Source organism: Megascapheus bottae, unplaced genomic scaffold (assembly GCF_031878675.1).
Source record: "Megascapheus bottae isolate mThoBot1 unplaced genomic scaffold, mThoBot2.hap1 HAP1_SCAFFOLD_195, whole genome shotgun sequence".
NCBI classification, from domain to species: domain Eukaryota; kingdom Metazoa; phylum Chordata; class Mammalia; order Rodentia; family Geomyidae; genus Megascapheus; species Megascapheus bottae.
Window position 1 is genome coordinate 60,077 of NW_028327276.1, and position 72,089 is coordinate 132,165.

General features: G+C 38.7%; 1 protein-coding gene and 1 long non-coding RNA gene across 3 annotated transcripts; both read left to right on the forward strand.

Annotated features, from left to right (window-relative positions):
- Positions 1-22,250: 22,250 nt before the first annotated feature.
- Positions 22,251-32,895, forward strand: LOC150040172 (uncharacterized). 2 transcript variants are annotated; one of them, XR_016534042.1, is made up of 3 exons: positions 22,251-22,608; positions 32,435-32,519; positions 32,813-32,895. It is a non-coding gene; the product is annotated as an uncharacterized LOC150040172 (long non-coding RNA). The 2 variants fall into 2 exon arrangements; XR_016534043.1 differs by lacking the exon at positions 22,251-22,608 and adding an exon at positions 30,445-30,487.
- A 24,674-nt stretch (positions 32,896-57,569) lies between these two features.
- LOC150040173 (serine-rich coiled-coil domain-containing protein 2-like) lies at positions 57,570-70,827 on the forward strand. The gene is made up of 5 exons (XM_090327372.1): positions 57,570-57,587; positions 58,364-58,414; positions 59,637-59,693; positions 68,176-69,631; positions 70,583-70,827. Exons 4-5 carry the CDS (start codon positions 68,215-68,217, stop codon positions 70,825-70,827), a joined length of 1,662 nt encoding a protein of 553 aa, XP_090183498.1. The 5' UTR covers positions 57,570-57,587; positions 58,364-58,414; positions 59,637-59,693; positions 68,176-68,214.
- The last annotated feature ends 1,262 nt before the right edge of the window (positions 70,828-72,089 follow it).

Genomic DNA, 72,089 nt, shown 5'->3' on the forward strand with positions numbered 1-72,089 from the left:
TTTTTCTCTTCAAGATGACAAGAAAAGGCATTGTGTTTGGAAAGCAGTCTGCCTTTTGCAGTTTTATAAATCCTGTTCTTCCTGGATCCCTAGATATCTATGAAGTGACTGCAAGAGAGCATGGCTAAGATCAAGAACACATTGTATTTTCCAGCAAAAGTAGCTTTTACTTAACTTAGAGGCAAAGGGACATGGTCTGACTGCATACAGAAGTGGCCAGACTTGTTGATGCTTCCTCACTGTGTTTGTTTCTCCAGTAACTGTGGCTGTGTCCCACACATCTGCACTCTGACCCTTTTCTTTCTATATTCAGTGTTATTCAAAATACAATCCTGAAACCTTCTTCCCTTTGAAGGACAAGCAGGAGCATATGACCTGCTTAGCCTCCTCAGGAATTAAGTTTGTTCAGTGTTATGTTCATGATGTACAGATCAACACAAAGTACAATGTTTACCCTCATTGTTTTCAAACTCAAATATTTAAAGGCATATGAGCTATAAAATGTCCACTGAAAAACTTCCAGCTGCCAAATTTACACTTCCTCTACGTTTATTTTGTCATAGTTGCATGTTTTCCTTTCTACCAAATGGATTTGCAGAATATAATGCATTTCATGACTCTTTGGAGCAATATATAACACTATATTATCTGTGTGTGCATTTTCCACAGATCTATAAATATTAGTCCTATTTTTAAAAGAACAACCAGGGCACAAACCTAGAATTTATTTTGCTGATAGAAACACAGTTACAAAAGAGCTACCATATGATTCTATGAGAAACTCAAGAAACATTAAAACTGGTCTATGGTAATCAATACTCAAAAGAACACTTTCAGTGTTTGAAAAGTGATTATAAATGCCAGAACATTGTCAACAATTTGATAGTGGTGTTCATTGCACACAATGAAGATGCCGGGGCCTACCGGCAGCAAATTGGGGTTCCTGAAATAGGGGGCTGGGACTGGAAAAAATAGAAGAGAGACAAACACATCGGGTCCAGGAGGTCTGCAGCCCAGGCAAAAACTGCCGCGCCCCGTTTATTCTCAACTCAAAGCTTATATCCCTTCTTGAGACCAGGGCACTGCCAGGTGTTACATCCAGATGGTTAATCAGGGAACTGTTGGGGGTTACATTCATATGGTAAATCTCAGATCAATTGAACAGGAGAAGACCAAAAAACAATAAGACAATCAAACAATTATCTGATGCAAATCAAAGTACAGTTTGATTCCACTCTTGCTCCCGACATATCCCCCATCTTTATTTTAAAAGAAACACAAGTGCAATTTATATTCTTTCCACTATCTCTAATTATCTCTAATTATCCTGTCTCACTTTCCAAAAATGACTGGTCCCTTCATCTAAAGGGGATTGATGGGCGGAGATTCAGCTTCTGTGACTTCTTCAAGCTGACTCAGGGGCGTTGTCTCTGTGCTTGACCAGGGCGGTTAAGAAGCCTAGCCTGTTTTATCAGGGATTGCAAGGATTAGATATCAGGAATAATAATTTGCTCCAAACTGGAGATCATATTTAACATTTAACAACTGCACAAACCATCTTTGGCTACAATAGTGTAGCTTCCATGGCACCCATTTGCAAAGGCCTTTTCTTGATTGTCTGGGGAACTAAATTTCTGCAACCTTAACAATGCTTCAGTTGTCAGATCTAAACAGATTAATAGAGACACAAGCCTCAGATCCACAAACTTTTCCTGAATTTGTGGCTGGTGTCAAAAATAAATAAATAAATAAATAAAAATTTCGCTCAATTAGGACTTTAAACTACCCACTATCACAGAAGATTGACAAGTTCCTGCCCAGTTATGAAAGGCACGGGCATTAGTAAGGCATGCTTACAAACTATTCTATGACCTCCCGGCTCTGATTAATTTGATCGGCCAAGCACAAGTGACTAAGATCTGACACCATCTCTGCCATCCAAGCAGAGGCTTTCTGCATCGTGTCCCAGTAGTGTTTCTCCACACAGGGATAAATGTCCCATTGGCATTTCACTTGCTTAGTTGCTGGACTTGAACTCGGGGCCTGGATACTGTCCCTCAGCTCTCCAGCTCAAGGCTAGCACCCTGCCACTTTTGAGTCCAAACTCAGGGCCTGAGTGCCGCACCTCAGCTCTGCAGCTCAAGGCTTGCACTCTGCCACTGTGAGTCCTGAGCTTGGTGCTTGAGTGCTGTCCCCCAGCTTTTAGCTCAGAGCTAGCACTCTGCAGCTTCGAGCTCCAAAGCAACTCTGCCTTAATAGCACTCTGCTGCCAGATTAGACTCCACAATCTCACAGGGACTTTGCTTTGCCTGGGCAGGCTCAAAGCTGCGGCTTTCAGATCAATGAGTCCTACAAAAGACCACGTTACCCCAATTAAAGCAACAAGGTGGTCAACACAGAAATAGTCTCTAAGCATGAGCTTACCTAGAACCTGGTAAAAGCCAAAGTTACATCTGAATAAGGATTGCTGTCCTTCTCCATGGGCTAGCTGGAAGTTGCTATAAGGTAACTTACAAGAGCAAGCTGAAATAGCAATTAAGCAATTACTTTGGTAGTCATAATTTTCCTTTTTTCTCTTTCTTTAAACATTTAAGACAACCTTCACTTTCAAATATTGTTTAGAAACCCATTTCCAATGTTCTTAATAACTTTTACTGATACTGGCTTAAACAATTAACACCTTAGCCTTTATTTGCAATTGAAAAACCTTTAAGGACACAAAGAATTCCCTCTGCTTCAGGCCCCCTAGGGCTCAAGGCACTCCTCTTGCCTTTTAGAAAAGGGCTTTTTTTTGCAGTTTAGATTACTGTCTAGAACTCCAACAACAGTTTAAACTCAAATAACAGTTTTTCCCTAATGCAAGAACTATAGACATCAGTGCACCAAGTCTAAGTCTGGACTTAGTTTCCTTCCTTTTTTTTAAAATACACCTAATTGCATGGAGATAAACCTTTAAACATTCCTTTAAAATACTAATCACATTATCCACATTTTACCTTCAGATTTCTAGTGTCAGTTTGCAAGAAAAGACAGACAGGCAAAATTTCTGACGTTAATGAACAATTTTACATTTAAATCTCTAATACATGTTTCCAAACTTTAACTTAAAGTAATAAATCCCAAATTCCCTACTACCTCTGCGCTAAACAGGATATAATATTTGTAATGTAAACAGCTGTATGTATTGCAATACCAGATTTTTAAAATGCAGATTTCAGGATCTAGAATATTTACCAGTTTTTCTTTAAGACAATGCAATAATCCTTTGAGACATAGGAAACATTCAAACCTACTAATTTTCTTGAAGTTTAGACTTAGATTTACCCAACTGCTTTTGTGTTTCAAATGAGCTCAACCATTGTTTTATACAGCATGCTGACAATTTAACCTTGAACATGTTCACTCACACCCATTCGCACACACATTCATACTCAAAGATCTTAAAGCGAGCAAAATTAATATCGGCCGTTCATTTTCTGGAAATTTTAGTACCATGAGGTTTTTTTTGCTAATCTTATTCTTGTGGGTGACAACCAAGTTTTAAAACAAAGCTTTTTAACAAAGCGATTAGCTAAAATTTAAAACTGAGTTTGTGTCCTGCCACCAACTGTCTCCAGACTGTCACTTCAGCAGGTTGTAGGAAAAAGGAAACTAGACGGAAGACTGCAGCTGCTTTGTCTGGCCTCTGCTCACCTCAGCTACAGCCAATTGGGAGGGGCCATACCAGGCCGCAGTGGAGCCAAAACTTTTTCCTTCCCAGAAATATTCAAATAGATAACAAGGATGTGCTTGAGTACGCACAGAAAAACCATAAGGATCCATATTTAGAATTGGTACCAATTTTAAAGACAAAACTGGACAAAACAAAACAAAAAAAATACCCAAGGAAAACTATGTAACACGAACAAGACAGAGAAGCGGAGACTTTTAAACAGAATCAGACATTGACATATAACAAGAAAATTGGACTCAATCAGATACACTTAACACAAAAACATGAGCTCAGATGAATGTTTTCACCAAACAGTTATTTTTAGAATTAGAAATGTCTTGCTGGTGGGACTCTCAGGTATGCCTTGTTATCGACAAGAAATTCAGAAGGGGAGGGGGCGGTCAAGGCGTCCCTTGACCACCCAGGCCTCTGTTTTAGGCCCACAGTGTACCTTTTCAAACAAACAAACAAAAATAAAATAAAATAAAACAAAACGCAGACATACAGGGGGGTCGGCCGACTTCTACTTACCTCTGGAGGCCTTTGCTTTTCACCTGGGCATCTTTTACAAAAAAGGTTATTAAGAAGAGGGATGGTAAAGACAAAATAATGTCACATATTAAATTGTGTAGAGTCAATGAATATGTTAAAAGGTCCCTATATAATAGTAAAAGGAGGAGAAACACAGCTCATATGAATGTGTGGAACAAGTGGATCAGTAGCAGTCCCAATTGACATGCACAAATAACTCAGGTCCTTCCCACGTCGCAGGATGCACCACTGGAGGGTTGGGGGTGTAGGCCCAGTGAGTCGCTGCTTGGATGGCCACTGTCACTCTCCACGATCTGAACGCAGCGTTCAGGCAGCCAGCGGGCGTCATTTTCTCCTTGTGAAAAAACACATACATGCCTTCGACCCCAGGTTAGAACAGGATCGGGTCCATGTCAAGCACCAGTTAGGGGATCCTTCCACTTTACTAAGGCAAAAGCACGCTGCTCTCTTTTTTCCCAGAGTCGCTGAGCAGCAGATAAATTATTTGAATCCAAATTCAAAAAATTTAAAACAAATAAAGCATGATTAAGTATATTCACAGGAGTAGCGGGATACGACTCTCCTCTCTGTATTTTAGCAATTTGATGTTTTAATAATCCATTAGCTCTCTCCACGATGCCTTGACCTTGAGGATTGTAAGGAATGCCTGTAATATGAGTGATATTATAGGAATGGCAGAAGGATTGAAATGCTCGGCCTGCATAGCCAGGGCCATTATCTGTTTTTATTTGTGAGGGAATCCCCATCACAGCAAAGCATCGAATGCAGTGAGAAATACAATGTTTAGTGGCTTCCCCAGCAAGGCGGGTGGCCAAGATAAAATTAGAATAAGTATCTACAGTAACATGAACATATTTTAATCGGCCAAATGATGGAACATGTGTGACATCCATCTGCCAAATGTGATTAGAAAGCAGTCCTCGTGGATTTATACCTAAATGGGGGGCTGGTGAAAAAGGGACACAGTTGGAGCAAGTCTTAACTATTTGTCGTGCTGCTTCTCTAGATAATTTAAACTGTCGGCGCAAGGCTCGACTGTTTTGATGGTGGATGGCATGTGACTGCTTAGCAAGTTCAACCTGAGTTAAGTAAACTCTGGTGTCAGAGTCAGTAACCGCATTGCCCTCACTTAAAGGGCCAGGAAGATTAGTGTGAGCTCGAACAAAGCCAAAAAAACAGGGGTGGTTGCGAGAACAAAGCAAAGTTTGTACATGGCGAAATTGGGTCTGGATATTGGAGTTAGTAGTTCCAATAAAGGGAACAGTTTCTATGACTTGAAGAGCATAATTGCATTAATAGACAAATGTAAGATGAGGGCAATGTGGAGTCTGCATCAGTAAAGGTTTATTTATATAAGCATGCATTACATAATGATGGTTTTTCAATTAAGCACCCATTGTTTTATTGTTGTTGTTGTTTTTTGCCAGTCCTGGGATTGAGCTCAGGGACTGAGCACTGTCCTAGGACTTTCTCAAGGCTAGAACTCTACCACTTCAGCCTCAGCACCACTTCCGGCTTTTTTCTAGGTATGTGGTACCGTATTGTTCTTTATTGATACATACGGAAGAATAAATGTCGTGCATATTAATAAGTACCACATGAGATTTTGAGACACACACATGTATATACATATACACACACAAAAACACACACATACATGTACATAAATCAGGTTAAATACAACTATTATGTCAAGCATTAGATAACATCATAGTAAAACTTTAAAATCCTTTCTTCTTTATTAATATATAACAAAATGCTGTTGTGTGTAATCAATCTACTGTGCAACAGCTGAGTGAAAAGTTACCTCTTATGTCTTTACAATCTCTTGCTCATTGATCAACCTTTTTCCAAACTTTCCTCCTTCTGACTCACCCAAGTTTCTGGTATTCACTAGTCTACGCTCACCTTCTTTGAAATCAATGCTTTGCTATTTCGCATATTCCATACTTGCCATTTGGCTTATTTTTTTAACATATAACTTCTCCTTTTTGTTCTTGACAAAGATAGTTGTTTGCAGGAGTAAACAATGTGCTATCATGTAGAGGTGCCACATCATTCACGTTGGATGGACACTGAAGTGGTGCATTTCATCCCTTGGCTATTCACTGCTGAGCAGTGAGCTATTAACCATGGGTACATATGTCTCTGCCACATAATGATCTCTTAAAGTCGCATCAATACCCAGTCGAGGTATGATTGGATGCCAGGATCATTGAAGTGTGATTTGTTTGAGAATCTTCACACAGTTTTCTAGAATGGCTATGCTAATTGATATCCCCATCAATAGCTTGTCACGGGCCATCTTTCTCCACAGGTTTACTAGCATGTGTTACCTCTTATCTATTCAATAATTGCTATGCTTGTTGGAATGTTGCAGTGATATCACATTGTGGTTACCACATGCATTTTTCTGATGATGGGTGAGGTTCTATATTTTCTCTTAAACTACATATATATATACTTATATATATATATATATATATATATATATATATGTATATCCAATCCTGGGGCTTGAATTCAGTGCCAGGAACTGTCCTGGCAAAAGAATCCCTCTTAGGAAATTCAGTACTGATGGGAACAACAATAACAAAAATTATTTGTACATCTATCCAGGTTCTTTTCTCAGAGTACAAGAAGAGTTGATATGATAGTGACATAACCAAGATGATGCATTAAGATGAAGCGATAGAGGTCTAGGGAGGTGATTTTGTGGCAGAGCGTTTGACTTGCATGCAAAAACACTCTGATTTGGATTCCTCAGGACAACATAAACAGAAAACACCAGAAGTGGCAGTGTGGCTCTACTGGTAAAGTGCTAGCCTTGAGCAAAAGAAGCTCAAGGACAGTTCCCAAGTTCTGAGTACAAGCCCCAGGACTGACAATACAATACAAATGTAAATAAATAAGTTATGCAATATCATAATACCCTTAGGCTCAACTGGAACTTAGTGTTTGAAGCCCTCTTCCCTTAGCAAACCTGACGTCATGGATAATGAACTTGTTCTCTAGGATTTTAGAAGATTAAGGTCTCTTTCCCTTGGATGCTTAGATAGCTAACAAAACTGAATAAATAATAAGTGAAATTTTAATGGAGCCACTTGAAATTGCATCGTATTTACTGTCTAACCACCAGGGAGTCTTGGTTTGAAATGAATGAGATTATCTGTGCCCAGATGTAATCTACCAATATATTACCATAACACAGTAGCCTATGAAATCATTGAGAAAAATACTTTGAGAGTATGGAAAGGAAGGAAGGAAAGAAGAAAGAAGAGAAGGTGAGCGAGACAGAGAAAGGAAGAAAGAAGAGAAAGAAAAAAGAAGAGAGAGAAAGCAAAAAAGCTAGGCATTTTTGGCTCAATCTTGGAAATCAGCTATTCAGGAGGCAAAGATCTGAGGAACATGGAAAGACTTCATCTCAATAAATGGCTTGGTACAATGGCATACAAGTAGAAGAACTGTAGCTCAGAAAAGCTGGGACAGAAAGCAAGAGCTTACCTTGAAAATAACAATTACATAAAAAGTGCTAGTGGTGTGGCAGAAGTAGGAGAGCCTCCCAAGCAAGCTAGAGACTGAGTTCTTTTCCCAGTACCACCAAAGAAGTAAACGCAGTAACAAATCAAAAACAATAAGCACAAACCAATGTGCCTTATATACAAAATATTGTAGTTTGGGAAAATCAAAGGGAATATTCTTACTTCAAAGGAAAATGTAGAATAAACATAAGTCAATCACATGACAAGTTTCAAAAAACAGTAATATAATTAAGAGAAGTCAATCAACAGTTAAGTTTCACAAACCAGTGATGTAAGTTAAATCTAGGTCAAATCCATCCTTGGCATATCGTCTCTTATTGCCAGACACCTGGGAGGAACAAAAATGATGAAGCTGTAAAACAGAAGTCAACCACAAAGAATTTGATATTGCTACCTAAAACATTTACCAGGATGGGAAGCAAACATGTCCTGCCCACTTACCAGTCTTGTGATTAATTTTTCTAGATGTCTTTTCTGAGTTGCAAGGTGAAAGATCCTTATAAGTGTTATCAGCCTCAGAAGCCGAAAGAATACAATCATTCTAAAAATTTATAGATACATACTTTTAGTTCAGAAACAGCAGAGTTCATCAATACATACGTTTAAATCTGTGTACAGGGCCGGGAGTTTGGCCTAGTGGTTAAAGTGCTTGCCTGGCATGCATGAAGACCCGGGTTCGATTCCTCGGTACCACATACATAGAAAAAAGCTGGAATTGGTGCTGAGGCTCAAGTGGTAGAGCTCTAGCCTTGAGAAAGTCCAAGGACACTGCTCAGGCCCTGAGCCCAAGCCCAGGACTGGCAAAAAAAAATCTGTGTACATATGTTACATTGCTCTGCACCACCCCCATGGCCTCCATGTTCTGGTTAGAGCTTTACTACTTGTGCCACAGCACCACATCTGGCTTTTTCTATATGTGGAACCGAGGAATTGAACTTGGGTCTTTCTGCATGGTTGGCAGGCATTCCACCATGAGGACAGACTCCTGGCACTCATACTTCTCCTTCTTAACATACACATTGACATATTAATTGCCTAGCCCCTTTTGGTAAATCACTTTAAGCTTTATCTGTTCAAAGGCTTTTCTCAACTACACCATGAGATTGTTGCAAGCAATATAAAACTAATTAAAGCTACTCAATGAAAATCTGGGTTTGGGCCTTGGCTTCAAGAATGCTTTTCAAGAGGCACACTTTGTTTGGATTGATCTTCTAATTAATTTAGTATCCTGAAAAAAATTTGGCTGGGCGTTTGTCCTAGTAGAATGTTTGCTATCATGCACCAAGACCCTGGTGCAATTCCTTGGCCCCACATATATAGAAAAACACTGGGAGTGGTGCTGTGGCTCAAGTGGTAGTTTTTTAGCCTTGAGAAATATCCAAGGACAGTGCTCAGGCCCTGAGTTCAAGCACCAGGACTGGCAAATAAATGTTATTTAGTGTAAAAGCAAGGAGATAAATGGGCATTTCAAGCACACAGTTAAGGGAAACAGTGAACCCAAGCTGCTTGGTGGAAGAGCCAGTCTCAGTAGGGTTCTTCAGATTTAGGCTTCAGAGAGAATAAAACTTACCCTTTCACGAATACTTGTAGAACAACATCCAAAAGGAAAAATATAGCAATCACAAGGGAAATTGTTCTGTACTCTAATGGAATGTGTAGTTTGCTGGTCATAACTATAATATCTGTGACCATTAGAACAAGATCAACAAAAATCTGCAGTGTTCTCAAAATCCTAAAATAAATAAAGACAATGAGAGTTTGTCACCACAGTTCAACAATTACTTAAAGTATATGTCAGACGCTAAAATGTCATTATTTAAGATTACAGTGGCCAGTGATATGAAGAATTAGTGCATTACTATCTAAAAACATTGTTCAGTTTTTTATCCAAAAGAAGCACTGCATAGTGAACCACATTCCCTCCCAAACAATATACTGGAGGGTATGTAGAAACCACACAATAACTGCAAGCTAGAACAAAAATGGAAATGAAATGACCAGTCTGTCAGTATAATCTCTTTAAATATTGATAAATTCTGAAGATGAATCTATCAGTTTCTTTTAGCACATTAAAAGTCATCAATCTGAATCTTTGTCAGACTGTAATAGTTAAACCTCAGTGAAGGCATAACTGAACTAAGCGCTTGAAGGACCACCTGCCTGTGTGCGGTGGTTCACAGCTATGATATTAGCTACTCATGAGACTGAGGAGGATACTAGGTAAAGGCCAGCCCCAGCAAAGAAATACCACAAACCCACTTCAACAAGACAAGCTAGGTGTGATGATGTGAGCCTCTTGTCCCAGCCAGGTCAGTAAGGCAACTTCAGTCTTCCTACTGAAGTCCAGGCCAGTCAGAGCAAAAAGCCAAACCTTATCTCAGAAATAAGAAAGTAGGAAGGGCTAGAAGTCTAGTTCAGTCAGTAAAATGCCTGTCCAGGAAGCATGAGGCCCTAAAATGACTAATGCCCATTTGGATCCTAAGATTTTTATTGAGGATTTTAACATGTATATGATTATTTATTTGGGGGTACTCCTTGTGCAGTTATGGACACATGAAAAGGAATTCAACTCCATACATATTTATGGAATTGAACTCCAAGGTCTTTGAAGCCTTTCTGTCACATATTTTAAACGTACTACCCATTGGTTGATTGTATTGTCGTTATGACAATGAATTGAGAAGATTTCAAATCTTTAAAACTGAAAATCAAATGAAAATACTATTAATTTTTATGTACTCTAAGGCACAGTATAAAATTATTCTCATATGTAGAATGGAAGCCTAAGGAACGTGTTTCCAGAATGGAGGAATCACATAAATAAGGGAGTTATTAGAATACAACCTATACTTCCAAAAGTTTAACACTTCATTGTTATTCTTTACTTTATTTTTACTTTCCTTCTTACCTCACTCCCTCCATACTTTTCCCTCTTTCCTTCTTTCCTACTTTCCTTCCTTCCTTGCTTCCCTCCTTCCTTGCTTGCACTCCCTCTCCCTCTCCTACACCCTCCCCCTTGCAATCTCCCTCTCCCTCACATCCCTCCTCTCATTCTTCCAGTATTTCTGTCTTTCCTTCTTCCTTTTCCATTCCTGAGGCTTGTATTCTAGGTGCTGTCCCTGAGCTGCCTTTGCTCAAGACTAGCAAACTCACTTGAGCCAAAATGCCACTTCTGGCTTTTTCTGGGGCATTTATTTGAGATAAGAATCTCAAGAGCTTTCCTGTCCAAGCTGGCTTCCAGTGGTAATCCGCAGCTTTCAGCCTGGATTACAGATGTGGATCACCAGCACTCAACTTATATTTACTGTCATAAGTAGAAAAACACATAGCCATATGTGATTACATAGACTTGGTTAAATGTCATTTTTTTTCTGAGTTAAATCATCAGCTTAAGACAATTTTCCAAGATCAACTGTTTTACAGTATGAAGGCACACACGTGTTATTTTTCACCATCTTAACAGTAGAAACTCTTGTTGCTCAGTTTGGAATTTCTTAGATACTTTTCACTTCTGAGACAGAGAGAGAGAGAGAGAGAGAGAGAGAGAGAGAGAGAGAGAGAGAGAGAGAGAGAGAGAGAGAGAGAGAGAAACTGAGGGAGGGACGGAGGGAGGGAGGGAGAGAGAGAGAGAAAGAGAGAGGGGGGAACAACAAGAAGGAAGAGGAGGAAGAGGAGGAGGAGGAAGAGGAGGAGGAGGAGGAGGAGGAGGAGGAGGAGCAGGAGGATAAATGCTGGTGTTTTATCCTCTAGCTGGAGATAATGGAGTACCTGCAGAGCAGGTTCTTACCCTGCTGGGGCTTCCATCAAAACACTGCATTGGCTTTGGCCACTACAATAGATTAGGAATAAGAAGAATTCTTGATATTTCTTCTTAAAATGGCTAAGGTTTTAGAAAGGTACCTGCAGATATTATATCCATTGCATCTTAGAAAAATATCAAAAATCCTGTATTGTCATCAATACTTCAAATAAAATTCTCTAATCTAAATCACTTTCCTTTTTTGACTATACTTTCATGTGTGTCTGTATTAACATACATGTTAATATCTATAAATATACCTAGGTGAGTGGTGCATATATGTTCAGAACATACCCTTCTTTGTTGTTAAGTTCATCAAGTTTTGTTGTGTTATCAGACAAGATATTGCTACAGGATGAAAACAGAGCACATTGTCAGATATCTTCTAGTCTTGATTACATATCCCCCCATATTTCTCCAATAACTAGCAACCAACCGTTCAAAAATGTTTTGTTCTACTTCTAAGTATTTCAATATGCTCTGTAGTTTATCTTGCTGTCTATTTCTACTACTGGAATTCCATCATGGGATGGTAGCATGCAGTAATACAATCATTTCTTTTTTTCCATATATTTTATTGTAATTAACAGAACAGTTACATTATATTCACCAGGTAGAAGGTGCATTACTTCACATACATTGATACCCTATCTCATGTCTTGATCCCCATTTCCCTTCCCTCATCCCTGCCCATTAACTTGTTTCCCCCATTCCCTATCTGAATTCAAATAACCAAATATACATATAAACAATATATCAGATAGCAAGGTGAAATGCTGTAACAATATGAGAAAACCAAGGGACATCAAAAGCGATGAGAGGTAACAGTACATTAAGAACTACAATCACTCATTATATGGCTTTTGTTTCTATATCCTGGAGATCCTTTCATTTAGTGTCATACGACATGGACTTATGTATCTAGGTTTTGTTCTATTGTATATCTCTGCTAGGGGAGCTCAAGGTTTCTACTGATTATGAAAATGAGGGACACCATACAGCCTATGTTCCTTTGAGTCTGACTTACTCCAATTAATATGATTTTTTCTAAGTGTTTCCATTTCCTTCCAAATGGGGTGATGTTGTTCTTCCTGACAGCAGCATAGAATTCCATTGTGTATAAATACCACATCTTGTTGATTCACTCATCAACTGAAGGACATCTGGTTTTCCATATCTTTGCTATGGTAAATAGTGCTGCAGTAAACACAGTTGTGCTAGTGGCTTTAGTGTTTCCTTGTTTCTGGACAATTGGGTCGATGCCAAGTTGTGGAATTGCTGGTTCATAGTGGAGCTCTAAGTCTAGATAAGTAGGACTGCGTTAAAATGCAGAGCTTGTGTATGGCAAAGGACATAAGTAGAAAATTAACTAGACAACCTACAGAGTGGGAGAAGATCTTCACTAACCATACAACAGGTAAAGGCCTCATATCTAAAATATATCAACAGCTCAAAAAATTGAATCACTCCAAAACTAATCTCCAAAGAAACAACCATCCATTTAAAAGATGGGTCAAAGACTTAGAGTCTTCTCTGAGGAAGAAATAAGAATGGCCTATGGACACATGGAGAAATTCTTGACATCTCTGCCATAAAAGAAATCATCTCTAAGATTTGACCTCACTGCAGTTAGAATTCCCATGATCAGGAAATCTAATAACAACATATGTAACCAACATAGATGTCCCTCAGTTGATGAATGGATCAACAAGATGTGGTATTTGTACACGATGGAATTCTATGCTGCTGTCAGAAAGAACGCCGTTGCCCCATTTGTTAGGAAATGGAACGACTTAGAAAAAATCATTTTAAGGGCAGTAATGCAGACTCAAAAGCATAGAGGCTCAATGGTTTCCTTCATTTGTCATAATCAGTAGAAACCTTGGGCTCTCCTAGCAGAGATTTGCAATAGAGCAAAACCTTGATACATAAGGCCATAGAGTATGAAGCTAATTGAAAGGACCTCTAGGATATAGAAACAAAAGCCATATAATGAATGATTGTTGTCCTAAGGTACTATGTTATCTCTCAGATCTTTTGCTAACACTTGGTTATCTCATATTGTTACATTATCTCACTTTGTTATCTGATATGTTGGATATATTTGTATTTGGTTATTTGAAATTGGATATGCTAAGGGGGGAAAACAAGATGGCGGGTGGTGCCAGGGTAATGGGGACCTTGAAAGGGTATCAATGTATGTGAATTAATGCACCTTCTGTCTGGCAAATATCATGTAACCCTTTTATTAATTACAATAAAAAATATAAAAAAATAAATAAATTGAAACAAACAAACAAAAAAAAGACTTCAAGCATCAGCAAGGAATACAGAGTCATGGGGCATAATGCCATAAAAGCAATGTGCATGCATGCATACACACAAGCACGCAACACACACCCATTCTAATTTCTTTGAGAATGTGATTTCAATAGAATAACCAGTCACAAAACTATAATCAACAATTTTTCTTGACATAGCTGTTGTTCACATAATTGTCCACATTATTCATACTAAAGAATGAAATTATATATAGTCAAGTACCATGTAAATTCATTTGACTTGCTTTTTGCACTCACATTTACTTCAGTTTATCTAAGCACCATTTTATATGATGCATATGGAAAAGGATATTTCCTGTTTTTTTCATAGCCATGAGACTCTAAAAAAGCAAAGTTTTATGCTATATTGATGAATATTTCTTTCCAGGGGAACCAAACCAATGTTTAATGTCCTCTTGTTTAAGTCATTTGAAAGCTAACATACTTTGTAGGAACTTATGCCCTTGCTCTACCTCTAAAATTCTGCTTGCATGTTCCCTCTTATCACTCCTTGCTGTGCTAATGCTTCCTGTCTGGCCTGCCTATCTGATAGAGCAAAGGAACTGCAGGTTAGAAGCAGAACTCTCATTGAATGGGGCAATCAGAGTAGGAGAATTCTTTGGTATTAAGTGTTGATCCTGGGTTTGTTTGCTCCTTTGTTTCTTAGGGCCTTCTCACTTCAGTGGCTTGTGACTTCCATATATCCATTGTGGCAATCTTACTAAGAATTGTGTTTGCTAGTAGTTGATTTCACAACAGACCAAATGGCTGTATGTCTTTCCTCTCTCTCTTTAGTAGACATAATGGTTTGGGTAGCACTGCCCAGTCTGTTGGAGTCTCATAGAAGGAAATTTTGCCTAAAAATCATAACAATTGGGTAGCTGAGATGAAGTGGAAAACCAAATACCCAGCAAGAATGTAGCAAGCAGTAGACACTGAGGGGTTGGGGTGGGGAAGGGTACAAGGAAAGAAATGCATCTTGTCCTGGCTAAAATGTTATTATTGCTGAAGAAAATACTCTGGGGTTGGTAGAGTGGCCTGGTGGTAGAGTATTTGCCTAGAATACAGATAGGCCGCATTCAGTCCCTCTGTACCACATACACATAAAAAAGCCAGAAGTGGTACTGTAGCTCAATGGCAGAGCAGTAGACATGAGCAAGAAGTGTCCAAGGATAGTGCCCAGATCCAGAGTTCAAGCTCCAGGACTTTCAAAAAGAGCAAACACTATAAAGTACTCGGTCATGGGTCCCAATAAATTCCTGAGTTGCCACTCTGGTCCATAATTGTTTAAACATTTCAGGCTGCCCTGCAGTTACCTGACATAGTCGCTAGATGGTGATATGCTCATGAACTATTGTGCATGCCCCTTCCAGCCTGCTCAAGGACTCAAAAAACTGTGTGTGTGTGTGTGTGTGTGTGTGTGTGTGTGTGTGTGTGTGCGCGCGCATGTATTCATGGTGGAGGGGTAGAACTCACAGCGTAGGCATGCCCCAACTTTAGCTACAGCTAACAGATTATTTCTTTGGGGTGTGGGCAGGGGAGATAATTAATTGGAAATAACAGTCTTGTAATCCTCTTGCCAGGATGGGCTTCATGCAATAATCCTAAATTTCAGCTTCCTGCGTAACTAGAGTTACAGGTGTGAGTCACTAGCAACCACTGAACTATGGGTTTACAGATGTAAACGTGAGGCAGGGGTGGGGCGGGTGGGAGGGCTGTTGTGTGACATCCTATAGGAACTCTTGTCTACCATGCCAAAGGGTGGGGGGTTAAAAATTAGGAATACAAATTGTTTAGAGGTATAAGCTGGGACTCACAGGAGCAGCCTGTAGCCAACTAGTAACCAAAGGAAGGAACCTGAAGTACTGTATGTGAGCCCTAGCCATCAAGAACAGAAGAACAAGAACAACAGGGTTGGGGAGGCCATATACTGCTGGGGAGCCTGGGTGGGCATCAAAACTACGTAGTGTGGAAGATGAACAGACTGTGATCATAGCTAGTTACCTGATTGATGGACTGATTCTTCATCAATGGACAGGGCCATCGAGGTCACAGAGGAGGGGATGCCTTGGGGCAACAACAGGAAGATCCTGGGAGTTCCCAAGCAAGACAGTGAGAGAAGAAAATTCTGCTTTGGGGAAATGAACCTAGCCTTGAACCAGTATCTTCTAAGCCTGATTTGGGGAAGGGAAAGCATGATTGATCTCATCTTAGTAAAGTGGACAACTTGACTCATACACTGTCGGGCACTTTCCAGAGCTACCATAAACCCTCTGCGGTGCAGTTGTTTCCAGGAAGCATCTGCCTGGGACTCCATCTCCCCATGTCCTCACCCTGCAGACAGAGGAGTCAGGTAAGTGAGAGTGAGCTGCCCAGCATGGGCCAGCATGACTAGTCTGACCCCTCTTCACACCTCGTGCTCACACTTCCTTTCCTCAGCAGGGCCTCAACACACGGAGCAAGGCTACAAACATGGCTACTCAAAAGACAGCCCACAGAATGGGAGAAAATGTTTACCCATTATACAACTATGAGGACCTAATATCAAGAATACACAATGAGATCAAGAATCTAAACCCCCTTCAAACCAACTCAAGAAATGGACAAATGTGATGCACATATAACACTGGTTAATAAACACACGAGTAAATGCTAAACATCTCTAGTCATAAAGGAAATGAAAATCAATCCAACACTGACATTGCATTTCACTCCAGTAAGATTGGCCAAATTCACGAATATGAGTAGCAACAAATACCAAACAAATGAAGGGAAATGGAACCTTACTAAACTGTTGGTTATTATTATTAAATTATTACATCATATTGTCAATAAATGTTATTAATAATAGATGTAAATAATTTATTGTTAGCATTAAACCATCTTTAAATTTAAAACATGTATTAAGCACCATAACAGAGGTAAAGAAAGTTTTGGTAGTTCCTAAATGTTCACTTCCAATGTGTGTAAAGAAGCCTGTGACATTTGGGTAAATGCCAAGGAGTGGAATTGCTTCCTCACAGGAGAGCTCTATGTTTCATACGAAAACTACTAACTCCATAATTTTCATTGAAGCACTATTTACCATAGCAAAGATTTGGAACCAATCCAGATGTCCCTCAGAATATGATTGGATCAACAAGATATGGTATTTATACACAATGGAATTCTCTGCTGCTATCAGAAGAATGATATGGTCCCATTTGTAAGGACATGGAACAACTAGGGAAAAATCATACTAAGTGAAGTAAGCCAGACCCAAAGGAAAATAGCCTCAATGGTTCCCCTCATTTGTAATAATTAGTACACATCTAGTACTCTCCTAGCAGAGACTAACAATATTGCAAAACCTAGATACATAATGTCATATAGAATGAGGTGAAATGAAAGGATCTCCAGGATATGGAAACAAGAGCTTTATCTTGTGTGATTGTTTTTTTCTTACTGTACCATGTTATTTCTCTTTTATTGCTCTTTGGTTAATCTCATATTGTTACTGTATCTGATTTTGTTACCTGGAATATTGTATATACATCTATTTGATTATTTGAAATAGGAAAGACAAAGGGGGAAAAGAAGATGATTTGGAAGGGTGGGGGAGGGAAATGGAGACAAAACATGAGAAGGCGTATCAATATGAGAAGTCATGTGCCTACTATCTGGCAAATGTAACTGTAACTCTTCCATACATTACAATAAAAATATAAAAAAAGAAGCCTATGACAAAGAAAAGAACTACTAGTTATTTCTTTCTGGCCTGTGTCCCTCCCTCACTCCCACTCTTCCTTCCTTTACTTCTGTCTTTCTTCATTTACTAGTTTAATTACTTGTTAACTGTTTCGCCTTCCAAATAGTAAATAAAAAAGAAACAAAGTAGAAGAGGGAAGGGGAATGAAGTATCCAAGGCAGTTTTGTTCTTGACTTTGAACTTGCGACACATGATGAGTAAATGTTTTTGCAAGAAGAGAGCAGAGCTTGGTAAAGAGGTTCACACCTCTAATCCAAGATAGGAGGCTGAGATATGAGGATCATGCCTTGGAGCGAGCTGGAGCAATGATATTAGAAACTCTTCTCAGGAATAAGCACCAAAATCTAGAAGATGATGTGTCACTCAAGTGGTAGATCCCCAAATAAGAGAAAAAGAAAGAGAAAGTACAAGTTCTGGTGATTAGGAGGGGATAAGAGTTAAGGGTAGGAGCAGGACAGAGGGGGGAGGAGGAGTAGCAGCAGGGGTGGAGAGAAGAGATGAAGAAATAGAAAACAGAAAAATGGAGAGAAATAGTAGATAACAGAACAAGTTTACCTAGAATTGAATTACTCTGAGCATCTGAGTCCACTCAGCAGCACCCCCTAGAGTGAATTTACAAATACTCTTCCCATGGGAATCAGAGGCTTTGGTAGGGATGACTCCAGGGCTACACCCTGTTGAATACAAGAGCATTGGTTACTTGTGGTGCTAGTACAACCCAGATGTGTGCAGGAAAGGATGAATGTTTTGGGAGACTGAAATCAAAACGGAGAAGGAAACAAACAATGACAGGCAGAGGGGAGGGCAGAGGAAGATGGGTCACAAGACCACCTGAGGGAGACATGTCTGGAGGCAGCAGCTGCTGCTCCACCTTGAAACCGGCCACTCCCACCATTGGCTGTGTGTCCCAGGTGGGCTGTTCAGCACCCAGGAAGGAACCAAGATCATCTAGGGCTGCAAATTCCCGATGCAGTGAGGGAAATCACCTGTGCCCAAAATTCACCTCAGGGAGCTGCCAGCCATTCCTGGGGTCACTGAAAGGCAGGACCGATAAGTAGGCATGGGCTTCTGCTGGGGCCTTGGGGAGGGTCCATCCGAAGACAGGACCTGGACTGGACGTGGACTTGCTCTGGGGCGGGTCTACCTGAAGACAGGGCCTCTATTGGACGTGGACTTGCTCTGGGGCAGGTCTACCTGAAGACAGGGCCTCTATTGGACGTCGACTTGCTCTGGGAGGGTCTACAGGAATATAGGACCTGTATTGGACGGGGACTTGCTCTGGGGGCGGGTCTACCTGAAGACAGGACCTGGACTGGACATGGACTTGCTCTGGGGCGGGTCTACCTGAAGACAGGACCTGGACTGGACGTGGACTTGCTCTGGGGGCGGGTCTACCTGAACACAGGACCTGGACTGGACGTGCACTTGCTAGGGGACGGGTCTACCTGAAGACAGGACCTGGACTGGATGTGGACTTGCTCTGGGGGCGGGTCTACAGGAAGACAGGACATGGACTGGACGTGGACTTGCTCTGGGGCGGGTCTTCCTGAAGTCAGGACCTGGACTGGACATGGACTTGCTCTGGGGCGGGTCTACCTGAAGACAGGACCTGGACTGGACGTGGACTTGCTCTGAGGCGGGTCTACCTGAAGACAGGACCTGGACTGGACGTGGACTTGCTCTGGGGGCGGGTCTACCTGAAGACAGGACCTGGACTGGACAGTGGACTTGCTCTGGGGCGGGTCTACCTGAAGACAGGACCTGTATTGGACGTGGACTTGCTCTGGGGGCGGGTCTACCTGAAGACAGGACCTGGACTGGACGTGGACTTGCTCTGGGGCGGGTCTTCCTGAAGACAGGACCTGGACTGGACGTGGACTTGGGCAGGGGCGGAGCCTCAACCAGGATGTCACTGATGCAGCCTCAGCTGGATGCTGGGACACTGGGAACATTTATTTCCTGGTCCTGACGGCCATTTCCTCCAGCTGCACCTAGGGGACTAAGTTCTGTCCCCATGGCCTTCCTGGGGAAGGAGTGGCAGGACTCCTTTTCACCCTCGGGTTTCCCGGCAGCCCGGGTCACCTGTCCTGCCGGCAGTTTTGAAGCGGCCTGGAGCCCACGAGCACCCGGCAGCGGCCTGCGTGGGAGGCCCGGCCCGCGGGTCCACTTGGGCTGTCAGAGCCCAGGCTGCAGAAGAGGTGACCGCTGCTCGTGGAACCTCCATCCTACAGGGGCTGCCGGGCTGGCCGAGTGGTGGGGCCAAAGGCCCAGACTTGCTGTTCTCCAGGCCTAGGAGTTGGTGCCTGCCTGACCCAGTGGGCTGCCTGCAGTGAGAGAAGAGGCATCTAGGCAGTGCCAGACTGGGGGATTTGCCTGGCGGACCTGCCGAAGTTATTCCATGGCCTGGCCTAAATTGCTGCAGCCCCAAAGCCCCAGGGTTCTGGAAACATGCGGAAGGGGCAGGAAGGACTGTGAGTGAAGGGATGGAGGCCAGCTCCTCTTCTTCCCCAGATGAAGAGCAAGTATGCCAGATTGTCTCCCTGTAGCACCTGTATTCAGACTGTGGTCTGCCTGGACTGGCTTCCAGAAGATTTGACCCTGGCCATGCAGCTGCTAATACTGAGTCCTGAATTAAGCAAGCAGAAGAGGTGATGGAGGCCAGGTTCAAGGACGAGGGAACGCATGAGGGTCAGGAACAGGATTTCTGGAGGCCATCGTAGTTGTCCAGGAGTGGTCTGTGTGTTGAAGCAGAGCATTCGAGTCTTCACAACCTCAGGTATTAGTAAATTATGCATTCATGGAGAGCCTAGCATGCATCACTTACACCATCAGATGGGAACTAGTTACCACCCTTAGAAGCGAAGCGTCACTGAATGTAGATTTTTCTACATGTTCACTGCAAGCTAATTCATTTACCCTGCATTTCACTTTTTTTTAACATTGATTTTTACATCCTATTTCAAATGTCATGTTTAACAAAGGGAATGTCAATATACAGTCACTGGCACATAGATTTTAGAACATAAATAAAATTAAGCTGAGTCTTTGTATGGCATAGATAATATTAATCTATGTAATAAACCATTATTCTATAGAGTATATTGCCCATCATAGATTTTTATGTCTATGTAGTTATGTTTATATATACAGGTTAATGTACTTTCTTTACATTGTCAGAGTGAGGAAACTATCACTCCATATCACACATAATGAAACCCCATAACTAATAGCAGTCATATTTCCTGTTCTTTTCCTGACTCTCCATCAGAGCTATAAACAACTACTAATGTATCTGTGTATTTGCTTTTTCAGACTTTTCATGGATTGTTTTTCTTAGTATGCTTTGGAAGCTCCTCCTGGCTGTAGTATGTATCTATATATCTATTCTGCACTCTTTTGGATGGTCAATACCCCATCGCATAGACATGGCATATTTCAAGCATTCATTTGTGTTGTTACTACTTTTTGGGTGGTTTGAGTGATACAGCAGTGAACATTTGTGGATAAGTGCTTTCATTTCTCTTGGGTATGTACACAGCTTACATTAGAAGTATTGAGTCCTATGGTCACTGTGAAGATCTGCCTCATTACATGCATTTTCCAAAGCAGTTGCATCACCTTGTAGTCTTGTTCCCAATTCTTCCCCATGTCTCTTGTCAGCCTTCGGTATTGTCTGTGTTTTTGGGTACAGCCAGCTGTATTTCAAATGTTTTCATTGTGAGGAAAAATTCATTCAGTTCTATTTCCCCTCAATAGTATTGCATAGAGAGTCTGAAGTATTCTGACAAACTTTTTTCAGTATGTTGAGAGATTCCTTTCTTACCATTCCTGTGCATATTGACACATAAGTGGAGAATTGGTTTGCCTTTTTTTCATACATGTATACAATATATTGTAATCAATCTTCCTTTATTACTTTCCCCCAATTTTTTCAACGGGTTTCCTTGCTCTGTCAGAATTTTTGCAATCAAACTAGCTATTTCAATATTTACCCACTACTTTTATTTTACCCACCCTTCTCCATTTATACTTACGTAGTCCTTTAGTCAAATTCCTGCTGTATATTTATCCATATAGGCCTAAACATGAATATATACTCCTTTTAGTTTTTGATTCCGCGTATGAATGAAGACCTAATTTTTGTGAAATTAGTTTTTTGGGTTCTATGAGATGTTCTCAAATTGCCTCCCATTTTGTTCCATTTTTAATTTGTATGGCTCTGTAATATTGCAGCTATACAGACATTATATTAAGCTCATGAACAGTCTTTATAAAAATAAGAAGTCATGTTTATGTCTACTCTTCCTACACATTACTTTCTATAACTAGGGCAAATTCTGAAGTCGATAGATCATATTGACTTAACTGTTTCAATTTTCCTTGGTATTGAAATTGGTTTCAGCATTTTAGTGTAATGAGATTTACTAATTTTGTTTGCATAATTATCATTTTGTAATGATTAAACAATTTATTAGCATTTATGAATAGTACCATGGGATTTAATTGTGATATTCCTATACATATATACATTGAACTTTGAATGAGTTTCTCTTGTCCTATTCCTTTTTAACCCATTTGTCCATACAGCATTTAATAGGTTTCGGCAGACTCTCTCCATATATAGGTGAGTGTCTGTATGAAACATCATCTTCCTCATACCTGGTTTCCATCTCCCTCTCTCACTTATTTAATCAGCAGGTTTCCCTTTGTTGTGTTTTTGTTTCACTTTGTTTTGTTTTTTTATTACACATCTCCCATTTTTACTATTATTTATTATCATTACTTTAGATCTAGTTTCCACATGAATGGAAACCTGTGCTATTTGACATCTTGAGCTTGGTTTATGTCAGTCAACATGATGATCCCAGTTGCATTCATTTGCCTAGAGACAATGATATTTGACTCTTCTTCATGTGAATCAAACTCCATTGCTTGTAAGTATTACATTTTTTCCTTTTGCCAATCCTAGCACTTGAACTCAAGGCCTGAGCACTGTCCTTGGGATTTCTCAGGGCTAGGATATTACCACTTCTGGCTTTTTCGGGCTTTTGTGTTGGTAGTACCAAGGAATGTAACACTGGGCTTCGTGCATACTAGGCAGGCACACTACCCCTAGGCTATCCTCTGGGCCCGAGTGTTACATTTTCTTTATGCATTCATTGGTTGTTGTTTACCTTGGCTGAGGCACAGCCTAACTGTTGGGAAGAGCACTACAATAAAAATGGGTATTATAAATGTTTAACTGTTTTAACAACTTACATTTCTCCAGATGTTTGTCCAAAGGTCATATAGCAGCATCTGAGTTTTATGTCTAATCAATCCTTTGACTCTATATGCAAAGGTCACACAGCAGGATTTTAAGGTTGTTCTATTTTAGCCTATCCCAAGTGCCCCTAAATAGGAGAATTTTAGGTCAAACCCTAGAGTTTGTTCTCTTGGCTTGCTTGCTGGTACTCAGCCACTTAAACCATACTCCAGCGTGGCTTGTTGCTGGTCACTTTGGAAGATGAAGTACCATGGTCTTTCCTCCAGGGCTGGGGGGGAACTGTCATCTATCAAGTTTCACTCTACTGATTAGCTAGTGTTAATGGAACTAGCCAACATAAATAAATAAATATATATGTATAAATACATTTATGTATATACACACATATATACTGATACATACACATATATACATACACACTTATATATGAGTTTGTGTATATATAGTCATATATATATTTACATACAGGTATGTATATATTTATAGCATCCTATATGTATGTGATTTCCACAGTGGACACACGAAATTACATGCCCACCCACTGTAGTGTATTGTATAAAGGATATTTTCCCCATGTCTACTCTCACAACCTCATCATCAGCATTTGTTGTTTCCTTTTATAATAATTGCTATTCTCACTGTGGTGAGATTGCAGTCTCAGGGTCACTTTGCAAATGAGGTGGAAACTGTTTGTACTTCTGCAACCTGAAGAAGTCATTTGCTAATTTATTAATTGGTTTTTGTTTGTAGAATTGTGTATTCTTCATATTAACCCTTATGTGTTTTATAGAGGACCAAGATTTTCTCCTATTGTGTAAATTGTTGCATGAATTTATGGTGTCATTTGATGTGTAGAGACTTTTTAATTGATTGGAATCCTATTTGTCAACTAATTCTTGTTCTTATTTTCTTGAGTCCTATCCAGGAGATAATTTCCTGTCTCTCTTGTTCACTGCCACCCTGTGTTGTTCTGTAGTGATGTCAAAGTTTCAAATCTTAATATAAATAGCTTTGATCCATTTTGAGTTGATTTTTGAACTGTATAGAGAGACTATGATTGTAGGTTCACTCTTCTACATGTAGATAAGCAGTTGTTCAAAATTGTTAAACCATACTTTTGATTCCTTTTTCCAATAATTGTATGAGGATGGCTGTGTGCATTTAATTTTGAGTCTTCGTTTTCTTAGTTTTCTAAGGACCATGTTGTTTTTATCCATGTAGCTTTACAATCTTTTAAAGTCTGGTAGTATAAAACCTTTAGTGTTTTGATCTTTTTACCCAGGATTATTTTTACTACCTGGGATATTTTATGTTTCCCTATGAATTTAATGATTTATTGCTATGATGATTTCAGGAAAAAAATCACTGTGAAGTTTGGGTGAAATTTTGCAGAGATGTGAAGATTACTTTCAGAAAGGTTTAAAACTGAAATTAGTAAATAATTAACATGAAATAATGATACATGTTAAGGCTTTACTGTAACTATCCCTTAATTATAATGATGAAGTACTATTAATATAAATTCCGACAATTCAGTTTTCCATGTTTTAATGTCTTTATCCATTTTTTGAAGGATTGATAGAGTACGCCCCTCTAGTTATTATTTAGGGTTCCTGCTAGGTATTGTTTTAATAAAGGCTGGTATTAATTGAAGAGCTTAATTTTTAGTGTATATTTACTACATAAAGCAGTATATCCATAATATTTGCCATGTGTATACACTGCATTTTAATAGGAAGAATCTCATCCTATTTCTCTTTCCATCTCCCATTCCTCTGTTCATTAACAGCCTTTTTATTTACTATAGTTTGATTATATTTAGACTCCATGTTGGTGTTTCTGTGTATATGTGTGTGTACAGACATATATATATATATATATATATATATATATATATATATATATACATGTACTGGTATGCCTTTAAATTTTGGATTCCAGCAATAATTGAAAATGTGATATTTTCTTTTTGAGCTTGGTTCATCTCAATCACATGACCATCTCCAGGACTGTCCACTTTACTGTAAATCACAGGATGTTAGGGTTTTTTTAAAAAAAAATAACTGAGGATTTACGGAAGACGGCATGGAACTGAGGACCCAGACATTAACCCACAGACCTATGGTCACCTAATCTTTGATAAGGGAGCCAAAAAAATAAAATGGAAGAAAGAAAGCCTCTTCAACAAATGTTGCTGGCAGAACTGGTTCAGCACCTGCAGAAAACTAAAGTTGGATCCTTCTTTCTCACCTTGCACTAGGATTAATTCCAAATGGACCAAAGACCTCGAAGTAAAAGCTGATACACTGAAAACTTTATAAGAAGGAATTGGAGATACTCTAGGTCTCCTTGGCACAGGTTGAAACTTTCTTAATAAGGACCAAGAAACACTGGATAATTGGGACTGCATTAAACTGCAGAACTTCTGTATGGCAAAGGACATAGCTAGCAAATTAACTAGAAAGGCTACAGAGTGGGAGAAGATCTTCACTAACCATAGAATAGACAAAGGCCTCATATCTAAAATATATGAACAGCTCAAAAAATTGAATCACTCCAAAAGTAATCTCCAAAGAAAAAACCATCCCATTAAAAGATGGGCCAAAGACTTAAAGAGAGACTTCTCTGAAGAAGAAATAAGAATGGCCTATAGACACATGAAGAAATGCTCGACATCTCTAGTCATAAAAGAAATGCAGATCAAAACAACTCTAAGATTCCACCTCACTCCAGTTAAAATGGCCAGGATCAAAAAATCTATTACCAGCAGGTGCTGGAGGGGATATGGACAAGGAGGGATCATTACTACACTATTGGTGGAGTACAAACTCGTTCAACCACTATGGAAAGCAAGGCAGTCCCTCAAAAGACTAAATATAGGACTCCCCTATGACCCAGCAATTCCACTACTTGCCATTTACCCAATCATACAAAAACAAGGACATACTAAATCCACCAGCACAACAATGTTCATTGCAGCACTATTTACCATAACAAAGATATGGAACCAATCCAGATGTCCCTCAGTTGATGAGTGGATCAAGAAGATGTGGTATTTGTACACAATGGAATTCTATGCTGCAGTCAGAAAGAATGACACCGCCCATTTGTAAGGAAATGGAAAACTTTGGAAGAAACCATATTAAGTGAAGTAAGCCAGACTCAAAGGAACACAGGCTCAATGATTTCCCTCATTTGTCATAATCAATAGAAACCTTGGGCTCTCCTAGCAGAGATTCACAATAGAACCAAATCTAGATTCATAAGGGCCATATAGTATGACGCTAAATGTAAGGACGTCCAGGATAAAGAAACAAAAGCCAATAATGAGTGATTGCTGTCCTTAACGTACCATGTTATCTCTCATCTCTTTTACTGTCCCTTGGTTATCTCAAAATATTACAATATTTCACCTTGTTATCTGATATATTTTATATATGCTTCATTGCTTATTTGAAATAGGAGAGGGAAGAGGGGAAATCAAGTTGTGCGGTGGGGGGGGGAGTGGAATGGGGACCATGACATGAAAAAGTGTATGAATATATATGAAGTAATGTACTTTCTATCTGGTGAATATAATGTAACTCTTATATTAATTACAATAAAATATATGAGAGAAAAAATAACGGAGTCATATTCCATCATATATATGTACTACAATTCTTTATTTAATCTTTAGTTCCTAGGCACTTTAGCTGAATCCATCATATGCTTGTGGTAATCAAATTGAAATAAACTTGGTATGCATGGGTTTTCCTGTATATTCATTAGATTCCTTGAGATATATCCCCAATAGCAATATGGCAGGGTCCCAAGCTAAATCTATTTGTAGAACCTACATCCTTCACCAGGGTGTTTCAAACCTACACCTAGTATTCTTGAATTAGATGGACCCACGTTTTCTTACTCTCCCTATATCTGGTATTATTCAGCAGCGTTTTCATTAGTAAGATTGTGATACTGTCTCCATTCACAGATACATTCTATTTTTTTTTGCCAGACCTGGGCTTGAGCTCAGGGCCTGAGCACTGTCCTTGGACTTTCTCAAGGCTAGAGCTCTACCACTTGAGCCTCAGCACCACTTCCGGCTTTTTTCTACGTATGTGGTACCGAGGAATCGAACCCGGGTCTTCATGCATGCTAGGCAAGCACTTTAACCACTAGGCCAAACTCCCGGCCCTACACAGATACATTCTATTGCAGTAGTTTTCAACATCTATCATTCTCTTTTCCTCATTTCCTTCTAATCTAATCAAACATTCCCATAACAATGAAGATACTCGTGTATTTTTGTGTATGATCCCATGTATCCTTTTACATATGTTTTTGCACATATGAGAGGAAACATGTGATTTTTCCCTTGTGAACCTGGCCTGAAAACAATATAACTTCATCTTTATGGATGAATAATACATATTATGTAGCTATACCCCATTTATCAATTCATTTGACAGTTTTGGGTCAACTGTTTCCATATGTTGGCTATTTTAAACAGTGCTACAAAGATTGTGTGTTTGCTTGTGCTTCTATCATATCTTGATTTACATTCTTTCAGATACATGACCCAAAATGTTATCACTGTATTGTGTGGTAAATGTATTTTTAGGTTTTTGAGGAACCTCCGTATCAGTTTCCATAGTGCTTGTACTGATTTCTGTTTCCTTACCATTTGTTGTTGTTTGTGTTGTGAGTGATTGCCAATTCTGACTGATGTTGAAGAAGTTCTCACGTTTGGTTTGTATTTCTCTAAGGGCAAGGAATTTTTGAAGACTTCTTCCTGATTGTATTCTTTCAAGATATGTCTCTTCCGTGCGTTTGCCCATTTGTTGGGTTACTGAGTCCCCCTTTGTGGTAATTTTTTTTCATAGAAATCTCCAAGGAGTCATATCCAGGGCATTTTAGCTTTATTTCATTTAATTTTCCTCTGTTACTGTATTCAACCATAACTATGATGTATAGTGTTAAAAATGTTAATTTGCAGTGATTTATTTCTTTTTGAGGGAGGCAGCTCTTGCTTTGTGTCTGGTCCAGATGAGCTTAGTGCACTCACCTTGCTGGGTAGGATAGGTGTGCAACACGGATCCCAGCCATTGTGTCTCCCTTGGAGCTAGGATAACAACAGTTAGTTCAGATGTGCTTTCAAGAACTAGTATTCCTTGGCTGACCTTGAACCACAGTCTCCAGTCTCTGCTTCTCAATAGATATGGTGGCTGTACCCAGCCATATAAATTCTCAATTCTCTGAAATGAGAGCGTGAGCGATTCAACTATTCCTCCCCAAGTCCTCACTATCGCTCTTGCCTAGTGGACCCCAATTGAATATGGGTCAGAAAATATCCAGCATTCTAGTCATTCTATCCAACCGACAGTGGAAGACACAGATCAATGTAATGTATTTATCAGAATACATAATAGGTGATAAGAGGATTCTGAGACTTCTCAACTTGTTACTGACTGTAGGTTGGAGGAGGAAAGAGAAAAACAGAGTACATCAACAACATTAAACTAGAGAAAAGGGGACAATGCTTCAACTGAGTCCCTGTATTCGTAAGGTTAGTCACCAAGAACTTTGTACTTCTCCTTAAGAACCAATCAAGGAAGAGCAAATTTCTATCAGTTCAAGACTTTCCTCCCTTTGTGTTGTGCTTTCTTTTTCATTTGATGCAGTATAATATTTTAGTATTCTTTCCAGATATTCTTTGTATTAATGAAATACCCTGGTTCTCTTCACTAGGTGGGCAATTTTCCTTTTACCTATTCTCAGTAGGGAATTGGAACTAGTATTAACACTTATTTTTAATTAGAGTTTGTAAGAGTTTAGTAAAGCTTTTTATTTCAGAAATCTCTTTTTTGCCAGTCCTGGGATTGACCTCAGGGCTTGAGCACTGTCTTTGGACTTTCTAAAGGCTAGAGCTCTACCACTTAAACCACAGTACCACTCCTGGCTTTTTCTTTTTTTTTTTTTGAAATTATTTTTTGTATTTTTGAAACTCTTTGAAGAGCCAAGTCCTAAATGTAGTAGAAAACCACCTCCCAAAAGTTCAGTCCATTTTAAGATGATGAAGACATATAGATGAGTGACAGTTTGAGATGTCCTCCATATACCGTATGCAATTACAATGAAACCCAACATGATTTTTATTCATAATTCTGATGTGTTGAAATCAGAAGGAATGCCTAAGTAAAAGTCTTTGGCTTAACTCACTGTAGTGACATTAATACAGAATGGACATGTTGGATCAAAGATAAGAGGCTAATGGGGAACCCCTGGAATGCTTCAATATCTCTTATAACTGGATTTGATTTAGCAGGAATAAATTTTTTAAAAAAGAATCCCTTTGTAAAAGAAAGTTTATACAAAAAATTTCTAAAAAACAAAGAACCATAGATATAATGTGTTCAGTACCGGAGAGAGAATGAATCTTAAAAGCTTAGCTCACTTCTGGTTTAATTTTACTAACCTAGGCCACTCTTGAAAAAAAGAGCTTATATGAAGGGCTCTGAAGTATGGCCTTCAAATATATTGGATATTAAGTTTACTAAGTAAATCTATGTCTAGTATATGACATATAGTATGCTACTTGTAATAGGATTATTCTATGTAATTAATCTGGGTTTGGAGGCAAAAATAAAATTTATTTCAATGCAGAACAAATTTTTCATGTTTCTATTAAATGTGTCATCCCAAACAACAATGTAATGGTGTTCTATGACTTGGAAACATAATGTAATTTACAGTATTGCCAAACAGAATTCCACAAAAACTTTATAGCACACCTTATGTGACTAGCTCAAAGTACTTAGTTCAACTAAGTGGTATGGAAGCATTTTGGTAAATATCTGCAAACCAATACAGCAGTGAACAGTTCCTAATACAGAAGTCCATTAAGAAAAGTCAATTTTGTAACATTTTACATAAAAATAAAAGTAAAAAGGGCACTGCTTCATCAGCACATTCTTCACTTCTGTCTGGACGAGAGGCCAAACTTACTGTTCACTCTTCAGGTCATCTTGTTTTCCATTTAGTTCTTGATCAACTTGTTTTATGCATTCTGGTATGCCAGCGTATTCCATGGGAACAAGCTCCACTAGTTTTGCCAAATTAAAAACATATCTAGTTTTTGGCTGAATTTTGAGCTAATAAATGGTTTTGTAACACCCCAATTCTGGATTTTTTCTAGGTATGAACCAAATAATCAAATCCAGGTCTTCATGCATGCTAGGCAAAAGCTCCACCACTAGGCCAGTCTCCCAGACTTTTATTTCAGAAATCATTTTTCAAGTTTGGGTTAACAGAAAAATTCTCCACATTAAATATAGAGGCAAAAGAAAAGGTGAGGTATTCTATGTGTTGAAACTATTTTACTGTAGTGTTCGACTTTGGTCTTATGTCCTTTCCAATTTCAGTCCACTGTCTTTAAGGAGAACTGGTATGCCTTTAATTCTCGAACATTCCATTCCTCATTCTGCAGTGATGTAAAGATGACCAGTGCATTCTGTTTGGGGTTGCCATAGGAGCAACTATATGAGTAGAGTTTGCTCTACAAGGTAAGGGTCTGAGCAAGGGCAGTCTGTCTATCATAGGGTTTGCTCTCTATGACATTGGACTTTCTTCCCATCCTTTCCATAGGGATTAAAGTAAAAAGAATGAGTTTTTTGAGGGAGGGCTTGTTGGATAATGTGAGGAGAAGGGGCTGATTGGAGGGGACTTGGAGGAGTGAGAGCTGACTGGGGATCTCTCTGGTTCTTACATATGAAGGCTTTGCCTTGTAGCTACCTGAATAAAGTGTGTGTGTGTGTGTGTGTGTGTGTGTGTGTGTGTGTGTGTGTGTGTGTGTGTGTGTGTATGGGGACTTGAGACTGGGGCCTGGACACTGTTCCTTAGCTTTTTTTTGTCTCCAACTCCTACCACTCTGCCACTTGAGCTACAACTCCATGTACAACTTTTGCTGGTTAGTGGAGATTAGAGTTCCACGAAGCTTTTTGACGCTTTGAACTTCTTGTCTTCAGATCTCAGCTCCTGAATAGCTGGGATTTCTGATTAGTCAATCACCTAAAGCTCATTTCCTCTAAAGATTTATCTTAACAAACTGGGTTTAGGGGAAGTGATGAACCAAAAGGAATGAAAAGAAAAAGAAAAGAAAGTTCTTAGCCTGAAAGGTAGCAGGAAAATCAGCTATGATTTAAATTTGTGACAGAGTTTGATCCTCCTCTGTGTCTAGCTGTTTACAAACTGAAAGGCTGGAGACAGTTTGAGTCCTTTTGCCTAATTATTTTAGGGTATCTGAAGCTCTTCACAGTTCTGTCACAGCTCCACAGCAGAAGCAGGGCTGGCTACAAGTCTTCTTTCTCTGCCTTGACCTCTTCTGGCTCCCATGGCTAGGGCCTAAGGACTAGGGACTGCAAGCATTGGGAGTTCTGTTTCCTTTCTGTATGAAATGGTATGGCTGGATACAATGTGCTTTACAAGTGTCTGCTCCAGATCTAAAAGTCAGAACCAGTATTTTACCTAAATGCATTTATTTATATATTTTTACAAGAAGAATTTTATTTTCATGTTACTTTTTCTTTTGAAGAGTGTAGGAATGTATTACATGTGTCTGGATACCTTACTGTAAATATCATATTATTATTATTATTGGACAATTTTGAGTATGTGGGTGTGTTTGTGTGTATGTACAGATGTTGTAAATGTGTGGTAACACTGGGGTTTTAATTAGGGGTCTTAAATGCTTTCACAACTTTTTTTCACCCAGGATTAGTGAATTATGACATCTGCTACAGGTCCAATTTCAGCTTTTTTTCATATATATATTTTTTTCATATATTTTTATTGTAATTAATAGAAGGGTTACATTACATTCGCCAGATGGAAGGTGCATTACTTCACATACATTGATACCCTTTCTCAAGTGCAGCTTTTTATCCTTTTAGATAAGTGGAGTCTCCTGGCTGTTTTTTTAGGTTTCTTTGAATTGAGATCCTCAGAACACCTTAGTAGCTAGGATTATAATATCTTTTTATTTCCCATTAACAATTGTATTATCTTAACATGTACCCACTCTGTGAAATATTATAGAATGTACAATATTTCTCATCCTTTTTATTTCTATTATAAAATGTTTCCAAGTAGAAAATCCATAATAACTGTGATATAAACTCTCTTAATACTGGATTTATTTACATCTCTATGTTTTGTGAAACAATGCATTATCTGTAAAGGTGCCTTGTATATCAGTGAAAGTTTGTTGATTCAAAAATTTTTCTTCTCTTGTTCTGTAACAGAACTATGAAAAGTAATTGCAGAATGTACTTTTCCCAGGAATGGTCAACTCTGAAGAATTATAGCTTTCAAGGTTTCATAGGCTATAGATTTTAAAAGGCTCACCACCACCTAAAACAGTTCTGTGTGCATGACTTTCCATAATGTTTGGTATATTAAGTATATTTTCAACACAATCAGTGTGAAATTCTTCTGTGTTTTCCTTCTCTTAGGTGAATGGTTTGTTACCTAGTGATACTATACTGAGATATATCCGGATTACACTGTAGCAGTGTTGACCCTCAACAAATATAATATGTAAGTCATGGGATTCAAAGATGCTTTAAACCATGAGTAAAAGTCCCAAGCTTGGCTGATGAGATTGAGAATATACCTATACTTTCTTTGTTAATAAATGTCAACTCTATGGAAATGATATGTCACACATTCACAAAATAAACACATTTCTTTTTCTTTCTTTCTTTCTCTTTTTCTTTTTGTGGTCTTGGTACTTAAAATTCAGGACATTAGCACTGTCCCTGAGCTCTTTTGCTTGGAGCTAGTTTTCAGATACTTTGTGCCACATCTCCATTTCGGTTTGTGAATTGCAGATGAGAGTCTCAGGGACTGTTGGCTGCGGCTGGCTTCAACCCTGAGCCTCAGCTCTATCTCCTACAGAGGAGAACTACCAGCTTTTGCCAGCACCACCAGGCTTCCTTCTGTTTAAAATACTGCAGTTGAGATGCTGTGATAGGCATGCCTGAGTCCATGTAAACTGGGCTCTGGCAGCAGCTGTTGATCCAGCATGAGCAATTGGTGAGTGGATTTACCTGTCATCTGAAAGTAAAATCATTTTGAAATATGGTACCAAGACAAAGTTGATATTACTGCCCAACCATATCATGTAACTATTATCTGTTTTGAAAATAAATACCAAAGGAAAGAGGTCAAAAGAAACTTTCTCATAGGCTGTTCTAAAGTTAACTATGAGGAGCTAAAAGAGTATCACAGGTCAGGCACTCAAGTCACAATGACTAGTTTGAAGTGAGGAGGAATTCAGATATGAAGTAGCTAAAGGAATCAGGATAAATGTGTCAAAAGCCAGGACTATTTCACCTGAAATACCACCATCATGATGGATAGGAATCTTGCTTCCGCTGTGCAGATCTTTTTCTCCATAAGACAGTCAGGAAAGAAAGCTAGTATTGGTGGAAGCAAGGAGTAAAGGGGAAACAGAATCAAATATTTAGATGATATATCAGCTGGAATTTTTTTATAATGCGTGAAGTGGAAAACAGTGAACACGGATACAAAATTTAAAAGCCATATCAGCTGGAGTTTCTACATAACGAGCGAAAGGGAAAAGAGGAGACCTGGAAGCAGAATTTGGGTAATATATCAGATTCCGCTTCTACATAGCAAGGGAAAGAAAATCTAGGAAACAACAAAACCACAGAAAACATTGGTGTAGGTTCACAAAGAAAGAATTCTTCATCAGTCTTGTCTAAAAGCTTTGTTTTTTAGAGATGAACATTTAGTTAGATCCCAAAGTCTCTCTTTTAGGAAAACACAAGAAATACCCTCTTGAATATGTATATATATATCATATTTATAGTTAGTCTTCAGTGAATTGCAGCTAATTTGTGTGAAAAAGTACATATAGGAAGGGCCAGGTGTATGGCCTAGTAGTAGAGTGCTTGCTTAGCATGCAGGAAGCCCTCAGTTCTATTTCTTGGTAACACATAAGCAGGAAAAGTTGAAAATGGTGCTGTGTTTCAAGTGATATAGCACTAGCCTTGAGAAAGCTCAAGGACAGTGCCCAGGCCCTGAGTTCAGGCTCCAGAATTAGCAAAAATTAAAAAGTATATATAGGATTTTACATAGTATTTGACTGTGCTTAATTTAATGATTCAAAGCAGATCCTATCTCTATCTAGAGAGGTCAGCTATGATAGGTCAAATAATGAACATAGATAGGCATATGTATGAAGATATACAGAGACTAAATAAGTATGTAGGACCGATTTTTTTCTTTGTTTTTATTTTGTAGGATGGGGACTTGAACTCTGAGCCTGTGTGCTATTGTCCCTGAGCTCTTCAGCACAAGGCAGGGGCTATACCACTTGAGCCATAGCACTACTTCTGGGTTTCTGGTGGCTAGCTGGAGATTCCAGTCTCATTGGAAATTACAGTGGCAAGGCTGGCTTTGAAATATGATCCTCAGATTTCAACCTCCTGAGTAGCTAGGACTTTAGTCACTTGATCCCTGCATTATGGAAACTATTTTGAATGTCACAGCGGTGCAGCTCTATCTGCGCCATACTGTCCTTTTAAAGTTGGTGAATGATTGAGACACCAGTGAGGAGATGGGGTTCTTGATGTTGCAGTGAACAGTAAAGAGAACTCTTAGAAAACTCTGATAGGATAGCTTGTTTATAAGACCCTATTCTGAGAGGCTGTACACATTTTGTAGACTGCAATGACAAATGATCACAGAAAAAGTAGCTTCCGCAGTAACAATTTACATCACAACACTGGGGAATATAGGGCTCAAATCAAAGGGCCCACAGCTACTTGGCCCCTACTCAAGGCTGAGGAAAAGGAAGTTCCTTGTAGATCCCTTTTCCCTGTTTTCCTGGTTGTGGACAATTGTCGGGCCCATGATTCCTCCTCTAGATTGCTGCCCTTCTTGGCACATGCCATTCTTATTTTTTCATATATTTTTTATTGTAATTAATAGAAGGGTTACATGATATTTGCCAGATAGATGGTGCATCACTTCACATACATTGATAACCTTTCACATGTCTTGGTCCCCATTTCCCTCCCCCCACCCCCACCCTTCATCTTGTTTCCCTCCCTTCTCTATCCAATTTCAAATAACCAAAAACAAATATATCCGATATATCAGGTAACAAAGTGAGATACTGTAACAATATGAGATAACCAAGGGACAGCAAAAGAGATAAGAGATAACATAGTACCTTAAGAACAATAATCATTCATTATATGGCTTATGTTTCTTTCATTTAGCGTCCTACTCTATGGCCTTTTGTATCAAGGTTTTGCCCTATTGCAAATCTCTGCTAGGACAGCCCAAGGTTTCCACTGATTATGACAAATGAGGGAAATCACTGAGCCTAAGTTCCTTTGAGTCTGGCTTACTTTAGTTAATGTGATTTTTTCTACGTCTTTCCATTTCCTAACAAATGGGGCAATGTCATTCTTTCTGACAGCAGCATAGAATTCCATTGTGTACAAATACCACATTCTTTTGGTACAGTGAATACTTTTTCAAAATCTGAATCCAAGGTTTATGACTCAATGAATAGTTACCTTGGGTAAAGCATTGAAGTCTAGGCTCAAGAATGAACAGTGACTGGGTGTTCCAAAGAAATCATATTCTCAAAGAAATTAGAGAGTGTTTGTGTGAGTGAGTGAGTGTGTGTGTGTGTGTGTGTGTGTGTGTGTGTTTGTATGTGTGTTTGTGTGCTGGTACTCTGGTATTATGACATCTGCCCCTCTGCTCTTGTGCTTAAGTCTGATATTTTCTTTTCAACTCTTCATTTCCGGTCCAATATTTTGTTGCCAATATTTTGAATTGGAAATGTCCTTTCAAAGCCATTTCTACTCTGATTTCCTTCCATTTATTATCATCAGTCCTCTCAGTAAATGTCATTATTGAGTTGAGCAGTGGTTCACCAATCCATTCCTGGCCATGCTGAGGGCACAACAGGGGTTCATGTGATGAGACTGCGTTGCCAAATGCTCGTCTCATCCCATGCAGCTTCATCTAGTACAGGCTTCTGAAGTCAAATCTCAGTACTGCAAAGAGGCCTGGTAGGGATAGCAGACGTGGAGGGGTAGCTCCTGTAGCAGATCCCATGCTTGGCATGGAGAAGTCCATGGTTTCAATACCCAGCATTGTAGATAGAAAATGATAGTTTTCTTTACTTTTTAGACTCAATTTTTGCGTATGTGTTTAATTTCTTCACAGTGTGGACACTTACACCCAGAAGGGAAAGTTGTCCCAGTCCTGGCCGGCCCTGAACATCTGGTGAGTCCCCCGTGTACTTCTCATCACAGTGCTAACCAATATGCAGTGTTGTAACCATAGACAATACCCATGGCAGGCACACAGTGTCAGTACAACCTTGTTTTCAGTTTTGAAAATAAACAGGCCACAATGGAACACACCAATAAACAACTGTTCCTATTCTCTTTGGAAGTCAAGTTGCAGGATCTACGAAGATAAATGAAGATGGTCACAGTGAATATATGAAACTCACACTAATTGAATGGAATGGAATCAGATTTCACATACAAAGTAGCTAATGGAACCTGAATCAGTTCTTTATACCCCACACTTATGTTACCTTGAAAGACTCAGCATCACATCAGATAGAGGTCCTGCAGATCCTTTTATCAATCAGAGAGGTAGGACAGACAGCCACTAATACTGCAACCAAGTAGGGAACAGAGGTGCTACGGAAGCAGAAATGTAGAGGATATGTCATCTTGATTTCCTACATAGCAAGTGAAATGGAAAATAAGGGAAGCCACAAAGCCACAGTCAACACTGTGTAGATTCATAAGGTAAGATCTCTTGGCCAATGTTGCATAAACACTTTGTTTGGCAGAGGTGAACATTTATTACAGTAAGAAGCATTATTTTCCAGGAAAATTCAGGAAGTACTCTCTTGCATATACAATATATAGATAGTTTTTGATGAATTATAGATACTTTGAGAAAAAAGTAGGTATGAGAATTAACATAGTATTTGACTGTGTATAATTTAAAGATAAAGTAGTGATAATAAGGGGAAGGAAACGTATGTCTAGAGAAGTCAGCCATAAGTGTCAGATACTGGAATATAGATAGGTATGTGTATAAAGTTGTACAGAGAGTGTGCATCAAGTTTGTGGGCAGTATTTTGAATGTCACAGTAGTGCACTTTTATCTGTGCCATTCCATCCTTTCACGAGTTGGGTGAATGACTAAGATGAGTGAGGAGAATGGAGTTCCTGTTGTTCTAGTGAGCCATAAAGAGAACTCTTAGAAAAATCTATAATCAGATCACCTCCATGAGACTTTATTCCAAGGGATTGTGTATGTTTTCTAGAGCTCAGTGACAAATCACAATGAAGTAGCTTCTGCACTAACAATGTATTTGAGAGCACTGAGGGGATTCAGTTCTCCAAGGGCCCATGCACACTTGGCTGTGACTCAAGGATGAAGAAAATAATTGAAGCACAAAGTCCCATTTTGTTGTGATAGTTTTCTTGCCCATGGATTCATCCTCTAGTTTTCTGACCTACTTGGCACATGCCATTCTTTCTGTACAGTAAATACTAACATTTTTTGGCCAGTCCTGGGCTTGAGGTCAGGGCCTGAATCCTGTCCTTGGATTTTCTCAAGTCTAGAGCTCTACCACTTGAGCCTCAGCACCATTTCTGGCTTTTTTTTTCTATGTGTGTGGTACTGAGGAATTGAAGCCAGATCTTCATGCATTCTAGGCTAGCACTCCACCACGAGGCCAAATTCCCATCCCAATGCCAATTTTTAACAAATATGAATCCAGGGTTTATGAGTTGATGCGTAGAGTATAGACATCATTTATCTTGGGCGAATCATTAAAGTCTTGGGATCAAGACATGATTTTAATTGCTGAAGTGAAGAGTGACTAGGTGTTCCAAAGAAATCACATACTCAACCAAAGAAATTATGGACTGTGTAACCTATGTGTTTGTGTGTGTATGTGTGTGTGTGTGTGTGTGCATGTGTGTGTGTGTGTGTGATATGTGTATTCACATGAGTATGCATTGGTGTTATGACATGCCCCTCTGCTCTTGTGCTCTAATATAATGCATTATCACTCAAACTCCACATTTGTAGTCCAATGTTTTGGTGCAGGATTGGAAATAGCCATTCAAAGCCATTTCTACTCTGAGTGCCTTCCACTTGCTTTCATCAGATCTTCCAAAAAATGTTATTCAGTGGTTCACCAGTCCATTCCCTGCCATTCTAAGAGAAAACAGAGGTTCACATGATGAGGCAACATTGCCAAAACTCGAATCACTCCTATGCAGCTTTGTCTAACACAAGATTCTGAAGTCAAACCTCAATACTTCAAGGAGGCCTGGCAGGGATAGTAGAGGTGGAGGTGTAGCTCTAATATCAGATCCCATGCTTGGCATGGAGAAGACCATTGTTTCAATACCCAGCAATGTAGATATTTTTCTGTGCTGTTCTGGCTCAATTTTTGTGTATGTGTTTAATTTCTTCGCAGTGTGGAATCTGACGCCCAGAGGGGAAATGTATCCCAGTCCTGGCCGGCCCTCAACATATGGTGAGTCAATGTACTTGTCAACTGAGTGATAAACAATGTAAAGTGTTGTAACCGTAGACAATATATATGACAGTCGATCAGTATCAGTACATCCTTGTTTTAAGTTTTGACATAAATAAGAATAGAAAAGGTCAAAAGACAATTGTTCCTGTTTTCTTTGAAAGTCAAGTAGCAGGATCTATAAAGGGAAATGAAGATGGTCATAGTTCATTTATAAAGCTCACACCAATTGAATGTATTGGAAACAGATTTCACTTAAAAAAAAAAACACTAATGGAACCTGAATCACTTCTTCATACTCCACTCCTCTGTTACCTTGAAAGGCATACTATCACATTGGATGGGAGCCTACAGATCTTTCTATCAATCAAGGAGGCTAGAAAGACAGCCAACAGTAGCACCAGCAAGTGGGAACTGAGGGAGTCATGGAAGCAGCAGTGTAGATGGTATATCAGCTTGATTTCCTGTATAGCAAGTGAAATGGAAAATAAGGAAAGACACAAATCCACAATATATGTCCATAAGGAAAGAATTCTTTGTCAATCATTTTATAAAAGATTTCTTTATCAGAGGTCAACATTTCTTTGGACCAAGAACCTCATTTCTAGGAAATTCCCCTTCCAAAAATAGTATATTTTGTGATTGTTTTTGATGAATTGTACCAAATTTGGGTGAAAAATAGTTTTAGGAATTTCCACAGTGTTTTACTGTGTATAATTTAATGATTCAAAGCAGATCATACGTATATCTAGAGAGGTTAGCATAAAAGGACAGATACCAGAATATGGATATACATGTGTACAATGATATTCAAAGACTGAGCACATAGAATGTGGAGAACTATTGGAGTGTCACGGCAGTGCGATTTTGTCTGTGCCATTCCATCCTTCTGAAAGTTGGGTGAAGGACTCAGACTCCAGGAGAAAGTGAATTCTCCTGGTCCTTGTGAGCAGTGAAGGGAACTCTTAGAAAACTCTGATCAGACCACCTGGGCATGAGACACAGATTGAAGGGTTTGTACACATTTTCTAGGACTGCAGTAACAAAGGATCACAAAGGAAGAACTTGTGCACTAACAATTTACCTCCCACGACTGGGGATTATAGGTCTGAAAGTGGCTGTGAACATTTGTCTCTTGTTCGAGACAGTAGAAGGGAATGTCTCCACAAAGTCTCCCTTTTGGCTTGGACAATTGTTTGGCCCATCCACTCCTCCTTTAGATTTCTATCCTATTTGGCGGATGCCATGTTCTTCTGTACAGTTAATGCAACTTTTTCATAAATGTGAATCGAAGGTTTCTGACTCCATGAATAGTGCACAGACGTCATTTATTTGGGTAAAGCCTTAAAGTCTTGGCATCAAGACATGATTGTAATTTTTGAAATGGACAGTTGCTAGGTTTTCTCACAAGATCACATTCTTCATCAAGGAAATTACCAATTGTGTGTGTGTGTGTGTGTGTGTGTGTGTGTGTGTGTGTGTGTGTATTCCTGTGCAGTTGCTGTGGTATTTGGCCTTGTGCTCCTTTTCTTCTTGTGCCATGGGTGTTGCTTCCACTCTTGATCTGTACATTCCCTCATCAGCATTTTGCTGCTGAACTGAATTAGCCTTTCAGACACATTCTTTTCCTTAGTGACTTTGTTTTTGTCATCTGTCTTCAGTTCTCTCAGTACATGATCCAGTAGATCACAGAGGTCTGACAGTGGTTCATCTACCCATGCCAGATCATCCTGAGAGCACAGCCAGCAAGGGATGATTGAGTCAGCATAGACAAAAGCAATCTTCTGTCCTCAGAAGCTTCATTCAGCACTGGGCCCAAACTTTAAGCTGCAGTTTCAGAGACAGGGATTGAAGCTATAGAACAGTTAGATACACAACTCAAATGCATATCTAGCGAAAACCATAGTTTAAACCCCCAACCTTTTAGGGAAATGCATTGTTTCTTCTCCCAGTGTCCCACTTAATTGTCTCTATGTTTTGTATTTTGTTATAGTGAGCACCACACATTAGAGGTTCTCATATCTGAACCGAGCGCAAATGTTTGGTGAGTTGATTTGACATCTCAGTGTACAACCGTTTTGGAGTCTGAGGACAATACAGATTATACAGACAGCCTAGGAATATCTTTATGAAGTCATTTTGAATATTGACACAAATAGAGGATGATTGGGTTGGTCAAAAAACACTGGTGGATTGGTTGCTCTGTAGTCTAGGAAGCAACCAAATTTTTCATAATGTCAGTGCTTGTATGTTGCTTTCTATTAGCCAACAGAGGTGACAATCCTACTCAGAAGTAACCCCGTGGTGAAATGGTGTGTAGAGCCTAGTATTAAAGTTCTTATTGAGTGTGGATTGACCCTGCATTCTCCAGAATGGTGATACTGAAAAGCCCACCATTATATTGATGGAATTCCTGCTTCTGGCCTACTGTCCATTGTTCCTATCTGAGAATTGAAATCAGTAAAGATATCCCAGATTATTGAAGGAATGGAGGAAGCAGAAAATTAGGGAATTCAGGGTTGAGTTCCTTTGACTTGTATTGAAAGTTACACAAGATGGAATTAGGCATTGTGGTAGATGTACTGAGAAAAATTCTTCCATCTTGGATGAAACCTTTAATTTTCTGAGGTCCATATTTAATATCCCCAAGAGATACAATTCCATTTCTATGGCAAAATGGAATACTGCTTTTCATTTAATAACATGCCTCTCAGTTTTGCACTGCAGTACCAGAGAAAATCACTCGAGGGAACACAAGAGCTGGAGATGTAGATGTAGCTCAAGTGGCAGAACATTTTCCTAGCAGGAGCAAGGCCATGATTTCGATATCCAGCTTGTATAAAACGTGTTTGAGTTCCTCTCCATGGTCCAACTCAATTATCTGTTTCTAATTTTATTTCATTACTAGTGATGTCACGATGTTTCCAGCCACTGCGGTTTGTGACTCAAACATTGACATTTGGTGAGTTGTCTATCATCTGAAAGTTAAACTGATTTCAATGTAAGTACAATGCCCAATCAATATGGCAGCTTCTCAGAGAGTTCTCATGTAATCCTTGTGTGTATTGAAATAGAGAATGATAGCATAAATGAACACACACTTGATCATGGTCTGCTTTGAAGTGAAACCTAGCAACCAAATCCTTATTTACATATCAGTGCCTGCATGCAGCTTTCACAGAGCCAACAGTGGTAAGAATCCCAGTTAGAAACAGTGAGAATGGCCTTAATGGTTTCTCAATGAAAAGAACAACATATCTTTTTCATTCTCCAGAATTCTGATACCCAATATCAGAACTGATGAGAATCCTTCTTCTTAGGCTACCGTTCCTTGTCCATTTGTGAGAGGCAGTTAAAAAAATAACCAAATAAATGAAAGGACAGAGGGAGTAGAGCAGACTTAGAATGCAGAAAATTAGAAGTTCTAAAGCACTGAGTTCCTCTGAAGTGAGTTCCAACTAGCATTAAACTGCATAATATCAATAGCATTGTGCTAAGTTTACTAGGAAAGAAAAAGACTTTAATCATGCATAAAAGTTTTCTTTTACAAAAGAAATTAATTTTCCTTTCCAGGGAAAAATGAAAATACCTTTGTTCATTTTGCTAAGTTATGTATTATTTCTATTCCTATGAATTTATTTGTGTTAGGTAAACTGTAGCCAATTTGAATAAAAAACTAAGACTATGAGTTCACATGGCATTTGATTCTATCGTTTAATCCTCTAGCATGAATGGAAAAGATCCAACAGAAGTTGGGAAGGAAGAATTGACAAAAAGGTCAGATATCTATATGTAGATAAAGATATGTAAATATACATGGTTGTTAAACAGAGTGTTTCTGGGAATTATTTTCAAAATGTTCTCAGTGCAGCTTTTGTCTGTAATATTACTCCTTTTCCATGGTTGTTGAATAAATGAGAAACGAGTCTCACAAAAGTGTTTTGCTATTTTAGTAAGCATTGAAGCAAAATTCCTAGACAATCCACACCTTGCTGATATATGAGATCCTACTAGAATTAGATTTGTTCCTTTGGTGTTACAGCAGTGACACACAATTCCATGCATTTGTTCTGACCAAATGAATTTTTTCAAGGTGAAGAAATAAAATGTCATACCAAAGAGACTACAAGTTTGTTTCATTGTGAAAGGGGTAAATAACCTCTTGTACAACTCTTTCCCATATTTTTGCTGGTTATGCCCAGTTCTCTGATGGGTGTGCTCTTTCTCTAGATCCAAAACTTTAATTTATGCATAATATTTTCATTGTCCACTTCATGCCACATTTTAAACACTGTGGTTCTAAGGTTGGTGACACTATGAACACTTTATAGACAGCATTTATACTGGTGAAAGAGATGAATCCATGGCATTATGATTTTATTTTACTTCTTACTGCTCACATGTGAATACAGGGATCATGAAAAAATTCACATTTCAAATAAAAGAGTTTGGAGACAGATTGGGTCCACGAGCATGTGGAATGGGGGTACTCTGATACTATGGCTTCTAGTCAGGGCTTCAGGAATATTCTGCTTTCTTGCTTATACCTGAGGCTCTGCTTCTGGAACCACACATACAGTGCAACATTTTACTGGATCCTTGGAGATGGACAATTACAAAAATAAATTTCTACCCTGGATGTTTTCATATTGCTGTCCTCTGATCTTTGCCACCTGTGTAGATATAATTATACATATGAACCAAAAGCATGCACATCCATCGTAGATTCTGGTGAAAGCCCAAGTGGATCAAGCAAGCCTAGGCACAAAGATTCACATACCATGAACAGAGAGTATCACAGATAGTGCTCTGAGTTGAGACCTGAATACTGGAGATAAGGGGTGTTAGGGACAGAAAAGCTAGAGATACAGCTCCATTGGCAGATACTTGGGTGGCATACTCAAGATCATAATTTCTATACCTATAGTAGTGTCAGAAAAAAATGTGTGATTTTTTTCCAACATGGTGCAACCTGATTTTTGTATATGTTTAATATGTCCACAGTGAAGACAATGACTTAACATCGGTTGTTTTTCATTCTAATGAAGACAACAGTAATTGGTGAGTTGATTTTTTTTAGTAATATATCATTTTGGAGGATAATGTGTCTTCAGACTACACAGGACTGCCTGTCCATATCTGCAGGTAATCATGATCTGGTTTGAAACTTATTAGAAAATGATAGAGTAGATCAAAATACACTGGCTCATGGGGTGCTATGAAGTCAAGTACTAGCATCTCAAATCCTTAGATCACCACAGTGCCTGTCAGCTAGTCACATGAGCCCAGGCAGCTGGGAATCCCTTTCTGAAACAAAAAAGTAATCCTAGCAGTCTATATGGCTCATGAAGGAAGACTATATCCTTCCTTCTATAGATGCCTGCAACCACAATCAATGGTAGCCCTGCTTCTACACTTCTGTTCCTTGTCCCCATGTTAGCAGCAGGAAAGTCACCAGGGAATAGAGGCCACCTAGAATGCTGATATTTAGATGATATCCAAGTCTTGATTTCCATTGAAATTAGTTGAACTGAAACCAGAAGAGGTTATTCTCCATCAGATCAGGTAGATATATTGGGTCATAGTATTCTTAACTTTTAGGGAAAAGTCTTACCTTTTGCAAGTAGAAGAGTTTAATTTCTCTAAGACGCCTCCAATTGAGTTTCCTAGCTTGCATGGATACTGAACATAGCTATCCAAGTAGACAAATGTGGAGACTGAGAATTGTGATGTTCATGGAGGTTTCCAGCACTAGAGAACACCATTAACCTAGTTTCTATCTGATCTGAATACAGGGTGTATAGGAGTCTTTCTAACTTTGTTTCTTTGGATAAAACAGAAACTTATCTGGATAAAAGAGAAACATGCCAGGAAAGCAATGTTTCGTGTCCCTGTTGTGTTTAAGACACTGTAAAAACACCCACACAATCTAAAAGAACATTTCATTCAAAATGCTTTGGTATGAGATTTTTCAGATTGGGTGAAGGACAAAAGAATCCTGAAAGAGCAAGAAACAAAGAATTTGGAAAGAGCCAGAAACAGGCTGCAGTTGGCAGGGCGTAGAGGAACCTTCAACAGCAGGTGAAGCTGGTTCTACAAGTACCCACTCATCATCACTGTTGATGGAACCCCGCCTCACATTTATACGTGTTTCATGTTTATTCTGGTGGATATGGATGGATGTAAGAAGTTAGTCTAGGGACTTAATCAGGAATTTCTTGGTTGCAATGAAGATGTGTCCCTCTAGAGTGTAATTGTACTTAAAAAGGGGGACTATGCATTGGTATTAAGATGATAGGTCCTTCAATATGAATCCATCAGCTTTTCCTTTGCAGAAGTTTAATGTTCAGGTCACTATCACAGGAAAACTCATTTCTAGTTAAAGATGTTAGATATGAATTAGGATGATATAGATGAATATTCAAGGTCAGTTTTTACCAGACTCATCAAAGAAATGCAGTGATTGGCTTTTCCAAAGTTATATTCAATAACAGTATCTATGTACTTTTGTCCATATTGATAGCAGACACCTCAATCCCAGTGTACATTGTTCAGAGGCCCAGCTGCAGGTCTCTAGTTTATGGCCCTTGGGTTACAGCGTGAATTCTCTTATGATGTTGAACTTTCGGTGTTAGTGACAGACACTGGGATCAAGAACTTAAATAGTATACAAGAGATGTATACTAGGAGAACAAACTGAATCGGGAGGTAACAGAAACCATCACCAAATGCTGTATCCTTTTTGCATCTGAGAAGAAAGGCAGAGGAAGTAAACATTTTCCTATATGCAATAGGTGTTTAATGCATCATAAATTTATACAACTCAGTAAATTGTAAAGTCATATACAAACTTCCAAGTAATTGATTTACTTGGGCGTAAGGTTCCTGTAGCTATAAGCTTCAGAATCATTTTTATACAATATTTAAGAATTTATATATCAGATCTGATATGTGATCAAATGTATGTTATAACAAGTGTGCATATATACATATGCAGAGATATTTATAAGGAGTGAACACACAAAACACATGAGTTAATGATAGCTAAGTGTGTAGAGCACATGATTGGAAGTGGGCAGGATGAAATAAGAGGAGAAAGGAAGAAGACGTTCAAATTTGTAGAACGACCCTCTTGAGAGTTTGGAATTGCTGTGTCATTTTAACTGTCATGCTTGTCACTGATGTGTCAGGGGATGACATCTGTCTTCAGATGAAACTGGGTGAGGGAAGAACAGGTCATGAGCAATATACTTCATCTACCTTGCTCACATTCATAACATATTCCTTCAGAAAATATGAAGTATATTACCTATGGGTCTGTGTTGGAGTCCTTCTTGGACATCTAGGAGGGGGGTAAGATGGCGACGGAGCGCACAAATAATCCCGGGAACACAGACTCTGGAGACCAGACTCCAGACTCACGGTGCAGTTCGCTAAATACAGATCGAGTGGTGGCCGCCACATCAGCAAATGGGGACTTCCCTGTGTATGACCATCAGCCAATGATGTCCTGAGACACGCCCCACTTTCTAGGAGTACCCGGAAACTCCTATTTCTGGTGGGAGGGGCCAGGTGCCCTCTGGCTCTGGACTGCTTGGGTCACTGAGTGTGCACATGCTGAAGCACAGGTGGCAAGCAGCGGGGCTCCTAAATCACTATCTAGGAGTCCCCGCAGTTTCCCCTTTTTCTTTATTTGTGGACACTCATAACGGAATGTAGGATGGGGCCCAAACCTTGTGCAAAGATATTAGCTAGATGGCATCCAGGCAAGCCTGGATAAACTCAACCAACTTAGCTAAAGCAAACATGGGTCCTGCTGCTGTGGAAATGAGTGTGGTGGGCCAGAGAGAACTAGGGCTAGGTGGGTTTAAGATGGGACTGGCGTTAACGGGAGACACAGCCCCCATGTACTCCCCAGCATGCTTTGAGGGAAGACAATAGGGTTGCAGTTCCTCTGATTGTATTGTTCATAATCATATCACGGTCCCATGCCAGGGTAGACATAGGATGAGGTAGCTTTGAGGAGAGTGTGGAGGCAGATTCTGTGGCATCCACAGCCAGCAAAGCAGTCATCCAGGGTGGTTTTTCTGGATAGGTCGGTGTCCTAGGTCATACTGGTGAGATCGCAAAGGTGGAGGCAGAACTCAGGTCAGCTGGCTGCGGGTGGCAGCCTTCTTCCAGGGGGGTGCTGGTCTCCCGACTGGCGCCGGAGCTAAGGTGACTGAACCCTGGAGGCAACTCAGAATAGCGACCACGATGGGGAAGAAATGAGGCAAATCACCAATGTGCTCCCCTTTCTGACCTGCCGGACTACCCTTTCCCACATGGATTCATCCCGTATCCTACCTCCAATCCCTCACAGGGAGAGAGACAGAACAATTTCATAAACTTGCTCAAGCTGTCTATCAGAAAAGTGAAGGTGCCTGCTCTCCAAGATCCCTTTCCACATAATTGCTTATAGAGGTCCACTTACCTACTAGTTATGCCCCACGTCTGGGCACCAGTTTTTGGAGTCTTTCTCAGACTTCTAGGAGGGGGTAAGATGGTGACAGAGCCCACGAATAATCCCAGGAACACAGAGTCTGGACACCAGACTCTCAGTGCAGATCTAAGTTTATTTTAGAAAACGCGATGGCTAAATACAGATCAAGCGGTGGTTGTCATGTCATCAAATAGGGACCTCCCTGAATGCGACCATCAGCCAATGGTGTCCTGAGACAGGCCCCACTCGCCGGGAGTATCTGGGATCTCCTACTCCAGGCGGGAGGGACCAGGCACCCTCTGATTCTGGACTGCTTGCATCACTGAGAGTGTACATGCTGAAGCACAGGTGGCAAGCAGCATGGCTCCTAAACCACTAGCTACAAGTCCCCACAGGTCTGCAGTATATTGCAGAAAGAAACAGACGTAGAGGCTAGTGAGCAGCAGAACTATTTGTATGAAAGATCAAGGTCATGTAAGTATCCCTTATAATATACAACCCTGTCATCATGTGAAGCTAGTGTTTACAATGCCCCTGGGTCTAGCTGTGCCTCTCTGCCAGCTTGTTCTGATCCTAATCTCTAACAAACTGAAAAGACATTTACCCTCATACCACACTTTGTATTGTTTTATAACAATGTAGATATTTTTAATGGTGGGTATAAGAAATTGCTATGAGAAGTGGAGAATCTGGAACTTAGCTGTGAGAAAAGAAGAAATTTGGAATGAGAAAACAGGGCCATTAGAAGCTAACAGCACTGCTTTTACTTAGTTGCAAACAATGAGCATAAAAGTTTTGTTGTATGGAAATGGCTTTCTTGTATGGAATTGTCCCAGACCAAATATGTCCCTTCCCAAACTACTCTCTCTTCTTTATATGCAAAGGTTGTTGCCAAGTCTCAAAGTGACTGGATTGATGTGGTAACAATGTTCATTCTTGGCACCACATACTCTGAAGATTATCCCAACCTGTGAATGGAGGATATTGCAGTATCGTTCAGAGCAAGTAATGACTCCATGGTTACTTTCTCTCCTCTGTCTTCAGTTACTTGGGAAAACTGGAGGTTTTGATTACATGTGATGAAGATCATGGATAGATGACTACCCTGCCTTCTCCTTAGGAAGTTGTGGCCTAGTGTCTTGGTGACTCAATGAGTAATGTGTTCTCTTTACCTTTGGAGATGACCTTGCACCTGTCTTCTTTTCTGACCCAGTGAGCCAGATACACAATTACTTTAGAACGCTTATTGTTAATATTTTATCACCAAGTATATTTCTTTGATAATCTTAAACTGTAATGTTGTGCTGATTTGAAATCAAGTGTGAGAAGAATATCTCAGTTATAGGGAAGAAGTATAGTCCACTGTTTTGTGACTTGCAAAATAATTTGACCCAGAATATGAAGTTTAATTATTCATGTGATATCTGACTATATATATTTTTTGTTCCTATAGCACATCTGCATTTGAATTTTGTTCAGCACATGATGATGACAGTGTGACTGAAAGGTAAGCTATAATCCAAGCCATATAATAGAGTGCTAGACAAATGTATATGTGGAAGTTTATGCACATATTTTATATGAATGTATGTACAGACACATGGACACATAAGTATCCACATTCATAAGGCTGGAGCTGAGCCCTTGTATTTGAAGAAATACAAACAGCATGAAAGGAGTGGTGACATGTGTGATGCAGTGCAGTTCAGAAAGTGAAAGATTCTGTGTTGGATCACCAGTGCTGCCAGGAAAATGAAAGAAATATGCATCAGGAAGGGTCTGCCTGTCACACTGACTGTGTGGTATGTGGAAATTGGAGGTGATCCTATGAAGAAGCCAGCATGGAAAACAAGTTATTGAGACCCTTATCTCAAGCAGTGAGCCTGTCCTAGGAGCTCACAGCTGTATTCCCTTCTCCCAGGAGCACAGATAACCAGGTGATGATCTGAGGCCACTTCCAGACCTAGACAGAAGGAAGATCTTCCTGGAAAGACATCTACAGCACCAAATGACTTAGGCCATTACTCAGGTGGTCGAGTGTTTGCCTAGCAGGCAAACAGAATGCCCTGTCATCACACACCAGTGTGACAAAAAGGGGAAGCATTCAGTAAATTTCCAACAAGCTCCTACTGGCTCTGTAAAACATTGGGTGTGACTCCTTCTGTGCTAATACACCACTGACTCTGTACCCACCTCCAAAACTCCCCACCCTGTGACTACTATTCTACCTCACACTTCTTGACTATCATGTTGAGCTGTCACATTAAAGTTAGTATGTTTTTCAATATCATCACTTTGTTTTCATTTGCTTCAAGACACTTTAAATTTCTTTCTTGGTTTATCAGTCCCCCGATCATTCAAGTGTCTATCAGTTAACTTTCATGCGTTGTTTTGTCCTCTCTCTTTTTGTATCTCTATTGCTTTGTAAAAATAAGATACATTGGTATATCCAATTTTTGTTTCAGTTTCTTCTAACCTGGTTATTAGCTTAACATGTGATTTTCTGGTAGAATGTATATTCTTCAGTTAGAAAATGAAATGTTTTGAAGTGTCTTCTAGACAAATTTGAAATGTGGTAAACTTTGATGTTTTGTGATTGACATTTTTGTCTGAATGATCCTTCTTTTCTAGCAATGGATATGAATGCATGTAATATACTCTTCAAGTATATGTCTCCTTGTAGGTCTCATGATGTTGGTTTTATAGAAAAGCATTTTCCTGCACTATATACCTCTATCTTTACAATAACTATTCCTGGTTGTTTATTTGATGTATTTGCCATAATTTCCTGCTCTTCTTGACATCTTTTTCCAGGGATTGCTGTAGTCTGGGGTTTTTTTTTACATATCAAGAACTGCTTGTTATTACTTTCATTTGATTTTTTCTAGACATACACTCTTCCTTTCCATCCTCACTCTTAAAAATGTGTATTCAGCAGCCAGCATATCATTGGGGCAGGGGTTTTCAAACTTACTCTACTACCATTGGCACTTTCATTGGATACAATAATGCATATTCCCCTAAGTTTCTGATTGATCAGAAGAGACATATTGCTCCCATTCTCATTTATTTCTGTCATATATCCGTGTTTCATTGCTTCTTTGTTATTTGGTGGCTGCCAACCCAGAGAAGGATTGATTCTCTTCTTCTTTGTGTATTAGCCTAAAATTGTACCCTGTATGACTGGCAGTAAGTTGACTTAGTGTCAGTAAAGATATGATTAAAATACTTGATTATCATCAAAGAACGTATTTATTTCAGCTTGAATAAATGCTTTTGTGGGGTCTGTGGTAATATTAACAATCTATTGTTAAGTGAAGGATAGTTATACAATCAGTAAATGTTAATATATCATTTTTATTATAATCAAAATGATGACCTAGTTTCATCTATATTCTGATTTTATCTATCATTATGTATGGTATCCTATGAGGTAGCAATTTGCTATGAGTAGTGAAAATTGATCATTTGTATAAAGTAGATTGTTCTTTGACTGAACATGTATGCTAAAGTTATGTGTCATGCCTGCCTATGTATTCCAATACACTTCTATCCTGAGAATTGGCTGTAGGACATAATGTGTGATCTAGGATGGAAATGTGAGTTAATATCCTTGAAGGCTCTCAATGATCTGATGATATTTACATATATACATATCTATGCGTATTCCTAATGTCAGAATGAAGGCAAGAAATGTGTGCATACACAAACAGATGTCAACATGTTAAACAAGAAGTAGCAGAGCAATATGGTATAGGCATGAGATCCCAGCTGTGAGACATAGGTAGGAATACTATAGTCTGCTGTCAAACCTAAGCAGTGAAGGAAACTCTGTGGGAAATGTATGAGAGGTAAGAGATTTTGCCCCAAAATGAAGAACTGTCATCTGATACTACAACTGAACTTCCTGAAAGAAACAAAAAGGAAGGGTAGGGTCTAAATATACATACACTCTCACCTATGTGTATCTATGCATATTTGCATGTTGGTAAGTCCAGACACACGTGAATGGATAGTTACAGAAAAGAAAGTGATAGAGATTAGAGAATTTAATTTTAAGTATTGATGACACTGCAGAGCCTTTGATATTTTTCTAAGATCCTTGGGCTCTAGTATCAGTAGAGACCTTTCTAAAATCTTAGGTATTTCCAAGAAGAAATACCATGAATTCTTCTTGTTCCTAATCTATTGTAGTGGCCAAAACCAATTCAGTGTTATGCTGTAAGACTCAGCAGGTTAAGAAATTTCTCTCTGGTGACTCCATTTTGTCTAGCTAGAGGATAAAGTAAGTTACAGGGGTTTTGTCTGTCTGTCTGACTGACTGTCTCTGTTTCTCTCTCTCTGTCTATTCTCTGTGTCTCTGTGTGTCTCTCCCTGTCTCTCTCTATGTCTCAATGACTGAGAAAAGGTTGGACACTAGGGGTTTTTAAATTTGATGTGTATTTTCCAGAAATGCCTTACTGTTAAGGTGTGTTTTCAGCCCCAAACAAAAATTTGCCTAATTATGTGCTGGATGTCTATCTCAAGAGATGATGATGAAAAGACCAGAGAATCTTTTCATGCCCATGATCATCCCTGATATGTCTCATTTCATTGCTGTGGGAAGGAGGCTGGCTAAAATAGAATGACTTGCCTAGGATTTCACATGTTCTGGGGAAAACAGACAGCTGAAGACAGCTCCCTCATACCATTTGTGATATTTTTAGTGGATGAGAAGTCTTTTACCATCAAGTGATGGTTGGAATTTTATGTGAAAGGTAATACCCAAAGCATGTCTGTGTGTTTGTTTGCACATATATTCTGTAGATTAAGGTAAATAACTCATGAACTACAAATCCTTTTATGAATCAGAGAGGCTGGACAGACAGAGGACAGTAGTGCTAGCAAGGAGGGGAGAGAGGAAGCAGAAATGTAGATGGTTGATCAGCTCCATTTTCTTCATAGCAAGGGATATGGAACATAAGGAAACCCACAAAATCACTGCAAAAAGTGGTTTAGGGTCATGTGAAAAAAACTCCTTTTACACCTTGCATAAATCTTTGTGTATCACATTTCATTGAAGAGAGAGGCCTCATTTCTAGGAAAACACAGGAAATAACCCCTAGCATATAAAGAGTATTTAGAGTTAGTATTCAGCTAGTTATAGCTGTTTGGAGAGAAAAAGTAGTTTTAGGAATTTCCATAGTATTTGACTGCGAACAACTTAATGGTTCATGTTGGTAATGAAGAGCAGAACACTCAGAGATCTACAGAGGACAGCCATAAGAGGTCAGATACCCAAATACAGTCAGACTTGTGTAGAAAGCTGTACCAAGATGAAGGAACATGTTAGTGGGAACCATTTGGAAGGTCAGGGAAGTGCAATTTTGTCTGTGCCATTCCATCATTTTGCAAATTGGGTGAAGGACTGAGACTCCAGTAAGGAGAGGGAGTTCTCACTGTCCTGGTGAGCAGTGAAGAGTCCTCTGCTTCTGGCCTGCCACCCATTGGTGCAATGTGAGAGTAAGTCAGTAAAGACATCCAAGATTACTGAAAGTAAGGAGGGAATAGAAGGAACAGAGGAAGCAGAATATTAGGTATGACCTCAGGGTTGAGTTCCCTTGAACAACATCATATTGAAAGTCATACAAGATAGCATTAGGTCCAGTGTTAGGCTACTGGGGAAAATTCTTCTACCTTGGATTAAAACGGTCCATATTTAATTTCCTGAAGAGATTCAACTGCATTTCTGTGGTAAAATGAAAATACTGCTTTTCATTTGGTTCTGGTCTCTTAGTTCACACCAGAGTACTCAAGCACAGTGCTAGATGGAACAAAAGAGCTGGAGATGGAGCTGCAGCTCAAGTGGCAAACATGATCCTAGCATAAACACAGACATGGTTTAAGTTCCCAGCCTCGTAGAAAAGTTTGATTTCTGCAGTATGTCCCAAATGAGTTTTCTGTGTCTTATTTTATTTTATTGTTTAGAGATGAAACAACGTTAACTGCAATTGCAGTTTGTGACTCAAGAATTAACATTTGGTAAGTTGTGTTATCTGTCATCTGAGTGTAAATTCATTTGTAGTGTGAGTTTAGTGTACAATCTATGTGACAGCTTATCAGTATCCTCATGTAATAGTTATTTTTGTACTGAAACTAAGTAGAAATTGATAGAGTCAATTAGTACATACTTAGTCATGGTCTGCCATGAAGTGAAATTAGCAATCATATCCTTATTTACCTATTATCAGTGCCTACGTGCAACTTGCACTGAGCTAATAGAGACACGAATCCCAGTCAGGAACAATTAGGTTGTCTCAGTGGTTCTGAGGTGAAAAGAGTTGTTGGGCCTCTTTCCTTCTCCAGAAATCTGTTTCTTAGACAGGCCCACTGTCAGTTCTGATGAGAGTCCAATTTCTCAGCTGTTGTTCCTTGTATTTTGTTGATAAGCAGTTAAGAAAAGAGCCAAGTTAGTGAAAATAAGAAGGGAGTAGAGCAGACTTAGACAGCTGAAAATCAGATTGCATAAAGGATTGAGTTTCTCTGTAGTGAGTTGCATGTACAATTAAACTACATGATACCAATAAATATTTTGTTAATTTTAAGAAAGAAAATTTCTTTACTTGTGCATAGAAACTTTCTTTTGAAGAGATAACAGTGTAAATTCCCAAAGAAATTAATTTCCTTTCTAGGGAAATGTGGGGACAGATTTCTAATGTTCAGGGAAAATTTTCCAACAAAGGAAAAGACATTAACTAAGTTTCTATATCATCTCGATATTGTGTGCCTGGGAATCTTTCTAACTTTGTTTGGAAAAACAGAAACATATAAAAGATATGTTTCATGTCCCTGTTGTGATTGAGATACTGCAAAAACACTAGCACAATCTAAAGGGCATTTCACAATCCTTGGACACATACTACCAAATCCCCACTGTTGACTACACTTCTGTCTTACACATCTGGAATATCAACTTGAGCTACCACATGAAAATTAGTGTGTTTTGCAATAGAATCATTTATTTTTCTATTTGCTTGAAGTAATTTTTACTTTCTTTCTTGGTTTATCACACCTCTGATTGATCAAGTACTTATCAATTTACTTTCATGTCTTATCAAAATCCCTAAAGTCTTTGGGATATTTGTAGCTCTGTCTTTATAAAAATAAAAGATACATAGAGCCTGTATCCTAGCTACTGAAGAGTCTGAGAACTGTGTATCGTGGATCAGACACAGCCCTGGCACTAAAGACCTAGAGATTCCTACCTCCCATTAACAACCAAAAAAACCCCGAAGCGGTGCTGGGACTCAAGAAGTAGAGTGGTAGCTCTGAGCTGAAGAGCTCAGGGACAATGCCCAGGCTCAGAGTTCAAGCCCCTTGAATATCAACCAAGTGATACAATCCTTTCTGGACGAAGCAGTGGAGATCTAATTAGTAATATCGGTGGGAAACTCTGGAATTCTTATCCAGTTAACTTCCTGAAAGCCAGAAGTATGGCTCAAGTGGTAGAGTACCTTCTTCACAGAGAAAGCTAAGGGAGAGCACCCAGGCCCTAAGAGGAAGCCCAATAGTTCCTGCACATAAACACAGTAAGAAAGAGAAAGAAGGAAGTCCACCTCCCTATCAGAGACAGTCACAGGCCTGATGTGAATGGATGGAAAGAGATATTCCAATATGGCACCCAAAAGGAAGCAAATGTAAATGTACTCCTATCTGGCAAAGAAAACTTGAAAGTATTACAACATGAAAGTCATTTCATTTTGCTAAAGACACTGCAATGATTAACAACAAAGAATAGGCAACTAATCCTCAATGCACCCAATTTGACACAACAGACATCGCTGAACATAAATGAGTAGATGGATCCCAACTATGTTAGATCCTTTCCAAAGAATCCACAAGAAACCAGATTCAACTGAAGGCCAAGAGCCAAAGACAGCACATATCTGCAGAATATTCCACACAACATTCTCAGAATAAATATCATCCCAGCAACCCTCAAGCTTTCTACAAAGGAAATTAATATTTAGAGCATAGAGGCAGCATTATTCTCTTTTTCCCTTTCCCTTCCTCTAATATTCCTCTACAGTAAATATTCAAAGAGGTTTCTTGGCAGAGTATAAAGGAACTCCTAACAATCACATATAAGAAAAGACAAAGTTACTGTTTGCTATCATAGTATGATGGAATTCAATTGGAAATAGACAAAAGATAAAAGACAGAAAATATTGAAATACATAGAAATGGAACAAAACGCTTTGAATGGTTAATTGATTATTGGAGAAAGAAAGGATGGATATGTATTCAAGTCTATAATAACCATTAGAGAGTCTGACTATGACATTTGGTTTCATCCTGTAGGGACACCTCATCCTATACCACAACCAAACTTGACGAAACAAACAATAATGAAGGGTAAGGTCTAAATATATATATATATATATATATATATATATATACTCTCATCTATGTGCATCTATGCATAATAAAATGTATGTAAGTACAGTCATACATAAAAGGATAGTCACTGAAAAGAAAGTGATTAGGATTATTGAACTTTATTTTAGGTATTGTTGACACTGCAGGGCCTTTGATATTTTTCTAAGATTTTTTGGGCTGTAATATCAGTAGATAACTTTCTAAAATCTTAGGTGTTTCCAAGAAGAAATGTCAAGAGTTATTGTTCCTAATCTATTGTGGCGTTCAAAGGAAACTTAGTGTTTTGTTGTAAGGCTCAGCAACTTAAAAACTTCTCTCTGATAACTAGAGGATAAAACAAGTTACAGTTGCGAGCTCTCTCTCTCTCTCTCTCTCTCTCTCTCTCTCTCTCTCTCTCTCTCTCTCTCTCTCTCTCTCCCTCCCTCTCCCTCTCCCTCTCCCTCTCCCTCTCCCTCTCCCTCTCTGTATCTATCTCTCCTTGTCTCTTTGTCTCCATGAAAGAGAAAAGGCTGATTATTAGGGGATTTTTAATTTGATGTATATTTTCCTAAAATGCCTTACTGCTAAGGTGCGTTTTCTGCCCCAAACAAAAATTTGCCTAATTATGTGCTGGATGTCTATCTCAAGAGATGATGATGATGATAAAAAGACCAGCGAATCTGTTCATGCCAATGTTCATCCCTCATGTGTCTTATTTCATTGCTGTGGGAAGGAGACTGTCTAATATAGAATGACTTGCCTAGGATTTCAGTTGTTCATGGGAGAAGTAGCAGCTGAAGACACCTCCCTCATACCATTTGTGATTTATTTAGTGAATGAGAAGTTTTTTATCATCAAGTTAGGGTTGAAATATTATGTGAAAAGCAAATATTCCTAAACAGCCAAAGCATGTCTGTGTTTTTGTTTCCACATATATTCTGTAGGTTAAGGTGAATAAGTCATGAACTAGAAATCCTTTTATGAATTAGAGAGGCTGGAGAGACAGAGGACAGTAGTGCCAGCAAGGAGGAGATAGAGGAAGCAGAAATGTAGATGGTTGATCAGCTCAATTTCCTTCATAGCAAGGGAAACAGAACATCAGGAAACCCACGAAAACAGTGTAAACAGTGCTTTAGGGTCATAGGAAAAGAACTCCTTGTGAATCTTGCATAAGTTTTTATTTAGCACAGGTAATCATTTCATTGGAGAGAGAGGCCTCATTTCTAGGAAAGCACAGGAAATACCCCCTTCCATATATAGTATATGTAGAGTTTGTTTTCCGGGTATTATTGCAATTTGGGAAGAAAAAGGTCTCTTTAGAAACTTCCATAGTATTTGACTGTGCATAATTTAATGGTTCATGTTGATAATGAGGAGCAGAACATACATAGATTGACAGAGGACAGCCATATGTGTTCAGATACCCAAGTATAGACAGAGTAGTGTACAAAGCTGTACAGAGAACAAGCACCGTATTTGTGGGAACAATTTAGAAGGGAAGTGTAATTTTGTCTGTGCCATTCCGTCTTTTTTGCAAATTGAGTGAAGGATTGAGACTCCAGTATGGAGAGGGAGTTCTCCTTGTCCTGCTGAGCAGTGAAGAGTTCTCTGCTTCTGGCCTGCCACCCATTGGTCCAATCTGAGAGTAAGTCAGTAAAGACATCTAGGATTACTGAAAGTAAGGAGGGAATAGAAGGAACAGAGGAAGCAGAATATTAGCTATGACCTCAGGTTGAGCTCCCTTGAAGAGTATTTTATTGAAATTCATACAAGATGTCAAGAGGTACTGTGGTAGGGGTACTGGGAAAAATTCTTCTATTTTGCATGAAACTGTTCCATATTTAATTTCCTGAACAGATTCAACTGTATTTCTGGGTAAAATGAAAATACTGCTTTTCATTTGGTTCTGGTCTGTTAGTTCACACCGGAGTACCAGAGCAAAGAGCTAGAGGGAACAGAAGAGCTGGAGCTGGAGCTGGAGCTCAAATGGCAAACATGATCCTACATGAACAGAGTCATGGTTTTAGTATCCAGCCTTGTAGAAAAGTTTGATTTCCTCTCTATGTTCCAAATCAATTGTTTGTGTCTTACTTTATTTTTTAGAGATGAAACAACGTTAACTGCAATTTGCAGTTTGTGACCCAACCATTAACATTTGGTAAGTTGTATTATCTCTCATCTGAGTATAAATTCATTTGTACTGTGAATTTATTACACAATCTATATGACAGCTTCTTAGTGTCCTCCTGTAATCATTTTGTTTGTATTGAAACTAAAAGAAAATGATAGAGTCAGTTAGCACATACTTGGTCATGGTCTGCTATGAAGTGAAAAGTAGCAAGCATATCTTTATTTACCTATTATCAGGGCCTTCATGCCACTTGCACTGAGCCAATGGAGGTAAGAATCCCAATCAGGAGCAATGAGCTAGTCTCAGTGTTTCTGAGGTGAAAAGAGCCGGTGGGCCTCTTTCATACTTCACAAATGTGATATTTGGACTCTCAGTTCTGATGACAGTCCAGCTTTTGGACTCTCTTTTGGTGAGAAGCAGTTAAGAAAACAACAAGTTAATGTAAGTACGGAGGGGGTAGAGCAGACTGGAAAGTTGAAAATCAGATTGCATAAAGGATTGAGTTCCTCTGTAGTGAGTTGTATGTACAATGAAAATACATGATACCAATAAACATTGTGTTAGGTTTACTAAGAAAGGAAATTTCTTTACTTGTGCACTAAAGCTTTCTTTTGAAGAGATAAAAATGTAAGTTTCCACAGAAATTAATTTCCTTTCTGGGTAATAGTAGAATTCCTCTGTTTATTTAGCTAAGTATGGAAAAATTTAAATTCTACAAATTCACTAGTGTTTGGGTAACTTGCTACCTTGAGTAAGACTAAGAATGTACATGGTATTTGACTGTATATAATTTAATTCTCTAGCTTGGATAAAAATGATTCAACAGAATTTGGGACAGAAGACTTCAAGCAAAGGTCAGATATCTATCAGTAGAAAAACGTACATAAATATATATGTTATGAAACAGACTGATCATTTCTGGGTAGTTTCCAAATACTTTCAGTGTACCTTCTGTCTGTCATATTACTCCTTTTCATTTTGATGAGTAAATGAGAAAGGAGGTGCACAAAGTGTTTTGCTATTTTAGGGAGCAGTGCAGGAAAACCCCCCAAACCCTGCACATTGCCAGTGTATGAGAACCTACAATTGGTTATGTTCCTTTTTTCTGACGGCAATGACATACAATTCTATGTATTTATTTCCCGCCATAACAATTTCTTCACAGGTGAAGAAATACAAGTGTCAGTTCAAAGTGGCTATACAACTTTGTTTGATATTTTCCGTAGTTTTTTGGCTATGTCTGATTCTTTGATGGGTATTCCCTTTCCCTAGGTCTGGAACTTAATTTTTACATATACCTTTCATTGTGCACTTAATGCCAACTTTTAAAAACTGTGGTTCTAAGTTTTGTGTAACTATAAACATTGTCTGGGTACCATTTATATTGGATAATCAGATGACTCGGTGACATTATGACAAGGTCCTTACTACTCACATCTGTGAATACATGGTTCATGAATAAATGTACATTTTCAATGAAAGAGCTACGAGACAGAGAGTTAGAGAGAGAGAGTCCATACGTATGTGGCTGAAGGACGGTACTCTGATATCCCTTCAAGTCAGGGCTCCAGGAATGTTTTCCTTTCTTACTTATCACTGAGGCTCTGCTTCTTGATACACATGTGCAGCACACCATTTTGCTGATTCATTGGAGATGGCCTACCACAGAAAGGAATTTCTACCCTGGATGGCTTCATCTTGCCATCCTCTGGTGGTCTTCCCCCCACATCCACCACACCCCTGGAAAACAGAATCACATCTGTGAACAAAAGCTTGCACATCCATCTCAAGTTCTGGTGAAAGACTAAGTGAAAGTGTCATTAAACAGGCAAACCTAGGCATGAAGGCTCACCAGGCCATGACTAAAGTTGTAGCAATGACAGGGCTCTGAGTTGAGACTTCAGTACTGGATGAAGGTTTGGCAGAGACAGAAGAGCTAGAGACAAAGTACATTTGACAGACGACCTGTGTAGCACACACAAGGCCATAGTTTTCTAACCAAGAAGTGTCAGAAAAATGCATCACTTCTTCCTACATTGCCCCACTTAATTTCTGTATGTTTCAATATATCCACAGTGAGGACAGCAGCTTAACCAAAGTTGTTGTTCATTCAGATGAAGACATCAAGAGGGGGTGAGTTGACTAATTTTAAATTTTATTTTATTTTTGATTGTTGGGGTAATGCATAGAGGGGTTACAGTTACATCTGCCAGATAGTAGATGCATTACTTCTCACACAATGATACCCCTTCTCATGTTATTGTGCCCATGTGCCTTCCCCCTCCCAATCATCTTGTTTTTTCTACTTCCTTTTTCTATTTCAAACAAGGAAATAAACGTATATACTGTATGCCAGGTTACAAAGCCAGATACAGTAACAATATGAGATTAAGCATAAGGGGAAAAAAAGAGAAGAGAAATAACATAGTACATTAAGAACAGCAATCACACAAGATAAAGCTCTTGTTTCCATATCCTAGAGTTCCTTTCATTTAGTGTGAGTTGAGTTTTTGATCATCTAAATGATAAACCATTTTGAACAATGATGAATTTTCACAGTACACAGGACTACCTATCCATATCACATGGAATCACGATATGTTTTGAAACTAAGGAGAAATGATAGAGCAGATCATAAGACAGTGGCTCATGGAGTGCTGTGAAGTCAAGAACTAGCACCCAGAATCCTGGGATTATCACAGAGCCTATGAGCTACTCACCAGAAGCCCAGGGACCTGGCAATCCCTTTCTGAAACCTAAAGGTAGTCCCAGGTGTCTGAAGGGCACAAGAGGAAGAAGCACATTCACACTGAATGGGAGTCCTGCTTTTAGACTGCTCTTCCTTGTCCCTAACTGAGGGGCAGGAAATAGAGCTGGGAGTGGAAGGCAAGTGGCATGCGGAAATTAGATATAACTCTTGTGTCCCTTTGAATTGAGTTGGGTGCAAGAAGATGAGGCTGTTATCCACCAGGTTAGGTAGATTTATTTGTTTCTAGTGTTATAAAACCTTGGATAAAAATCATCTTTTGCAGATGTAAAAGTTTAATTTCTGCAAAAAGCCTCACTTCAGTTTCTTTGCATGTGAGGATACTGAACATTCCTAATAAGTAGAGAAATGTGGAGACAGATTTCTGATGTTCAGGGAAAATTTTCCAGCGCTAGAAAATGACATCAACTAAGTTTCTACCTCATGTCGATATTGTATGCCTGGGAATCTTTCTAATTTTATTCGAACAAAACAGAAATATATTAAGATATGTTTCATGTCCCCATTGTGATTGAGATCCTGCAAAAACACCAGCACAATCTAAAGGGCATTTCACAATCCTTGGACACACACTACCAAATCCCCACCATTGACTACTCTTCTGTCTTACACATTAGAACATCAACTTGAGCTACCACATGAAAATTAGTGTGTTTTGCAATAGAATCATTTATTTTTCTATTTGCTTGAAGTAATTTTTACTTTCTTTCTTGGTTTATCAGACCTCTGATTGATCAAGTACTTATCAATTTACTTTCATGTCTTATTATAATCCCTAAAGTCTTTGGGATATTTGTAGCTCTGTCTTTATAAAAATAAAAGATACATAGAGCCTATAATCCTAGCTACTGAGGAGGCTGAGAACTGTGGATCGTGGTTCAGAGTCAGCCCTGGCACTAAAGACCTTGAGACTCCTACCTCCCATTAAGTACCAGAAAAAAACAGAAGCGGTGCTGGGGCTCAAGAAGTAGAGTGGTAGCTCTGAGCTGAAGAACTCAGGGACAATGCCCAGGCTCAGAGTTCAAGCCCCTTGAATGAAAAAATATCAGATATACTTTTGATTTCATTTTTTCAGCTTCTTGAGATCTGATTATTAGCATATGATCTTCTGATAGAATATATATTCTTCAGCTAGAGGAACAGGTCATGAAGAGAATTTTTTCTAGGCAGTATGTCAGCTGCGCTTCACAAGATGTTACAAATGCAGTCAACCAAAGGATAGAATCCTTTCTGGAACAAAGAGGTGGAGGTCTAAATAGTAATATCGGTAGGAAACTTTTTGAGATTCTTATCCAGTTAACTTCCTGAAAGCCAGAAGTATGGCTCAAGTGGTAGAGTACCCGTCTTAATAGAGAAAGCTAAGGGAGAGCACCCAGGCCCTAAGAGGAAGCCCAATAGTACCTGCACATAAACACAGTAAGAAAGAGAAAGAAGGAAGTCCACCTCCCTAGCAGAGAAAGTCACAGGCTTGTTGTGAATGGATGGAAAGAGATATTCCAAGAATGGCACCCAAAAGGAAGCAAATATAAATGGATTCCTATCTGGCAAAGAAAACTTGAAAGTATTACAACATGAAAGTCATTTCATTTGGCTAAAGGCACTGCAATTATTAACAACAAAATCCTACTAAGACTCAATGCACCCAATTTGGCGCAACAGACAGTGCTAAACATAAATGAGTAGATGGATTCCAACCATGTTGGATCCTTTCCAAAGAATCCGCAAGAAACCAGATTCAACTGAAGGCCAAGAACCAAAGGCAGCACATATCTGCAGAATATTCCACACAACAGTCCCAGAATATGTATCATCCCAGCAACCCCCAAGCTTTCTCCAAAGGAAATAATATTTAGAGCCTAGAGGCAGCATTATTCTTTTTGCCTTTCCCTTTCTCTAATACTCCTCTACAGTAATTATTCAAAGAGATTTCTTGGCAGAAATCTTAACAATTGCATATAAGAAAAGTCAATGTACTCTTTCCTATCATACTATGGTGGGATTCAACTGGAAATAGCAAGATAAACTGCAGAAAATATTGAAATAGATAGAAATTGAACCAAACACTGTGAATGGTTAATGGGTTATTAAAGAAAGAAAGAAGGGATTTGTAATCAAGTCTACAAAAACCATTAGAGAGGCTGACTATGACATTTGGTTTCATTCTATAGGGACACCTCAACTTATACCACAACCAAACTTGACGAAACAAACAACAATGAAGGGTAAGGTCTAAATATACATATACTCTCATCTATGTGCATCTATGCATAATTAAATGTATATAAGTACAGTCACACATGAAAGGATAGTCATTGAAATGAAAGTGATTAGGTTTACAGAACTTTATTTTAGGTATTGATGACAACGCAGGGCCTTTGTTATTTTTCTAAGATTCTTGGGCTGTAATATCTCTAGATCACTTTCTAAAATCTTAGGTGTTTTCAAGAAGAAATATCAAGAATTCTTCTTGTTCCTAATTTAGTGTGGTGGCCAAAAGAAATTTAGTGTTTTGTTGTAAGATTCAGCAGGTTAAACGTTCTGGTGACTCCGTTGTTTCTAGTTAGAGGATAAGACAAGTTAAAGGTGGTGGTCTGTCTGTGTGTCTGTCTGTGTGTCTGTCTGTGTGTCTGTCTGTGTGTCTGTCTGTTTGTCTCTCTCTCTCTCTCTTTCTCACACACTGTCTCTCTCTGTCTCTCTGTCTCTGTCTATCTGTCTCTCTCTCTCTCTCTCTCTCTCTCTCTCTCTCTCTCTCTCTCTCTGTCTCTGTCTCTCTCAATGAATGAGTAAAGGCTGATCATTAGGGTCTTTTTAATTTGTTATGTATTTTTCTAAAATGCTTTACTGATAAGGTGCGTTTTTGGCCCCAATCAAAAATTTGCCTAATTATGTGCTGGATGTCTATCTCAAGAGATGATGATGATGATGAAAAGACCAGCGAATCTGTTCATGCCCATGTTCATCCTTGATGTGTCTCATTTTATTGCTGTGAGAAGGAGGCTGTCTAAAATAGAATGACTTACCTAGGTTTTCAGATGTTCATGGGAGACGTGACAGCTGAAGACAGCTCCCTCATAGCATGTGTGATTTATTTAGTGAATGAAAAGTCTTTTACCATCAAGTAAGGGTTGGAATTTTATGTGAAAGGCAAATATTACTCAATTGCCAAAGCATGTCTGTGTGTTAGTTTCCACATGTATTTTGTAGTTTAAGGTGAATAACTCATGAAGTACCAATCCTATTATGAATCAGAGAGGCTGGACAGACAGAGGAAGCAAGGAGGGGAGAGAGGAAGCAGAAATGTAGATGAATGATCAGCTCAATTTCCTTCATAGCAAGGGAAACGGAACATCAGGAAACACGAAAATAGTGTAAACAGTGCTTTAGGGTCATAGGAAAAGAACTCCTTGTGAATCTTGCATAAGTTTTTATTTAGCACAGGTAGTCATTTCATTGGAGAGAGAGGCCTCATTTCTAGGAAATACCCCTTTACATATATAGTATATGTAGAGTTCGTTTTCTGGGTATTATAGCAATTTGAGAAGAAAAGTCTCTTTAGGAACTTCCATAGTATTTGACTGTGCATAAATTAATGGTTTATGTTGATAATGAGGAGCAGAATACACACAGATTGACAGATGAGAGCCATTTGTTGTCAGATACTCAAATGTAGACAGACTTGTGTAGAAAGCTGTACAGAGACTAAGTACCATGTTTGTGGGAACCCCTTGGAAGGTCAAAGAAGTGAAATTTTTCTGTGCCATTCTGTGTTTTCACAAATTGGGTAAAGAATTGAGGCTCCTGTAAGGAGAGGGAATTCTCAATGTCCTGGTGAACAATGAAGTGTTCTCTGTTTCTGGCCTGCCTCCCCTTGGTCCAATCTGAGAGTAAGTCAGTAAAGACATCTAGGATTACTGAAGGTAATGAGGGAATAGAAGGAACAGAGGAAGCAGAATATTAGCTATGATCTCAGGTTGAGTTCCCTTGAAGTGTATTGTATTGAAATTCATACAAGATGTCAAGAGGTACTGTGGTAGGGGTACTGGGAAAAATTCTCTACCTTGCATGAAACCAGTCCATATTTAATTTCCTGAACAGATTCAACTGTCTTTCTGTGGTAAAAGGAAAATACTGATTTTCATTTGGTTCTGGTCTGTTAGTTCACACCGGAGTACCAGAGCAAAGAGCTAGAGGGAACAGAGGAGCTGGAGATGGAGCTGTAGCTCAAGTGGCAAAACCTGTTCCTAGGATGAACGCAGTTATGGTTTTAGTACCCAGCCTTGTAGAAAAGGTTTGATTTCCTCTACAGTTTCCAACTCAATTTTCTGTGTCTTTTTTTTTTTTACTTCACTTTTTAGGGATGACACAACATTAACTGCCATTGCGGTTTGTGAATCGAGCATTAACATTTGGTGAGTTATCTGTCATCTGAATGTAAATTCATTTTTAGTGTGAGTTTAGTACACAGTCTATATGACAGCTGATCGTTGTCTTCATTATTCCTCCTCCTGTACTGAAACTAAATAGAAAATGATAGCATCTGGCAGCAGATACTTGGTCATGGTCTACTGTGAATTCAAACATAGCAACCGTATCTTTCTTTACCTATTCTCTACCTTATTTACTTATTGCCTACATGCAACTTTTACTGAGCCAATGGAGGTAAGAATCACAGTCAGACACATTGAGGTGGTCTCCGTGTTTCTGAGGTGAAAGAGCTGGTGGGCCTCTTTCATTCTCCAGAAATCTGATACTTGGACAGGCCCACTGACAGTTATGATGAGAGTCCAGCTTCTAGGCTGTTGTTCCTTGTCCTTTGGTGAGAAGCAGTTAAGAATACAGCCAAGTATGTGTTGGGGTCTCTTAAGGGGCTGAGTTCTGAGGATCACAATTCAAAGCTAGCTCTGGGCAGGAAATTGTTATCTCCAAATAACTACCAAACAAAACAAAACAAAGAAAAACTGGGACTGGAGCTGTGGCTCAAGTGGAAGAGCACTATCATAAAAAAGTTCATAGCATCCAGGCCTCAGGACTGGTGGATGCACACGTTTCTTTTTTTGACAAATTAAAGACGTCATAATTACATAAAAATATTAGTGATACAAAGGCTCGCATTTTTGTTTGTATTTTACTCATTTGGATTTTTACAGAATTACATAGTTAGTGGAAGCAGTGACTGTATTATGTTTTTCTAAAAATTTAGACACATTTTTAAATATTTCTTTATAATTTTAAAATCATTTTATCATAGGATGTATTTATTGAGTGGTTACTTGAAGAGGAGAAGCTAGTTTCCAGTTCTATGTTCATATGTGAATATGTGTATGGTAGTTTTATGTTATGTTTAAAATTGATTTGAGATATTGAGGTTAATGATTCATGGGCCAATCAACTTTATTAACTTTTTTTGTTTCATTTTGACACTAAGTTTAGTGTTTGCTTGTATTACTGGATGGAAGTTCTTTTGAGGTAGCTGCTTAACACTTTTTGATTCTGGTACCCTGTGTGTTGTATATATGTTTATCTGATTTGGGAAAGAAAGGAGAATGACAACGTGGTGAATCAAGGACATAGGGTGAACCAGTGTAACTGATACTCACAAGACACTAGGTTAGAAATGAACTTTACAACTTGAGGTGAGGGGGAATTAAAGGAGTAGGAGAGTGAGAGAAAAAGGATAGAGTTGTAACTGTGTTCAACAAGAAATGTACTCAAGGGCCTGGAGTAAGGCCTAGTGGTAGAGTGCTTGCCTAGCATGTAGGAAGTCCTGGGTTTGATTGTTTGGTACCATGAATATGGGCAAAGCTAGAAGTGGTGCTGCGGCTCAAGTGGTAGAGTGCTAGCCTTGAGAAAGTCCAAGGACAGTGTCCAGGTCCTGAGTTCAAGCCCCAGGACTGGAAAAAACAAAAGAAACGTACTCATTACCTTACTTATTAACTGTGACCCCTCTGTACATTACCTTTACAACAAAATAAAATAAAGATAGCTAAAATGTCAACTCTTAGTGCCAGAATAGTTTTTCTTTTTTGGTGCTATTTCATTTTTCTCATCCTTATTATAATTTTAGTAATTATTTAAAAATATGTTCCAATTTTTGTAAGACCTTGTGTATTTTTTGCAATCAAAATCACATGTTCTGATTTTTTTATTTTCTTTTTTTTTGATGGGGAAAGAGATCATTCTTGAATTTTGATAATCTACCCGATTAAACTGACCTGATAAAACAGACATTTTAAAGTAGAAAACACAAAAATAAAAGAGAACTGTCGTTGGAAATACTGCACAACTTCTTGTTTCCTCCAAATTTGCTTTATATAATTGGATGAATGTAAATTAATGAACAGAAACTTAAGCAAGATACATGTAACAGAAACTAATAAGTGAAATTCTTTCAATTTTTTTTTCAAACTCATCTTTAAATTTTTCCATCATGGGAAATTAACATTATAGTTGAATGCCCAATTAACTAACTATGACATATTAAATTCTTCTATAATGCAATCATGAAGACCCTTCATGACACTTGTGTTTTGTATGTGGAAAAGTGTTAGAATTACAATTTCAACTCAATAAAAAATAATAAGTAATACTTGGCTTGTTATCTGGAGACTGCTTCTTTTGATGATTTTTAGTTATAACACCACTGAGCTGAGCAAATAAATCATCTTCTGAGAACATAAGGAAAAATAAACACATGCAAAATGAATAAAACACACTACTACATCTTTACTAGGTCATCTGTACTTCTAATAGTTCAGAAACTTAGAGATTTAGTGTACTCTTACATTAACTGCAAGAAAAAATAAAGGAGAAATTCCTTTTTTGAGATCACACTATGAAGTCAAATGGTTATTCAAATTCTGAATTTGTGTGCAAAACATGAAACACATTTACCTTTGTTCTAGGACTTAACAGATAACTTTCCAAGAATCAAACACACAGATATATTTGTGTGACTTCAATAACCTCAGCACTACAGTAATGAGAGATGTAGTAACCTTTTGCTATTTCAAGACTATAGGGAAAGAAGTCACAAAAAAGGAGAATTAAAATTGTTACAACTAAGAAACTGATTCTTGTTAAGTTTCACCATAGTGCCACTTTCACCTTTACATAAGCATGGTGGCATAATTCAAACTCAATAAATCAGAAATCTTAATATTTAAAATTTACCTTGGCTTTCAGTTATCACCATATTAACAACCAAAGGAATTAGATGGAACACAGAAGGGGTAATGGTTAAACCCACTTTGCTAGTTGGTTTCTTGACACATTAACTCATTTTTAATAAAAAGGGATAGTACATCTCAGTTTGCTTACAAGCTAGATCACTTTGAATTCTGCATTTCCTAACTGCAAACAGAATAAAACATTTACAACAGATTATAAATAAATTGGTTTTCAAGCATAGAGCCAGCCCCAATGATAATAATACACTATTTTTAAAGACCTAAGGCAATGAATTCCATTATGTTCTGATTTTTCAAAAGAAGAGTTTATAATCAAAAGTGAAACTTTTTTCATATATTTTTATTGTAATAAATGAAACTGTTTTAATAGGAAATTGGATGATATACTGTAGAAACTTCTTGAAATCTAGTCACATTTGATTGTCCACTTTTATTACCTGTGGGCATTTCTGTTATATATGGCCCAAATTTTTAATAAGGTATTTAGAAAAATGTCATGAAGTTGTTGCTTTAATTAGTATATTTGGTCTTTTTTAAGATGACTACAAGAACCATTAATAATTTTGAATTTTTCTTTGTGTTATTACATATGTACATTTATATAGGCAAGCATTATTAATCTTACTTTGGATATCTTACTTTCTTTTTTTCTTCTCTTCAGATTCTGTCACAATTTGAGAACAAATGTACCTTATAGCTCATGGAAGAGAAGACACAAATCAAGACATTTTTGGGTTCCAAGTTGCCGAAATATGGTGCAAAATCTGTAAGAAGTACACTGAAGCCGATGTCCAGTGGGACAGCTGTTACTCTATTAGGAACGTCCAAGGGTAGTAACATCAAAAGTTATATAAAAAATAATGGCTCTGATTGTTCATTATCTCATTCCTTTAATTGGAGGAAAGCAAATAAATACCAACTTAGTACACAAAATACTGAAGAACCTAACAGTACTCAAAATTCACATGATAAACTCACTGATACTGAAAAACATGCACCTGCTCAAGGAATGTTGGATAAAAATGAGGTAAAGGGAGGTTTAAAAAGTCTTCCTTTATTCACATCAAAGTTAACAAAGCCATCCACTATGTTTGTATCATCTACAGAGGAGGTAAACCGAAAGTCTTTTTCTGGACCATCTAACTTGAGTAAATTCACCAAAGGCACGTTACTAGGAAGGACTTCATATTCTTCAGTCAGTGCTCCAAAATCTCAGTTGAATGGATTTTATGGAAATCGATCAGCTGGTAGCATGCAGAGGCCCCGAGCAAACTCCTGTGCCACTCGAAGCAGTTCTGGAGAAAGCTTAGCACAGTCCCCAGACAATATTAAGTCTATGGCTTGTGAAAGAATGGTAAGGTCACAGAGTTTTTCACATTCCATTCAGAATTCATTCCTTCCCCCTTCATCTATAACCAGATCACATTCCTTCAATAGAGCTGTTGATCTTACAAAGCCTTATCAGAACCAGCAGCTTCCCATTAGAGTGCCTCTACGGTCAAGTATGCTAACAAGAAGTTCTCGGCATTTGGAAGTACTTAATGGAAATGAACATTTGGGGTATGGATTTAATAGGCCTTATGCTCCTGGTGGAAAGAAACTGGCTTTAGCAAATGGGCCAGGTGTAACTTCTACTTTGGGTTATAGGATGGTTCACCCCTCTCTACTGAAATCCAGCCGACCTCCATTTTCTGGAACTATCACCGTCGATGGTAATAAAAATACATCTGCTGACACCTGTGTAGAGGAAGCGGCTACAGTTTTGGTTAAGGACAACACTACCAATAAGGACCAAGAAGTAATTGAAAATGAAAGTTACAGAACAGATAATGACCAGACCATGAAACATGATACTAAAATTAGATATCTAAGTGATGATGTGGATGATATTTCCTTATCTTCTTTATCATCTTCTGATAAGAATGACTTAAGTGAAGACTTCAGTGATGATTTTATTGATATAGAAGACTCCAACAGAACTAGAATAACACCAGAGGAAATGTCTCTCAAAGAAGAAAAACATGAAAATGGACCTTCAAAGGATGTATTTGATTCCCCCAAAGAAAATGAAAAAACCTTTGGTAAAACTGATGAATGGATAGATTTAAGTGTTTCTGGTAAATATTAACATCGTTAATTTCCTTGCTTTTCTCCTATAACCAAATTATCATTTAGGATTATCTTCTAAGATACTCTCAGTGTTATACAGCGGGTTGAATCTGGAGTTGGGCAACATTTATCTTCCTTGTGATTTTTGTTCCCTATCCTCTTTTTAACCTATCTAATGCAAAGTCAGTAAAATGTCTTTTTTGGTCTTTCTTGGCTATTATATCCAAGCCACTTCGTATTTAATATAGACAATGTTTCCCAAATGATCTCTCTGCCTAGAGTGGTGAATCATTGGTCTTTGTTAAGAATAAAACTATGTCAAAAGAAACATAAGATAGGGAAGTCATGCCCAGTCTAAATTTGCTTGTTTAGCAATTTTAATAGTGATACTGCCCAAGGAACTTTATTTCTGTAATTGAAGAAAATGAAATAGCCGTATATGAATCATTTCCCAATATAGATAGCTATATTGACATTAGATACTAGAGAACGTATATTTGTATTTTCATATGCCCTAAAAGAAGAACTGAAAAGAATGGATACAGGAATGTGGTCATGCCTGGAAATACACACAAACCCTTGATTGTCTGCAGGTCTTATAAAAGGGACTGTGAGAACAAGTTTATTTCCTTATAAGGAGTCAACTATGAAAGGAATTTCCTGAACAGTGGTTAAAATTATATCTTGGAAAATATTAAAGAAATATGAGGATATCAGAAATGTTACAGTAGTAAAGGATGGCTAAGTGAATTTTTTTGTTTACTAGAAATATTTTAAAGATTTTATTCTTTATTTTTAAAAAACATTCTTTAAGACTTAGAAGATGTTGCAGTTATGTATGCGTTTGGGGGCCATCTCTTTGGCCATAATATATTGAATTCTTATAGCTTATTTTTTAGAAATGACAAATAATCATATTTTGTGAATCAATATTTCTCTCTTTTTTAAACCAACTGAAGATAGGAGTGGCTATACAAAGCATACTTCCGGAAATAACTTGATTTCCCTGGATGCGGATTACAGAGCTGGCTCTTCATTTGAACTCTCCCCATTGGATAGTTCTGATGGAACATACATGTGGGATGAAGAGGGTTTGGAACCCATTGGGAATGTGCATCCAGTTGGCAGCTATGAATCTTCTGAAATGAACAGCATAGTACGTATGGATTTCTATGCCCTCTTGAAATACTTTACCTTACTGTAGTGAAGCTTTTGGCGTTGATTGACATTTTTAATTTATGAAATAACTTTCCTAGTTTGGGAAATAATAACTCATGTATTTATTAGGACCCTATAAAATGTATAGTAAATACAGAAAGTGTAACCTTTGATTTAAATACATATACACATGTTCATTATAGAATATGCATACATACATGCACACACATACACATGTATCTATGGATGTACTTTATTGGGCAAGTTTAGCTAGGCCAGAAATTCTCAAGTAGGTAGAGATCGTCAGTATCTGGGAACATTTTTGGGTCTTTTTCCTTTTGATACCGGGATTGAACCTAGGACATTGCACTTGATAGGCAAGGGCTGTGCCACTGATCTATTTCCTGGGCCTTTCTGGAAACATTTTCAGTTATATTGCAGAGTGTTAGTTGGTGAATAGAAAGAAGCTAGAGGTTCAGCTATCTCACTGTGCCCATGGCAAAACATTACCTAGCAATTATTGAGAAACCTAGGGATACCATTCACAGACCACAGTAAGGTTTTTTTGTTGTTGATCTTCCTTGTTGTTGACTGTGAAGCTTAAACTCAGGGTCTGGGTGTTATCCCTAAGCTCTTTAGCTCAAGGCTAGCTAGTACTCGACCATGTTGAGCCAGAGTACCACTTCAACACAGTAAGTTTTAACTTTTAGTCTTACCTTTAGTCTTTACTCTTTACCTTGTTGAAGGCCTGGATAGCCATTGGAGGCACCTGTCCATTATGATCTCTGCAAGTTTGATCACTTGAAGCCCTTTGTTGGAGAGAAAGAGATTGTGTTGTTGTCTTATTTATAAGTTTCCTATCAATCTACCATGCATTTATTATACACAGGTATTCTAAGAAACAGTTGTGAGTAATGTGGTTAATATGCTGTTTGAATAAGGTGTAACAGATGTGTTAGTTAACAGGGCATTGATGCCTTTTGTGCTTGTATTCCTGAACTTAAGAGGCGTAGATCCAGAGGAGTGCAGTTTTAAGAATGCTTAGACAAACTACACCTCAAATGACTCACAAAAAGGAAAGGTTGACTTAAGTGGTAGAATGTTAGCTGAGTAAGCAAACTGAGCCCAACAAACTCCAAGAGCTTCTGACAATTAAACAAAAAGACTCAGGCTGGGAATGTGTTTTAGTGGTAGAGGGCATGCCTAGCATGCATGAAATCCTGGGTTCAATTCATCTACAGTACCACATAAATGAAAAAAAGCTGAAAGTGATGATGTGGTTCAGCTGGTAGAATGCTAGCCTTGAGC

Bases quoted from the DNA above. Each gene is read 5' to 3' on its own strand.
- LOC150040173 (XM_090327372.1), top strand. From the start codon at position 68,215: ATGGAAGAGAAGACACAAATCAAGACATTTTTGGGTTCCAAGTTGCCG. The intron at 69,632-70,582 runs GTAAATATTAAC...AACCAACTGAAG, and splicing joins GATAGATTTAAGTGTTTCTG to ATAGGAGTGGCTATACAAAG.